General features: G+C 37.3%; 1 protein-coding gene and 1 non-coding gene across 4 annotated transcripts; one reads left to right on the forward strand and one right to left on the reverse strand.

Moving 5' to 3' along the window:
* Positions 1-9542: 9542 nt before the first annotated feature.
* Positions 9543-9648, reverse strand: LOC113197133 (U6 spliceosomal RNA). The gene has a single exon (XR_003302653.1). It is a non-coding gene; the product is annotated as a U6 spliceosomal RNA (small nuclear RNA).
* Positions 9649-41373: 31725 nt separating this feature from the next.
* Positions 41374-58313, forward strand: Golga7 (golgin A7). Of its 3 annotated transcripts, none has more exons than XM_026409331.2 (6): positions 41374-41441; positions 41766-41898; positions 46748-46900; positions 53175-53276; positions 54222-54284; positions 56945-58313. In XM_026409331.2, exons 2-5 carry the CDS (start codon positions 41788-41790, stop codon positions 54267-54269), a joined length of 414 nt encoding a protein of 137 aa, XP_026265116.1. In that variant the 5' UTR covers positions 41374-41441; positions 41766-41787; the 3' UTR covers positions 54270-54284; positions 56945-58313. The 3 variants fall into 3 exon arrangements, with proteins under 3 accessions (XP_026265116.1, XP_026265115.1, XP_077648703.1); XM_026409330.2 differs by lacking the exon at positions 41374-41441 and adding an exon at positions 41505-41541; XM_077792577.1 differs by lacking the exons at positions 41374-41441; positions 54222-54284; positions 56945-58313 and adding an exon at positions 51834-51888 and having other exon boundaries at positions 41619-41898; positions 53175-53242.
* Positions 58314-69472: the final 11159 nt, after the last annotated feature.

Genomic DNA, 69472 nt, shown 5'->3' on the forward strand with positions numbered 1-69472 from the left:
ACAATCTCCCCCAAATGTTATAAATTTCAAAAAACCACAAAAGATGAATTTTCTGCTGCCAATAAAATGTAAAGTTTTTTGCACAGATGGGGAATATCCAAATATTTCTAATCTTCAGGTTGTTGAGTTCATAGATGTGGAACCCATGGACAGAGAGGGTTAACTGTGCTCAGAAAATCACCACTTTGCCACCTCCAAAGTCACCAAAGAATCAGGTAAAGATCAACAAAGGATATCAAAACCATCCAATGAGATGTTATTGGGGACAGATTTGCAGGGTGCCAAAGTATCACCCTCCAGCCTGGGAGGGTGAAAATTTTATAATTACAACATCCGTCAGATATCACCTTTAACCAAGTGATCACCCAAAATATCACTAATGGGGTACAATCTGCTAATACATGCCTCCTGATACAGTGCAGTATGAGGAACACAGCATCACTTATGGTTCTTGCAAAAATGTGTCACCTGAATCTAGTCAATCGTTAGTCCTAATTTTCATTTTGCAGAAAATATAGAGGAATAGGTTAAAAAAAACACCATGAAAAAAGAAAAGATAAATCCAAAGTGTTGGCTATTCTAGAAAACACCTGGAATGGACTCCTCAAAAGTCAATTTAATTTAAATAAAACTGTAAATGATGGGGCTATGCTACATTGACCAAGATTAATGAGATATAAAAACCAAAAGCAGCCAGGTGGCTATCATCCTCGTGGCTCAGGAGGCTGAGGCAGAAGGATCATAAGTTCAAAACCAGCCTCAGAAACTTAGCAAGACCCTAAGCAACTCAGCTAGACCCTGTCTCTAAATAAAATGTAAAAAAGAGCTAGGGATGTGGCTCAGTGGTTGAGCATCCTTGGGTTCAATCCCACACACACACACACACACACACACACACACACACACACACACAAAAGCAGAGTGTAAATCTCAATTGAATCCTTGTTCAAAAACAATTGAGAAAAGATGTCTTTGAGACAATTGGGGGGAAAATATATATGTAAATTTTGTTTATATATTTTGTAGGTGTAGGTAGGTAGTTATAGACACACACCCACAGAGATAAAATTAAATAGATAAAGCAACAACTTGCTCCTTCTCTCCAATTGATCCAAAATCACCTGAGAGACAATTAAGGGACTTGATGAAATGCCAGGGAGTGATGAGTTTGTATAGCTTGAGCTAAAAAAAGCTCAGGGGGTGGGGCGGTGGAATCAGTTTTCTAGAATCTGGCCTCCCTACTGACAGGAACTTGGAGGAAGTCCCATCATTTCTTGATGCCTTCATTTCCCTTTTCATAAAATTGAAATTATAATTGCCTGTCTCCCAGAGGGACTCTGAGGATTCACTAGTTAACATCTGTAAATATTTAGAGGCTGAAAATCATTATGAAAATCAGATGTGCAAATATCAACACATGCCTGAGGTATACAGAGAAACTAGAATGGGTCTTCTGCAAATCTGGGGGTTGGTGTTAAAGGAATTTAATAAAAGTCTGCCTTGGTGGCTCTGTTAACATCATGTGAGCTTCTCTTTGGAACTTGCAAAGGAATGACTGGGGAGTGAAACTGAGCCAGTGGCAAGATATTTGCACACAGTGAGAAACAATGCCATGTAAGATTTGAGCACCAGATTACAGGGTCTGGAAACCTGAATGCAGATTCTAATTCTGCCATATATTTTGGCCTGGCATTCTAAAACCCATATCTGCCACAGTAATGCATTTTCCCTATGCTAAAGTCAGAGTTATTACATTTTATACACGTCTTGGCTAGATGTTAACCAAAGGTGCATAGTTTAATTAAATACATACCAGAAAATGTGATTAAGACTAGCCAGTTCATCAGAGTATCTTTTCAAAAACCTGTGCTATGTCTCAGCCACAATCCTGCATTCAGCCCCATCTCAACCCCAGTTCATTATTATGACTATATTCTAACTGTAGAACCAGCAACTAGTGAAAAAAAATTTATATTTTTCAAAGCATTCGAATAATCATTTCAGTTGATTGTCCCAAAATTTCCAAGAAATAATGCAAAACACAAATAGATTTTTCAAGTGAATAAACTGAGGCTCAAACTATCCTAGCCAAAGTCACAACATGGGTACATTACAAAATTGGGGAAATTCAGTCCACCAACTTGAATGTCAGCACACCCCTGGGGCTCACAGAAGCTTCCTTCTAGTGTTACTAGTCTCTGATCCCTTTTCCTAAACCTCAGAGCACCAACAGTTTTATCTCTGCCTGCCCACACAGTCCAAGACCCTCTTCAACCAAGACCCTTCATGACCAAGCTGTCCTGGCAAGCTTCAGAATGTCTGAAAATTGGCAAGGAAATGTGCAGGAAATAAAACTAGAGCATAATCAGTATGTAACAAAGATTACAAGACCCCATTGCTCATTTTCTTCCAGGTTCCAGCCTATTTCTTGGAGGTTGAGAATTGAAACTTTTTTCATAGAAGAACAGAATGCCAGAACAAATAGAAATATTGGATATTATCTAATCTAGTTGTTTCCAAGCACGGTTTCCCATCATAATCTGCTGGAATGTTTGTTAGATATCAAAATGTCAGGGGATTTTCTGTGGAGAACAAGAGACTAATGACCAGAGGCCAAAGAGACTTAGACAAGGTGACACAGCTAGACAATGCTTGCTACAATTTGGATCTGGGATATCTCCCAAGGCCCATGTGTTAAAGACCTGGTTTTCATCTTGGTGCTTTTGGAAGGTAGTGGAAACTTTAAGAGATGGGGACTAGTGGAAAGTCTTCAGGTTTCACTCTAAGGGCTTTATTGTACCTTAATTATTTCTTTAGAAACTGTATTTCCAAATACAGCCACATTTTAAGGTATTGGGAATTAAGACTTCAATGTATGAATTTGGGGAGGGTACAATTCAGCTCCTAACACTCTCCCTACTCCAAAGTGCTATAATTGCTACTCGATTTAGTCTAAAATCAAGATGATTAGGAAAAAGAAGAAACTAAACTTTCAACTTTAACATCAATTAGGCATTAAAAATGTCCAAAATGTCTTTGAGTTATTAATGCAGGGAGTTTTCTAAGAAATACTATCTTTGAGACATAGGGGATTAAAATCTTGTGTTGATAATTTATTATCACAGAATGCTTTAATTTGCAAATAATTAATATTGCCTTTTTATAAAAATCGGATGGGTTTTGATTTTCAAAGAAAACCTCTAAAAGTGGATATTAAAAGGCAATAAAACACTAAATATTTAGAGCAGCTGAGTTAAACTAACAACCCTCCTGATGTTTCATTGAACAAAGTAACCTCTGACCTTCCTTATATCTTGTGAAGGCAGGATGCTGGAAGTCAAAGGTTAATTAGTCTAGAAATGACAATATGTTTATCAGCAAAATAAACTGAGAAATAATGTGTGAGTAAAGACAAATATGTTCTATCTCAAATTCTTAGGAAAATATAATGAAATTGACAACCACACCATCTTCACACCAAAAAAAAGGACATTTTTTTTCCTTATTTGTGGACTGAAGAAGACTGTGCCAGAACAAACTTCTGCTTTTCATCTTCTGAGCAGTCCAGGGCAACAGTGTTATCTCTGACCCAAGGACATGTTTTTAGAAGCATTGGATCCTCTTCACACAAAATTAATTAACAGTGTATTTTCAGATCTTTCTTACGTGCCCCCTCCCTGTTGCTCCCAACCCTACTTCCACTGACTGTTTGCTAAATAAAATGGTTGTGCAAGACCAGGCTGTGCTGGAGTACTGCGGAGGAAGCATTCCATAAGAAGGGTGCAAAGCTGGGTTCTCGTTTCAGACTTACCACCCTCTCCTGTGATTGAGAGTAAATGCATGCAATCCTCCAGGCCTGCATTTTCTCATGTGCAAAATACAGGGTGAGATGCAAGGACCAATTATATCTTTGCAGTGACCTTTTTATTCTTCACATTTTTTAAATTGGTGCATCATAGTTGTACATAATGGTAGGATTTGTTGTTACATATTAGTACTTGTTCACAATATAACAATTTGGCCACCATTCCTCTCCAGAATTTCCCTCCTCCACCTTTTATTCTTTAAAAGTACTATATGTATGATCTTTAAAATATATATATATTTAAGCCTTATCTGGCTGATAAAAGAAGAAAGGGGGATGGGGGAACCTGCAGTACATTAATGGACTTGGCTTCATCTAAGCATTGCTGCTACAGGTGGGGCAAGAGCACCCTTTAGGAGGAGCACCCAATGATGGCATCCCTGTAAACACATGTCACAAGTGGAGAGCAGCATCACCTGTGCAAACAGAATTGTAACTATGGCTTTGGTCTTCTCAGAGTACAGTCTCATAGCTCTCTTGCTACATGACCTTTTGAAAGTCACAGTAACATCTCTGGCCCTCAGTTTCTTCATCTGCAAGAGGAGGAAGCTAGAGAAGCTGATCTCTATCTTCTCTGGGATTGTGTTAGTACGGCAGCTGGGTATTGTTAATTGATAAGAAAGTGTTTCAAAGAGGATCCATCTGTTTTTAATTAAATTCCATTTGTGACATCTTTATAAATGCTCTAGGAGATAACATATTAGGAGATACTGAAAACATACATATTGAAGCCATATGGCGATGTATAAAAGACAGGCTCAATTAAATAGAATTAAACCAATGACTGGTGAGAACCAGGGACCCCATGGTTTAAAAGATCTGAGGAGAGAGTTAAAGTTTATTGGGCATCAGAAAAGTAAAAGAGTAGGTTTAATGGAAATTGGATGCTGGCAGAAATGTCTTTATAGAAAATGAATATTCTGTGGACTTAGAATAAAAGGAAGTAAGGAAAATAAGAAAACACATAGCCCTAGGTGAAATAGGACATAGGATTGTGGTGTGGGAGAAAGAGAAACCTACAAATGACAAGTATTACAACTCTACATATACCTGTGTTTGGGTTTTCATATTTTTAGAATAGTTGTCAGTTCAGAACAAAAGAGAGAAGACAATAGGATTCCCATATATAAGTGGTACATTTGTTGCAATCGACAAATATATATTAACCCAACATTATCACCCAAAGTACATACTTTTGGACTCATTCTTGATGTTGCATGTTCTATTAGTTTTGAAAGATGCATAATGACATTAGTCTACCACTACAGTATCATACAGAGTAGCTTGGTTGCTATAAAAATCCTTTGTGCTCTGTCTATGTACCTCTCCCTCCCCTAATCCTTAGAAACCACTAATTTTTTTGCCTTTTCTAGAGTGTCATACAGTTGAAATCATAGAGTATGCAGTATTTTCAGATTGGCCTCTTTCACTTAATAATATTCATTCAATATTCCTATATTTCTTTCCATGGCTTGACAACACATTTCCTTTTAGCTCTCAGTAAGATTCCATTGTCTAGATGTACCACAGTTTATTTATCCATTCACTTGCTGAAGGACATCTTGAATACTTCCAAGTTTGGACAATTGTGAACAAAGCTGCCACTAACATAAACATCAATGTGCAAGCTTTTGTGAGGACAAAGATTGGGTAAACATCAAAGGATGTGACTTCTAGATCAGATGACAAAGGGTATGCTTAGTTTTGTAAGAAACGCCAAACTGTCTTCCGAAGTGGTTGTTCCACCTGTCGTTCCATTAGCAGTTAGTGAGAGTTCTTATCTTCATCTTTGTCACCATTTGGAATTGTTAGTGTTTTGGATTTGAGCCATTGTAATATGTGTATAGTGGTAACTTATTGTTGCTTTTTTTTTTTTAATACCAGAGATTGAACCCAGGTCTATCTTGATGACTGCCATTCTGAATGGTGTAAGATGAAATCTCAGTGTAGTTTTGATTTGTATTTCCCTAACTGCTAATGATGTTGAACACTTTTTATGTATTTTTTGGCCATTTATTTTTCTTCCTTTGAGAAGTGTCTGTTTAGTTTATTTGTCCATTTATTAATTGGGTTATTTGATTTTTTATGTAAAGTTTTTTGAGCTCTTTATATATTCTAGATATTAATCCTCTGTCAGAAGAGGAGCTCGCAAATGTTTTCTTCCATTCTGTGGGTTCTCTCTTCTTATTCCAAATTATTTCCTTTGCCATGCAGAAGCTTTTTAACTTGATGCTGTCCCATTTATTAACTCTTGGCATTATTTCCTAAGTTTTAGTGCTCTTATGGATAAAGTCTTTACCTGGGCCTAAAAGCCAGAGTGTTGACCCTATGTTTCTTCTAGGAGTTGCATAGTTTCTGGTCTAATTCTGAGGTCTTTAATCCATTTTGAGTTGATTTTGGTGCAGGGTTAGAGGAAGAGTCTAGTTTCATTTTTCTACATATGGATAACCAGTTGTCCCAATACCATTTGTTAAAAAGGCTATTTTCCAACTTGTGTTTTGTCACTATTGTTAAGGATCAGATGACTGTATCTGTATCTTGTCTGTCTTCTATTCTGTACCATTGGTCTGTGTGTCTCTTTTTAGGCTAGTACCATGCAGTTTTTGTTAGTATAGTTCTATAGCATAATTTGAAGTCAGGTATTATGAATGCCTCCAGAATTGCTTTTGGGGTTTAAAATTGCTTTGGCTAGGGCTGGGGTTGTGGCTCAGTGGTACAGCATTTGTCTCACATGTGTGAGGAACTGGGTTCAATTCTTAGTACTGCATATAAATAAATGAATAAAATAAAGGTCCATCAACAACTAAAAAAAATTTTTAATTGCTCTGGCTATTCTGGGTCTTTTATTTTTCCAAATGAATTTTAGGACTATTTTTTCTAGTTTTGTGAAAAATGTCATTGGTATTTTGTGGAGATTGCATTGAATCTGTATATTGCTTTTGGTAGTATGACCATCTTAACAATATTAATTCTGCCTATCCATTAATATGGGAAGTCTTTCCATCTTCTGAGTTCTTCAATTTCTTTCTTCAATGAAGAAAGAAGTTTCTATAGTTTTCACTGTAGAGGTCTTTTACCTCCTTTGTTAGATTTACTCCTAGAACTTTTAGGCTATTGTGAATGGAATTGTTTTCCTGATTTCTTTCTCAGCAGATTTGTTGCTGGAAAGCGATTGATTTTAGTATGTTTATTTTGTAAACTGCTACTTTGCCAAAATTTATTTATTAGCTCTAGCAGTCTTTTAGTGGAGTTTTTTTTATTATCTTCTACGTATAGGATTATATCTTCTGCAAACAGTGATAGTTTGACTTCTTCCTCTATTATTTTTATCCCTTTCATTTCCTTCTCCTGCCATATTGATCTGGCTAGAATTTGTATCACTATATTAAATAGAAGTGGTAGAATGGACATCCTTGTCTTGGAATATTTTTTTTCTTTTGTGTTTCTTTTGTTGTTGCTGCTGCTGTTGTTTTTGTTGTTCTTTGTAGATATAAATGACAGTGGAGTATATTTTGACATACACACATGGAGTATAACATTCTAATTGAGATCCCATTATTTTCAGTTATATATAATTTGGAGTTGCACTGGTCATGTATTCATAAATGAAAATAGGAAAATTATGTCCAAATCATTCTGTCTTTCCTATTCCCATCTACCCTCCTTTCTCTTCATTCCCCTTTGTCTAATCCAATGAAATTCTATTCTTCCCTCCCCTCCCCTTATTGTATCTTAGCATCTGCATATCAGAGAGAATATTTGGCCTTCGTTTTTTGAGGATTGGTTTATTTCACTTAGCATAATAGTCTCCAGTTCCATTCATTTACTGGCATATGCTATAATTTCATTCTTCTTTATGGCTGAGTAATATTCCATTGTGTATATATACCATAGTTTCTTTATCCATTTATCTATTTTTTTAAAAAATAATTTTTAGTTGTAAATGGACCTTTATTTTATTTCTTTTTATGGGGTGCTGAGAATCAAACCCAGTGCCTCACACATGCTAGACAAGAGCTCTACCACTGAGCTACAACCCCAGCCCTTCCATTCATCTCTTGAAGGGCACGTAAGTTGGTTCCATAGTTTAGCTATTGTGAACTGAGATGCTATAAACATTGATGTGGCTGCATCACTATAATATGCTTATATTTTAAGTCCTTTGGGTATATAGTGAGGAGTGGGATAGCTGGGTCAAATGGTGATTCCATTCGAAGTTTTCTGAGGAATGCATACTGTTTTCCAGAGTGGTTGCACCAATTTGCAGTCCCACTAGGAATGTAAGAGTGTACATAATTCCTCACATCCTTACCAACATTTATTGTTACTTGTATTTTTGATAATTGCCATTATGACTGAAGTGAGAGGAATCTCAGTGTCGTTTTAATTTTCATTTCTCTAATTGCTAGAGATATTGAAGAGTTTTTCATATGTTTTTTTTTCAATTTTATTTTAATTAATTAATTTATTTGTTTAATAAATTTTTAATTTTTTTAATTAATTTTTTTAATTAATTAATTTATTTGTTCTAGTTTTTTTTTCATATATTTGTTGACCAATCATATCTCTTCTTCTGTGAAGTGCCTGTTCAGTTCTTTTGCCCATTTATTGATTGGGTTATTTTTTTCTTAGGTGTTAAATTTTTTGAGTTCTTCCTATGTCCTGAAGATTAATGCTCTATCTGAGGTGCAGGTGGCACAGACTTTCTCCCATTATGTTGGCTCTCTCTTCATGTTCTTGATGGTCTCCTGTGCTGTAAAGAGACTTTTTAGTTTGGCACCATTCCTTTTATTGATTTTTTATTTTACTTCTTGCACTTCAGGAGTCTCATTGAGGAATTCGGTTACTAAGCTGACCTGATGGAGAGCTGGACCTACTTTTTGTTCCGTCAGCATAGGGCCTCTGGTCTAATGCCTATGTCCTTGATCCACTTTGAGTTGAATTTTGTGTAAGGTGAGAGATAGGTGTTCAATGTCATTCTACTACATATGGATTTCCAATTTTCCTAGGACTATTTTTCAAAGAGGTTATCTTTTCTCCAACATATGTTTATGGATCCTTTGTCTAAGTACGAGATAACTGTATTTACATGGGTTTGTCTCTAGGTCTTCTATTCTATTCTGTTTGTCTTAATGTCTGTGTTTGTGCAAATACCATGCTGTTTTTGTTATTATGGCTCTTATTATAATTTAAGGTCTGGTTTTGTGAGGCCTCCTGCCTCACTTTTATCACTAAGCTAAGTATTGCTTTGGCTATTCAAGGCTTCTTTTTTTCCAGTGAAATTTATGACTGCTTTTTCTATTTCTATGAAGAACATCATTGGAATTTTAATAGGAATTTAATTAAACCTGTTTAGCACTTTTAGTAATATGGTCATTTTGACAATATTAAAAACATCCAAAAACTCTTTGTTTCATTGATTCTTTTTTTTTCCCAGTTCATTGATTTTAGCTCTGATCTTAATTACTTTCTTCCTTCTACTAGTTTTGGAATTGTTTTGTACTTTTTTTTCCAAAGGTCTTTAGATGGAACATTAGGTTTTTTATTTGGGATTTTTCTGATTTTCTTATGTAGGCACTCATAGCTATAACTGCCTTCATATTAAGAACATCCAAGAACATCCATCTTCTAAAGTCTTCTTCAATTTCTTTCTTTAGTGTTCTATAGTTTTCATTGAAAAAATATGCAACAATTCATGAATTTGCATGACATCCTTGCACAGGGCCCATGCTAATCTTCTCTGTATGGTCCAATTTTAGTATATGTACTGCTGAAGCCAGAACTGGAGTAATTTCTTTATTCCAAGATTTTAAAGAATATACTTTCCATTTTTCCCCATTTACTATGAGGTTGACTTTGAGTTTCTCATGCATAGCATTTCTGATGTTGAGGTAGCTTCCTTGTATAATTAGTTTCTTCAGTGTTATTTATCATGAATGGGTGCTGAATTTTGTCAAAGGCCTTCTCTGCATCTATTGAGATTACTAAGTGAGTTTGTCCTTAATTCCATTAATGTGATGAATTATATTTGTGAATATTAAACTATCCTTGGATATCTGGAATAAAACAAACTTGGTCATGATGACTATCTTCTTAATGTATTGTTGGGCACTATTTGCTAATTTTTAGTATTTTTTTCACCAAAGTTCATCAGGGATATTGGTCTGTAGTTTTATTCCCTTGATGTATCCTTATTTGGTTTTGGTATGAGTGTGATACTGGCTTTATAAAATGAATTTGGAAGTGTTCCATCTCTTTCTATTACATGGTATAATTTGAAGAGTATTGACATTAGTTCTGTCTTAAAGGTTTAGTAGAGATGATTACAACATGGCGGCAGGCGAAGAGAGATCAAGTCTCTGACCTCTTCAGCTGCGCGGGCATAGGGAGTCGTAAACCATCTAAATGCTGTTTGCTCAGGATCACTAGGCAATGCTGAGCTGATGTGGATCTGGGGCGAACAGTCTGGGCCTCTCAGAACACACACCAAGCCCGGATTGGCTGAATTCAAGCTCCCGTTCACCTGCATCTCGCAGACAAACCGCGGTGACTCAGCACTAAATGATCCCGCTGAAACAACTGGTCAGCCCTTCTGAACCTGCAGAGGTTAATACCAACTAAGCCTTCATAGGCAGTGGCCACAGGATAGAGACAGGGCTTGGGAGAGCCAGTCAGAACCCACCCGTTGCATTGGTCACCTGGCAAAGGGAACGAACTGTCGCCATTTGCATGGGATACCACAATGGCAGAGAACTGACGTCACCAGAATGCTGAGGAGGAGATAACTTCATTAAAACTGGTGGTGACAGGAGTAAACAGTAACTCAGCAGTCAAACAGAACAAGAAGTAACATGAGCAGCATGAAAAAGCAAGGAAGAAAAGGAGTACAAACAATGCAGGACAGCCTAATTATTCAGGAGAAACTAGAGGCATCAGAAAAATGGTCAAATAAAGAACTCAAGGAATACCTTAGATGGAATGGAACCTTAAAGAGGATAGCAAATTCAAACAGTGAAAGAACACATGGAAAATGAATTACATAAAAAGATAAAAGAAGCAAATGAGCATCTTTATCAGGAGATAGAGATTATTAAAAAAATTAAACAATAATTCTAGAAATTCAGGAAACTATAAACCAAATTAAAAACTCAAATGAGAGTATCACTAACAGAGTGGAGCAAGTAGAAGCCAGAACGTCAGATAATGAAGACAAAGTATATCATCTTGAAAAGAGTCTAGCCAACTCAGAAAGACTGGTAAAAAATCACGAGAAAAACATCCAAGAGATATGGGATAACATAAAAAAACAAACTTAAGAGTCATTGGGATAGAGGAAGGTATAGAGGTTCAAACCAAGGGAATGAGCAACCTGCTGAATGAAATAATTATAGAAAACTTTCCTGAAATAAAAAAGGAAAAGGATATACAAATTGTAGATGCATACAGGACACCGAGCATACAAGATCACAGTAGACCAACGCCAAGACACATTGTTATGAAGATATCCAATATACAGAACAAAGAGAAAATATTAAAAGCTACAAGAGAAAGGAGGCAGATTACATTCAGGGGTAAACCAAGAAGGTTAACAATGGATTTTTCATCACAGACACTGAAAGCGAGAAGATCCTGGAACAACGTATTTCAAACACTGAAAGACAATGGATGCCAACCAAGAATTTTGTATCCAGCAAAATTAAACTTCAGGTATGACAATGAAATAAAAATCTTTCATGATATACAAAAGTTAAAAGAATTTGCAGCCAGAAAACCAGCATTGCAAAGCATCTTGAGCAAAACACTACACGAGGAAGAAATGAAAAACAATAACCAAAACCAACAGTGGGAAGTACGTCAGTAAAGACAGAGGGCGGGGGAAAGATAATCATGGAGAAACAAACTAAATTTTTAAAAAAAGTTAAATAATCAAACATGGCTGGAAGTACTAACCATATATCAATAGTAACTCTAAACGTTAATGGCTTAAACTCTCCAATAAAGTGACATAGGCTGGTAACATGGGTTAAAAAAACAAATCCAACAATATGCTGCCTCCAGGAAACACATCTGATTGGAAAAGACATACACAGGCTGAAGGTGAAAGGTTGGGAAAAAATATACCACTCACACGGTCCTCATAAGCAAGCAGGGGTGGCCATCCTCATATCGAATAAAATCGACTTCAAGACTAAGTTAATCAAAAGGGATAAGGAAGGACATGACATACTGTTAAAAGGAACCATTCACCAACAAGACATAAAATTATCAATATTTATGCACCAAAAAATGGTGCTGCGACATTCATAAAACAAATTCTCCTCAAGTTCAAGAATCAAATAGACCAGCACACAATAATTATGGGTGACTTCAACACACCTCTCTCACCATTGGACAGTTCCTCCAAACAAAAGTTGAATAAAGAAACTATAGAACTCAATATCACAATCAATAACCTAGACTTAACTGACATATATAGAATATATCAACCATCGTCAAGTGGATATACTTTTTTCTCAGCAGCACATGGATCATTCTGAATGGAGAAAAATTGAAGGCATTCCCTCTAAAGTCTGGAACAAGACAGGGATGCCCTCTATCACCACTTCTATTCAATATAGTTCTTGAAACACTGGCCAGAGCAATTAGACAGACAAAAGAAATTAAAGGCATAAAGATAGGAAAAGAAGAACTTAAATTATCACTATTTGCAGGTGATATGATAATATATCTAACAGACCCAAAAGGGTCTACAAAGAAACTACTAGAACTAATAAATGAATTCAGCAAAGTGGCAGGATATAAAATCAACACGCATAAATCAAAGGCATTTCTATATATCAGCGACAAAACTTCTGAAATGGAAATGAGGAAAAACACCCCATTCACAATATCCTCAAAAAAAAAATAAAATACTTGGGAATCAAACTAAGAAAAGAGGTGAAATATTTATACAATGAAAACTACAGAACCCTAAAGAGAGAAATAGAAGAAGATCTTAGAAGATGGAAAAATATACCCTGTTCATGGATAGGCAGAACTAACATCATCAAAATGACGATATTATCAAAAGTTCTCTATAGGTTTAATGCAATGCCAATCAAAATGGCATTTCTTGTAGAAATAGATAAAGCGATCATGAAATTCATATGGAAAAATAAAAGACCCAGAATAGCAAAAGCAACTCTAAGCAGGAAGTGTGAATCAGGCGGCATAGCGATACCAGATTTCAAACTATATTACAGAGCAATAGTAACAAAAACAGCACGGTACTGGTAACAAAACAGGCACGTGGACCAATGGTATAGAATAGAGGACACAGAGACTAATCCACAAAGTTACAACTATCTTATATTTGATAAAGGGGCTAAAAGCATGCAATGGTGTTGCGACCCCTTGCCCGCAAGGAAGACGCAACTCAGGAATCTTCTTTCAGCAGTTTATTCAGGCCCTTGATATTTCTTCTAATAATACTCGGATGCCCCTCCCAGCCTTAATAAAGCATCTCAAGCCCCAATGCAAAGCTGCCACGTGGAACTTTCTCATAGGGTGTTGAAAAACAACGTGCCAACTCTCCCTAATAAGGAGTTGTCTGTCACAGACCACAGCGGAGCCAGCGCCATCTTGTAATGGCGGCCACAGTACACAGAAACGGCTCACCACACAATGGAGGAAGGATAACATCTTCAACAAATGGTGCTAGGAAAACTGGAAATCCATATGCAACAAAATGAAACTGAATCCCCTTCTCTTGCCATGCACAAAAGTTAACTCAAAATGGATCAGGGAGCTTGATATCAAATCAGAGACTCTGCATCTGATAGAAGAAACAGTTGGCTCTGGTCTACATATTGTGGGGTCGGGCTCCAAATTCCTTAATAGGACACCCATAGCACAAGAGTTAATAACTAGAATCAACAAATGGGACTTACTTAAACTGAAAAGATTTTCTCAGCCAGAGAAACAATAAGAGAGGTAAATAGGGAGCCTACATCATTGGAACAAATTTTTACTCCTCACACTTCAGATAGAGCCCTAATATCCAGAGTATACAAAGAACTCAAAAAATTAGACAATAAGACAACAAATAACCCAATCAACAAATGGGCCAAGGACCTGAACAGACACTTCTCAGAGGAGGATATACAATCAATCAACAAGTACATGAAAAAATGCTCACCATCTCTAGCAGTCAGAGAAATGCAAATCAAAACCACCCTAAGATACCATCTCACTCCATTATGAAGTCAAACAACAACAAGTGCTGGCGAGGATGTGGGGAAAAAGGTACTCTTCTACATTGCTGGTGGGGCTGCAAATTGGTACAGCCAATTTGGAAAGCAGTATGGAGATTCCTGGGAAAGCTTGGAATGGAACCACCATTTGACCCAGCTATTGCCCTTCTCAGACTATTCCCTGAAGACCTTAAAAGAGCATACTACAGGGATACTGCCACATCGATGTTCATAGCAGCACAATTCACAATAGCTAGACTGTGGAAGCAACCCAGATGCCCTTCAATAGATGAATGGATAAAAAATGTGGCATTTATACATAATGGAGTATTATGCACCACTAAAAAAATGACAAAATCATGGAATTTGCAGGGAAATGTATGGCATTAGAGCTGATTATGCTAAGTGATGCTAGCCAATACCTAAAAAACAAATGCCAAATGTCTTCTTTGATATAATGAGAACAACTAAGAACAGAGCAGGGAGGAAGAGCAGGAGAAAAAGATTAACATTAAACAGAGACAGGAGGTGGGAGGGAAAGGGAGAGAAAAGGGAAATTGCATGGAAATGGAAGGAGATCCTCATTGTTATATAAAATTACATATAAGAGGTGTGTGTGTGAGGGGAATGGGAAAAAAACAAGGAGAGAAATGAATTACAGTAGATGGGGTAGAGAGAGAAGATGGGAGGGGAGGGGAGGGGGGATAGTAGAGGATAGGAAAGGTAGCAGAATACAATAATTACTAATATGGCATTATGTAAAAATGTGGATGTGTAACCGATGTGATTCTGCAAGCTGTATTTGGGGTAAAAATGGGAGTTCATAACCCACTTGAATCTAATGTATGAAAGATGATATGTCAAGAGCTTTGTAATGTTTTGAACAACCAATAAAAAAAAAAAAGGTTTAGTAGAATTCAGCTGAGAATCAATTTGGTCCTGGGAGTTTCTTTGTTAGAGGCTTTTTACTACTGCTTCTATCTCATTTTTACTACTGCTTATATCTCATTATATTGGTCTGTTTCTATGTCCTTTTGGTTCGGTTTTGGCAGATTGTATTTGTCTAGAAATGTATTCATTTCTTCTATATTTTCTAGTTTATTGGAGTATATGTTTTCAAAATAGTCCCTAGTAATCTGCTGAATTTCTGAGATGTCTGTGGTGCTTTCTACTTTTTCATAACTAATTTTATTAATTTGGTTTTTCTCCTTTTTTTTACTTTTGGTTAGTTTGGCTAAGGGCTTATTAATTCTGTTTATCTTTTTTAAAAAACAACTCTCTGTTTCATTGATCCTTGTTTGATCCTTGTTCTTCTTCTTCTTTTTTTTTTTTTTGTTGTTGTTCAAGTTCATTGATTTCAGCTCTGATCTTAATTACTTTCTTCCTTCTACTAGTTTTGGAATTGCTTTGTACTTTTTTTTTTCAAGGGCCTTTAAATGTATTATTAGGTTTTTTATTGGGGATCTTTCTGCTTTTCTTATGTAGGCACTCGTAGCTATAACTGCCTTCATAGTGTTTCCAAGGTTCTGGTATGTTGTGTCACTATTCTCATTCAAGTCTAAAAATGTTATAATTTCTCCCTTGACTTCTTGTATCACCCATTCATCATTAAATCTCCATGTGTTTAGTTTCATAGGAGTGTGTTTTGGTGTTGATTTCTAATTTTATTTCATTATTATCTGATAAGATGCAGGAATTATATTATTTTGTTTTGTATTTGACAAGAGTTGTTTTGTGACCTAAAATATGGTCTATTTTGGAGACAGTTTCATGAGCTGTTGAGAAGAAAGTATGTACAGCTGTTGTTGTATAAAATATTCTATAAATGTCTATTAGATACATCTGATATGCATTTTTCAAGTCCAAAGAGTCTTTACTGAGTTTATGTCTGGATGACGGATCTAATGGGTGAGAGAGGTGTGTTGAAATCACCCAGTATTATTATGATGGGGTCTATCTAGGCCTCCAATTTGAATAGTGTCTCTTTTTTTGTAATTAGTTGCACCCACATTTGGGACATAAATATTTATTGTTGTTATATCTTTTTATCGGATTATTCCTTTTAGCAATATGAAGTGACCTTCTTTGTCCTTTTTGATTAATTTCAGGGTAAAATCTGCTTTTTCAGACATGAAAATAGCTACTCCTGCTTGTTTGGGGGCTCTATTCACATGATATATCAATTTTATCCTTTCACTTTCAGCCTGTGACTATCTTTTCCCATAACATGCATCTCTTGCAAACAACATATAACTGGATCTTGTTTTTTAATCCATTCTGCCAGTCTATGGCTTTTAATAAGAGTGTTGAGGTCATTTATATTCAGTGTTATTGTAGAGAGATGTTTATTAACTTCTGCCATTTTTATTTATTTATTGTGTTTAATTTGGTCCTGTTTCTCATTTGCTTAGCTATTCTTCAAATAGATTTGTTCTTTTGTGAGCTCTGAGGTTTGTTTTGTATTTCTTCTATGTGCAATATTTCTTTAGGTAAGTTCTGTGGTGCCAGTTTAGTAGTCATGAACTCTTTTAGTTTCTGCTTATCTTGGAAGATTTTTATTTCTTTTTCAGTTTTGAATGATAGCTTTATTGGCTATAGCAATATTGGCTGACAGTTATTTTCTTTCAGTACTTGGAACACATTCTTCCAAGCCCTCCAGGTTTTTAGTTTGTGATGAAAAATCAGAAGTGATTCCTTCAAAATGTGACCTGATGTTTTTCTCCTGAGGCTTTTAAAATTCTATGTTTGTTTTATATATTAGGTATTTTAATTATAATTGTCATGGAGAGGTTCTTTTTTGATCTTGTCTATTTGGCTTTCTAAATGCATTCTGTATCTGGATATCCATCTCATTCTGAAGGATGGGAAATTTTTCTTTTATTATTTCCCTGAAGAGTTTATCCAGTCCTTTAGTCTGCATCTCACAGCCCTCCTCAGTTCCAGTAATTCTTAAATTTGGCCTCTTCATATTGTCCCAGAGCTCTTGTATATTCTGATCACGGTTACTTTTTTTTTCTTTAGTACACTCTGAATGTTCAAGGCTGGCCACTTTGTTTTCCAGTTGTGAGATTCCATCTTCAGCAAGGCTTAGTCTATTTCAGAGACTTTCAACTGAACATTTTAATTTATTATCATGTCTTTCATTTCCAAGAGTTCTGTTTGGTTCTTTTTCAATATTTCTATCTCCTTATTGAATTTCTCATTCATATTCTATACTGATTTTCTTATTTCATTCACTTGTGTTTGTTTTGAGTTCTCTTGAAATTTACTGATCATTTTAATAATGATTCTTTTGAATTACTTATCTGATATTTCATCCACTTCAATATTTTGGGGGTCATTTGCTGGTGAATTATGACATTTAGGAGGTGCTTTTTCATATTTCTTATATTCATATGTTGGCTTGTATGCATCTGTTGGAAGGGATTTCTCTTCCACTCTCATGTGTACCATCCCTTTTAGGGGTACAGTGTTCAGTTGTTAAAGTGACCTAGAGTGATCTGGACTGAGACTCCCTCATAGGTGTGTTCACCACAGATTTTGTGTTATCGTTCTCTGTTTCTGCTATTGCAATGGGTGTCCATAAGTGGGATCTGAAGGCCCACCCCTAGCCATTTCTACTTAGAGCCTAGTCATTAGTTTGGGTTTTTGTATCTTCTATTCTTTGTACTAAATTATAGCTGAACATTGCATGTCATTAATTTGTGTGTGGAACAAGGTGAACTGTCTTTTGGTTGAGTTTAGTTCAGCAGCAGAAGTTCTACACTATGAACTTGTAGTGTCCCTGTAACTTTCCAACATCTCAGAGAATAGGAGGAAACAAACAATATCAACAACCAATGCAAACAAAATTCAGCATTAAAAAAAATACTTGGGTCCTACAATGACATCTATAATGTTAACTGTCACACCACACAAACAGAAATGGCAGAGTCAGCAATTGCCATCAGCAAAAACAAGTAACCATAAACTATATCTGACATTAAAGCAAAAAATAGGTGTAATCTATGGCATCCAAAGCAATAATAATTGCAACAGCATTAGTGGTAGAGGCAGAAGTATATAAACCAATTAATGCACAAAGATGGTGAGAATATAGTTAATTAAGAAATAAGAAAATGTTGGGGCTGGGGTTCTGGCTCAAAGGTAGAATGTCACCTAGCATGTGTGAGCATTGGGTTTGGTCCTCAGCACCATATAAAAATAAAATAAAGGTATTGTGTCCACCTACAACTATATATATATATTAGAAAATGTGATAGGAAGGTAGAAAAGAGTTTACAATGTCAAAAAGTGAACAGAGGGAATGATGAAGAGATGTAGAATGTAATGTTATGAGGAAGAAGGAGAAAAATAGAAGTAATAATGTAAAAGGAGAATTAAAGAGAATAGAATTTGGCGGTTCGCAGAAGACAGAAAGAGAAACAGACAAATAAAAAATGATACAAAACAAAACCAAAATATAACATCAAAAACCCTAACCCTCAAAAGGCAAGGTAAGGAAAAAAACCTACATTTTTTAAAATGTCAAAAAAGAAATATATATATATATATATATATATATATATATATATATCCATGAACCAATCAGCACAGCAAAAGCACACACATTAAAAACAAAATTTAAAAATAAAGATTATTAATGAAGAATTCAGGAATCATTTCTACTGAGGTGGTCAAAATAGCCAATGAGAATACATGGTCACTGGCTGTGTAAGGGGACAGATAGATAAGGATGGTGGGAACCCAAGGTTAAGAGAATAATTCTATAAAATGAGTCCACTGAACTGATTCTCCACATGCTTTATTTGCCAAAAAGCAATCTGCCTGAAGCCCCATCTGGCCTGAGTGGACAGGATTTATCACATTCCGCAGCAAAATGAAGCAGGGGGGTGAAGGTCAGGCAGTCATTGTAGGTAATGAATGATGAGGGTAGAGAGGATGAGGGCTGGTTACTGAAGGAAAGACAAGGGTTGCTAATGGTTAACCTCTGGGACACACTTCCTGGGGCAAAATGGGTGGCTAATGATTACCCCCTGCATTCCTACTTCTACCTTTCCTTAGGCATGTACATTGAGAAAAGAAAAGAAAGAGAAGGTGAAGGGTTCTGGGGTCTAGAGAAGAGCAAGCCACTATAGTGACATGGCCACATCAATGTTCATAGCAGTTCAATTCACAATAGGTAAACTATGGAACCAACCTAGGTACCCTTCAACAGATGAATGGATAAAGAAAATATGTTGGATATACACAAGGGAATATTACTCAGCCATAAAGAAAAATAAAATCATGGCATTTGTTGGTAAATGGATGGAATCGGAGACTACCATGCTAAGTGAAATAAGCCAATCCCAAAAAAATAAAGGCTGGTGGCTGGAGTTGTGGCTGGGAGGTAGAGCACTTGCCTTGCAGGTGTTAAGGCACTGGGTTTGATCCTCAGCACAACATAAAAATAAATAAATAAAATAAAGGAATCTTGTCCATCTAAAACTAAAAATATATTTAAAAATAAAAACCAAAGGCTGATTGTTCTCTCTGATATGCAAATACTAATACACAATAAGGAGGGAAGAATAGATGTACTTTGGATTAGACAAAGGGGAATGAAGGGAAGGGAGGGGAGATGGGAATAGGAAAGACAGTAGAATGAATTGAATATGAATACATAATCCATGTAAATCCATATTATGTACAACCACAAGAATAGGAAGTTATACTCCATGTATGTATAACATGTCAAAATATATCCTACTGTCATGTATAATTAAAAAGAACAAATAAATATTTTTAAAACAGAATTTTTAAAAAATAATTTTTAAAAAAAGAGCAAGACACACCCACGCCCACAGACTCCCAGGTCTAGGACCCCTTGTCTTCTGAGGAATCTGTTGCCATCTCTTTTCTTAAATAAAACTTGCTTTCTACACTTGCCTCTCATATCTCAGGTGTTTAATCTTCAACACTGGGGGAACAAGAACCAATTACTGATCTCTGAGACCACTATCATCTATGCCCGTTTCCATTTCTTCTTGAGCTATGTACTGAGCACAAGAGCAAAGGCTGAGGATCATTAAACCCTTTGTCTTTTTGTACTGCTCATCAAGCAGCCAGTTGGGGGTTTAAAATTTCTCAGCTCTCCTGCTCACCAGTATGAAATAGGATGGGATGGAAAGTATTGCAAGCTAGAGCTTTGTCTGCACAGATCCTATCATATTAATGCATTCTCATGATAGGGCTACTGCAGAGTTCTATGATTAGAGTTCCAACAGGTGGGGCTTAGGTCTAATCAGGCCTCAGGGGCTTTATTGGATGGTGTCTGCTCTGCCTTTCCAAGATTCCCAGGCTTAGTCCCTGAGTGTATTCATACCTACCTTTTCAGATTCCTGACCTGCTTCATCTGGTCACAGGAGCTTCCAGACGCAAAGGGGGAAGCAAGTTGGGCTTCCCTTTACTTTCCTGAGTTGAATCCTACAGAATAAAATGTTGTCTGTACCTGTTTCTCCCTTGTTCTGCTAGGTACACCCTAGGTCACGTGGAAGGTGCTTGCCAGCACTGTGTAGCCCCAGCTCTCCCAGCTCCCACAGCAGCAGCTGCATCTCAGCATGGCTCCCTCATGGCTCCTACCTCAGCTCTCCACGGCCAGTCGGGAAACACAGGGCACTCTTCAAGCACCAGTATACAGTGCAGCCTCCAGATCAGCTAAGGGTAGGCTGCTTTTCTGATCGCAGGGTTTTCTGTACTAAATATGTCTGTTATGCTTCTCTGTGTTCCCCTCCCTCTGTGCTAAACTAGCACTGCTACTGCTGCTGCCACTGCTGCCACAGCCTGCTTGGCTCTAATGTCATCTTTCTTCTTTGTTTCATGTACCCAAATTTCTGAGTCCTTACAGCATTCTGACTGTCCAATATTGGGTTTTAGTGAAATCCCTCTTTCACCCATCTCACAGAGAAGCAATACTCCTGCTGCTTGAATCCTGAGTCACAGAGCAACTAGGAATGCAGTCTTCCTCTAGTCTGCCATCTTGAATCCTCCTTGATCATGTTTTTAAAATAGTCAACATCTGGTTAATATGAACAAGATCAACCTTAAAGGAGAAAATACATCACAGTTTTCTCCTGAATAGAACAATGGAAGATGGCCAGTGGAATGAGAAAAGGAAGGAGTGCATAGTACAGCCTGCTGTCTTGTTGTATGTGTTATAGTACATATACCCAAGGTGTAAATGAAAGTTATGTACAAAAACAGACTTCTCACCAAATATTGGAAAACTTGTTTCAGAGAATACATAAAAGCCTCAAAGGAATGGCTGGAATGATTAGTATCATTTACCATAGATTACCTCTCTTTTTCCTATTCTTTTGGTTCATCTGAAACATCTTGCAGTAAAGGGAGAGTTCTTATTACTCCAAGCTTAGATGCCCCTTCTTTCAGGAAGTTTTCTTTAGCCTTTCAAGTACTGATTTGGTGCCCCGCTATTCATGTCCTCTCTACCCTATTAATCAGAGATTTCTCCCTGTCTTCTGATGACCAGCTACTTGTCTTAGCCCTCACTGGGATATAAGTTCCATGAAATAGGAGCTGCCTGACTTATTTGCAATGAAAACCCAAAATCTAGCATAATATCTGGCATATTATCTACTCTTACCAAACATTTCCTGCAAAAATAACTGAAATAAGTTCTGAAAGATAAGACTCAGTGTATTAGTTTGCTATGGCTGCTGCAACAAGTACCCAAAATTAGGTAGCTATACAAATTTATTGTCTCATAGGTCTGGGTGTCAAAGTGTGAAATCAAGGTGTCAGGAAGGTAATGCTCCCCCTGAAGGAACTAAGAAAGGATCTGAATCAGGGATATCTCCTAGCTTTTGGTAGTTCTATGGCTTGTGACAGCAGAACTCTGTCTTCATAAGGCATTCTCCTTCTATATATATCTCTATCTCCAAATTTCTCCTTTTTTAAAAGATGCCAGTCATAACAATCCTATTTTAATTTGATGGCCCCTGTGAAGATCCTACCTCCAAATTAAGTCATATTCTGAGGTACTGGGATTTAGGACTCCAATGTATCTTTTGGGAGGACTCAATTTAACACTCATCTAGGCCTTTGAAATTTATCTTTTAGGCAGAGAGGCCCCTTAAGCAAGAGTGTCACACAATAAAATAGAGATCATTCTGGGAGATAGATGTGAAAGGTGGAATAGAAGTATGCAATGCAGGAAGATGAAAAAAAGAGCAAAAATAAAATTAAAAATTTAAATTTTAAAAAAGAAAATAATAAATATGTTGATTAATTAAATAAAATTTTAAAAATAAGTATGCAAGTTAAGACAGACATGAAGGCAGGTGTGTGAGTCTGCTTTCTGTTCCTATAACAAATACTTGAGATATTCAACTTATAAAGAGTAAAGACTTGTTTTGGCTCACAGTTTGGGGGTTTTCAGTCCATGGTGAGTGGACTTTTGGCCCCATTGCTTTTGGGCCTAAAGCAAGGCATGGCATCACAGTGGGAAGCACATGGCAGAGCAGAGCTGCTCACCTCATGGCTGGGACACAAAAGAGACAGAGGAAGGGGATGGGTCCCAATATTCACCAAGTTGGAGACTAAGGCTTTAACACATGGTCCTTGTGGGTGGGGGTTTTCAGATGCAAACCATAGCAACAAGGAAGGTCCAGATGAGAGACAATGAGTCCCAAACAAACAGTAGCAGAAGGAATAAGGAGAGAACAGTTTCAGAGATATTTTGGAGGCAGACAGGCAAGGTATAAGGACTAATTGATGGTGACTGATTAAAGAGGGAGGGCCAGTTACTAATTTAAGGAATCCGAGGAGACAAGAAAAGGAAGAAGAAAATTAGTTCAATTTGGGACTTGCAGAGTTTGAAGTCTCCACCCCACTATCTCTCCCCCTGAATCTCCAGCCAGCAAAAGAAACGTAGGATAATTTACAATGTCCTCATTCAGCATCCTCTATTGACAAAGATGTAAATACACATAGACTGCTATTCAGCAAAGAGACCTGAGTACTTTTTTTAATTCTTAACTTTTCATTGTGAAAAATCTTTAATATAAGCTTATTCAAATGTTACCATCTTACAGAACCATAGTATAATTATCAAGCATACACTTAATTATTTGTATGATTACCAATTGTACTATTAATTATTAATTAATATCAATTAATTATTAATTAATATTAATTAATAATTGATTGTGTAATTAATATTGATCCATAATATCAACTACTCTTCAAGCAACCTAGTACTTTGGATCTTTTTTTCAAGACAATAATTATTTAGAGAAATTCAGAAATAGTAACTGATACATGTCACTCAATACTTTTGAAAGAGGGAATAAATAATTAAGAAATGTTAGAAGGAGCCCAGGCTAGGAATGTGGCTCAGTGGTAGAATACTTGGTTGATATGTGTGAGGCCCTGGGTTCCCAGCATGGGTCAGGGGAGAAAAGAAATACTAGAAGGGGAAACAAAGTATCATCCACTGGGTAACAAACATTACCAGAAGGTGAGTTAAGAATTTTGCCTCGATTCTCTTTTTTTATCTTATTTTATCTTCATTACAACCTGTGAGACCAGCAATTAATGATCTTATATTTCATACAAGGAAATTAAAGCCACTTTAAGTATTAACATATATATGTTAATTTATATATATGAATATGTTTATATGTGAAAGAAATATATTAAAGAATAGGTAGGGTTAGAGATATAGATCATTGGAAAGGATTCTCCTTGTCCCTGAAAGCATTCAATGGAGGGCACGTTTTTCCCCATAGACACAACTCACCCAGCACGGCATACAACATACCAAACACCTGTTCCCAACACATGCATATCCAGCTACCTTTCCTCAGTTCCATTAAGTCCAGCTGGTTTTGACAGTCCGATCACTGTTTAAAGGTATCTTGTCAGGTGTAGTAGAACCATGCCAGTAAAACTGCCAAAGGGAAAGAGTTTGTCTTAAGGCCTCCCACCTCTGTTCCCCACTGCCAGTCCACCTCCCACTTACCTGTTAGATAGCATCATACAAAATCCTCCAGCTTCAGACCTCTTCCTTCTTTATCTGGCTAGTCCAGTCTCGCCTGATCTTTTTTCTGTTCTTTGTGGTACTACCTGGTGACTATTGACAGACAATGGAGAAATGTAACTCCACCATGGATCTGACAAAATATAGTGCTAACTTCTCCTCCTGAGTTATCTCATAGCAAAATAGTGAATGGTCCAGAGAAACATCCACTACCATGATGTCCATGACCTCATGACATATCAAGCAAGTATTCTACCACTGAGCCACATTCCTAGCCTGGGCTCTTTCTAATATTTCTTAATTATTTATTCCTTATTTCAAAAGTATTGAGAGACATGTATCAGTTACTATCATGATGTCTCTATATATAGACACTCTGTGCCTTTTGGTCACCTCCACACCCTTGGGAAACTCCCAGGAAACACTGTGGTGCTGCATTACCCTTCCATGTTTCTCCACAGCAATAAGACACATTCAGCTCCTTTGAACCCTAACAGGTCATCCAGACTTCTGGAAATACAGAAATCAGTGTAGGATAATTCATGAATGTTAACAGGTCTCAGGTAAGAAATGCACATTTCATCAATTGTGGCTTCCAGCGCATGTGGGAGATGCATTTTGGGGTAAAAGGGCCCTTAGGCCATCCTTCAGTCATGATTAGAGATTTCTTAAATCTCTAATATGCAATTACTCTGCCAATCACATACCTTCATATCAGTGACTTAAATGATGGAGTAGAGATTCTGTGGTTAAATGCAGGGGATTTATGAAATTAAGGAAGGCACAAATTAGACTGATTTTTAAGGGCAATATGGAGTATCATAGGCACATTATGCAACTCTTAAGTTATAAAACTAAAAATGCACCATGAATGATATGGAGATCATTTAGCATCACTCAGCTAGGAAATGTGTGAGGACTACAGAGGGAAGATGAGCAAGCAGTGATTATACAAAGCAGGATTTGAAACTGTAAATGGATGTTTGAAAAGCAAAGAGGCTTCCAAAACAAGCTCAACGGTGTTCTGAGTTTATGGAGACAATTGTACCTGTTTTGGTCAGCTTTTTCACTGCTGTGACTAAAGGATCTAACCAAAACAACTGTAGAAGAGGAAAAGTTTATGTGAGGGCTCTCAGTTTCAGAGGTCTTAGCCCATAGAAAGCAGGCACCATTTCTCAGGGCTCGAGGTGAGGCTGAACATCATGGCGGGAGCGTGTGTCAGAAGGAAGCAGCTCCCACCACAGCGATCGGGAAGCAGAGAAAGACTCCACTCACCAGATACAAATATATACACAAAGCCATGCCCCAATTCCTATCTCCTTCAGGCACACCTGCCGCAACACGTGACTAGATCAGGGTCACTCCAGGTGAATTGGGCTGGGGACTAAAAAATCACAAACACAGAAAATAACTTTTGGGGGTATAATGATGGCTCCTCTCCCTCAGCTCCCATGAGGGAGGCAAGAGAAAGATCAGAGAGGCAGGTGAGAGTGCAAGCATGCCCCAACCCTGGTTTTGATTGGGGAGAGCTATTCAGTAGAACCTTCTATCCAAATAAGGCAGAGGAGTAATATTACAAGAAAACAAGGATACGGGTTTCAGCGGGTGAAGTCTTGCTTGGTGATGTCTTGGTCAGCAGTTTGACTGACATCTCGGAAAGTCACACCCATCTCAGGTCCTGTGTGGGGATCATAGGCAGAACAAGGAAAAAGGACACATACGTCACACAGCGCAGTCAGAGCAGCAACCTCAGTCCAGTTCCCTCATATGTTCAAAATCACATAGCTCACACACACAGCCCATGGCTGGCTTGCAACACACAACCTACCACTTCAGTTACCACTCAGTTAATCCCTATCAGGGGACTAAATCACTGATTGGGTTAAGACTCTCACAACCCAATCATTTCTCCTCCGAACCCTCCTGAATTGTCTCACTTGTGAGCTTTTGGGGCCACCTCACATCCAAACCATAATAGTACCCTTCTCAAAGGAACATCTTATATAAGACTATATTCTCTTTTATCCCTTTTTTGGGGGACATTTCACTTCCATAACTCCCATCTTGATTCTTTTCTAGTCCTGAGTTGTCCAATCCATTATCCTCTATTAAAAAAAAAAAATGTATCCAGAACAAATGTCAAGAGGATAGGAATTTTACCCAGCAAAAAAGCAAAACTCTAAGAATGCATCCTTTCTTCAACAATGGTAGTTCTCAAAAGGATAACCATCTTAAATTAATAGACAGCCTTGTTCCTTTTATTTTTTCCCCAATGCCTTAAAATGCACATGGCTATAAAGCTGCTGTAGGAATCAATCCTTTGTGTTTGAAGGTTATATGGTCTCATGGGAAAACTAGGCATAGTTTTGCAGTGAACATGGAAGTACTTACTGGGGGATTGTGAAGCATTCATTCCTACAACATTTTAAATTGTGCCCTACTTTAAAAGAATGCCTGGGGCTGGGGTTGTGGCTCGGTGACAGAGCATGCGCCTTGCACATGTGAGACACTGGGTTCGATTCTCACCACCACATAAAAATAAATAAAGGTATTGTGTCTAACTACAACTCAAAAAAAATTAGAAAAAAAAAGGATGCCTGGACATGTTCAGCAAGGTCCTTCCAGCCCATAGGATAAATAAAATTAATAATTAAAATAAATAAAATAGAGTAAATAAAATTCTAAGGAAGACTCTTTTCCTTTTTCTTTTTAAGTTTTGTTAAAACTTACATTGAATCAGATTCCACAAGAAAGAAGGAAGTTTAACTATCTATCCCAGATAATAAAGGTGTGTTCTCATCATTTGAAGTTCTATCCATGATGAGGTACACAGTTTTTGAGGCCCAGTGTAAAATTAAAATGTAGACCCTATGCTCAAAAATTATTAAGAATCTCAAGATGATGACAAAAGAAACTTAACCAAGCAGAGAATCCTTCTAAATGAAGAACCCTGTGCAACTGCACAGGTTGCACACTATATTAGCCAGTTGTCACTAACTATAACAAAATACTGAGATAATAAAAATTAAAAGGAAAAATGTTTATTTTGGCTCTTGGTTTCAGAGGTTTTGTATCATGGTCAGTTGGCCCTGTTGCTTTGGACTTGTGGCAGCAAAGTACATCATGGCAGTAACACTAAGCAGAGGCGGATTGTTCACTTCATGGCCGCTAAGAAAGAAGGAGAAAGAGGTAGGGCTAGCGTCCTCCCTTCAAGGGCATATCCCCAGTGACCTAACTTTCTTCCATTAGACCACACCTCCTTAAGTCTCCACCCACCTCCCAATAGCACCACTGGCTCAGGACCAAGCTTTCAACACAGGGGCTTTTGGGGGACATTCAGGATCCAATCTGTAGCACACAGGCACAATGTAGCCTTGCTTCTGGCTCTGTGATTCTGCACTGTATTGATGAGGAGAGTCTGACATCTCTAAGCCCTCTTCTCCCTTTAACTACTAGCCACTGCAGATTTGAGAGGTCTTCCATCTGAACCTAAGTAAAAAAGGCAATGTACCTTACTAATGACATTTTTCAATTTGCTTTTCTCCCTCACAATGCAAGAAACACAAAAACCCAATCAACAGAGCTAAGGATATATCTCAGTGGTACAGCACTTACCTAGCACACACAAGGCCCTGGATTTGATTCCCAATACCACAAGAAAAATAAAAAGAAAAATGCAAGCAATAGCAGCTTCTTCATGGGAAAGTGTTCAGTACAACTATTAGACATCTGTTCGGCCTATTTCCAGAAACTGGGATGCATGTTGTTTTGGATGGTGGGATTTAAATGGCAAGGAACAGATGCTGTCAACTCAGGTATGCTAATAACGTTGTCTTAAAATGCAGTAAAGATGTGCAAGCTTCTGAAACACAAGCTCACTTGAAATTACCAACAAACACATGAGAACAATCGATGAACTTTGGATTTCTGCCTCTTATACAAGTAAACCCTAGAAACCAAAAACGAAAACTCAGAAATGGATCTGATCTACCCACAGTTCTGCTACAATGCTTTAGAAGGAAACAATGAAAGACAATGTGAGAAGAAACAGAAAGAAGCTTTAGACAGCAACATGAGTGTGGACAAGGAAGACAGTTTAAGTTTCTCTAGTACATCTTTCAATTCAATTCAAATTTTAGTGAAAGGCTTGGGAGGAAGTGGTTGGACATGAACAGAACAAAGAGCAAGAGAGAGAGAGAGAGAGAGAGAGAGAGAGAGAGAGAGAGAGAGAGAGAGAGAGAGAGAGAGAGAGAAGCTGAAGAAAAGGAACAAGCTGCAGAATGGGAAGTTGTTTATAAAGAAGGTGGAAAATTGAACATGAGTCAGCAATACAGAATGAGATCCCCTATCAAAATGCTAGCTTTGTTCTGACATGGGAAAAATAGAATTTAAAATGAAGGGACTAAAGGAATTCTCTGACAATATTCTGCACAGGTTAATGTTCTTATTAGAGTAACTAGTTTGAAACACCGAAGCTTCTGAGAGTCAAACAAAAAGCAACTTCAGAATAGAGATCACACCATAAGAGATGAAAGAAACTGTTATTCATTTAGCTTGAGGAAGAGACAATAGATGGGACATAAGGAAGAAAGGAAGTAAGATCTTTATAACCACCTTTCATCACTATCTAAGATCTCTCATCCCTACCCCTTCACCCCACTCAACCAGACAGACACCAGGCTCCACTCCCTCCCTTCAGGAACCCTCATGGTCCCCTACCCTAGGAATTGGAATGTTCAATTCTCCCTCAGTTAAACTTCCTCCTTCCTCCAAAGCTTATCATCTATCTGTTATAATGTCTCTCCTCCCACCTTTCTGACACCCTATAAGATGTGAGCTTTCATGACATGCTCTATTTTTGGCCCATTCTTTCAACACCAGCTCTGATGGATGCTTTAAAAATATTTAAATATTAAAGAATTTGGAGGATGGTACCAGGGATTGAACTCAGAGGCATTTCACCACTGAGCCAAATTCCCAGCCCTTTCTATTTTTATTTTTTATTTTGAGACAGAGTCTCACTAAGTTGCCTCAGGCCTTCCTAAATTACTAAAGCTGGCCTCAAACTCAGCCTCCCACATCACTGGGATTACAGGCATGCGCCACCACATCCAGCTTCTTAAAGGATTTTTTAAAATATTTTTTTTTTAGTTGTAGATGAACATAATACCTTTATTTTGTTTTTATGTGCTGCTAGGGATCGAACCCACGCCTCACACATGCTAAGAAAGCACTCTACCACTGAGCTACAAACACAGCCCCAGAATGTAAAATGTTGGGACATCCCCAGCTCCAACTCCACTCTTAAAAATCCTTCAGGATTTTTAAAACATAAAAGAATAAGACGACAGTTTGAAGTTGCATAGGTTTACAGATTGTAAAACATATTACCATATTATCTTTGGCCAGTGTTACTGGATTAGTATATGTAGTAGGAATTATATGATATAGTGTTATCTGAAGAACTCAGCCTAGTTCCTGATACTAATAGCTTAATGATTAGTAGTTATTATATATACTATGCTGATTTTAGCAAAGCATTTGACCACATCTCCAATAATAATAATAACAATAACAATTATTTATGTTTATTAAGTACTGCTATAGTTTGGGTCTTGAATGTCCCCAAAAGGCCCATGTGTTAAAAGCTTAGTCCCCAGGGTAGTGCTGGTGGGATGTAGTGGGACCTTTAACAGGAGAGGTATAGTGGCAGTCTTTAGATCATTGAGGACATGCCCACAAAGGGGATAGTGGGGCCCTGGCTCCATCCTCTTCCCCTTATTTTTTCCTGACCATGAGATAGGTGATTTTGTTCTACCATATGTTCTCCACCATTAACATCCAGTATCCCCACCAGAGGCCTAAAAGCCAGGGGTCCACCTGCTCACAGACTGAAACCTCTAAAACCATGAGTCACAATGTATCTTTTCTCTTTATGAGTCAATTTTCTCAAGTATGTATTATTTGCTGCCAAAACCCCACAAGGCAGGTGTACTGGGAAGAATAGTATCCCCCAAAATCCATGTCCTCAGAAACTTCAGACCCTTATTTGGAAATAGCATCTTTGAAGATGTAATCAGGTTAAGATGGACATGAAAGATTTCCTAAATCCAATAACTGGTATTTCTTATAAGGTGAGAGAAATTGAAAGACATAGAGGAGATGCAGGAGGAAAAAAAAGCCTGGGAAGACAGGGAAAGATTGAAGTTAAGCTGTCACAAAAAAAAGTAACTCCAAGGATGACTGGCAATCATGAGAAGCTGAAAGAGATAAACCAGGCTTCTTCCCTAGGGCCATCAGAGAGAATGTGGCCCTGCTGACAGCACTATTTTTAGCCTTCACACTGGAAGAGAATAAATTTTTGTTGTTTTAAGTCACCCGATTTTCAGTAATTTTTATGGTAGTCCTAGATAACTAATACAGTAGATATGTAGATACTGTCATATTCAGTTACAATAAGGGCCAAGCTAGGAAGGGGCAGAATCCAAACTCCAATGCCAAGATATTTCTGACTCAATGCAGTTAACATCTAAACCAATACACAGATTTATAGCTGACTTATCTTCTGAATGCTAATCAATAGATTGTATCAACCTGAAGAGTCCTCTGATATGCACTTATTCATTCATTTTTGTAGAAGTGAGGAAGCTGTCACAGACTCTGCTCAATTACTAATATTTATATAGCCAAACACCAGGTAAGCAACTTATGCATATTAACACATTTATTTCTCAGCCCCTATATGAGTAAATAGGAAGGACAATTATTAAAAAAAAATGTGTGAACTCTTAATTTTTCCCTATATCCAAGAAGCCAGAATTAGACTGGTAAATAGGCAAGGGTCAGATCCAGAGAATGGAGGAATTGAAATGTAAATTCCTTCAAAGCCCTTCCTCCATCCTATCCTAACTTGATCCCACCCCCTCCACCCACCCCCACCCCCACCCACCACCCCCCCCTCCACCCACCCCCCCCTCCAACCTGTTGCTAAGGTAACCTGTCCCAGGAATTGCCCCACGTACAGGGAGTTATAAAGTTTTTAATTAATGTGTCCTGGGCTGCTACATCTGCCACACACACACACCTCCAGTCCATCTGCTTCTCATCTCCAAAGAGATAAGGGGAAGGGAGCAGGAGAACAAAGGAAGCCTAGGACATATAAAAAGGCAAAACACCCCCACTTCTTGGGATATCAGGATACCAGCTATGGCGCCCTTCTCTCTCCGGGGAGAAGTCTATGTTACCCCTTTTTAAATAAACCCTGCTTTATATGCTTGCCTTGATGTGCTTCTCTAATGTTATACTTCAACATGTGAGGGAGCCGAACTCAGCACTGATAACTGGCAATATCACCTAGACCCCTACATTGTGGTTTGCAGCTCCTTCCATGAAAAAGTAATACAACATCTTTCCCCAGTCCCTAATCTGAGCTGGCCCTATGACTAGCTTTAGTCAATAAAGTGGTGAGAGTAGATAATGTTGCAGATGTAAGCCCCAGCCTTAAGAGATCCTGCATGCTTTCCCGCTCCACACCATGCAACAAGCCAGGGTCAGCCTGCTGGAGAAGAGCTGAGGCATTTCAGTAGGTGATTAGCCTGCCCCCAGAAGCGAGCTGCCCATCAACCTGCAGATGACCACAGACAAATGAGGCGACCAGCTTCAGACCAAAAGACTTGACTGGGAGAGCCCACCCTCTTACCAACCTGAACAATTATAAGCTAAATAAATGATTATTGCTTTAAGTTATTAAGTTTTGAGGTGGCTTATTCAGCAGAAAGAGCTAATGGACACAGGTACCTGCCGGGTTTCGGTTAGCGACTAAAAGGCTCAGAGGTCATTCCAGATAAACTGGGCTAACTGGGCTGCACGAAATAACCACATAAGAGACACAAATACCTTTTTGTTTGGGGTCACTGTGACGGCTCCTCTGACCTTAAGGGTCCACAGAAAGAGAGGAGAGCACGCGCTAACCCCTTTTATTGAGGAGAAGCTATTCAAATGAGGCAAGGGGTCAGGTTTCAGGGGGCTGAGTCTATCTTCATGATGTCCACTGTCAGCAGGTTGACTGACACCTGGGTAGGCCACACCCAAGGGCACAGTAAGAGAAGGGGACACACACAAGGCACTTCCATGGAAGATTCTATCCTAAACAGGGCAAGGGATTATATTACAAAGGAACAGGTGAGCATAGCTTCACCCATGGGGCTGTAGCAAGACACACCCATGCACGAGACACTGACCTCTAACCCAAGAAGGGTAGGGAAAGCTCTGCCACATTTCTGTGACTGAGCGTCTCAGCACCTAGCCGGGGAGTGTGACTCAGCAAGGTTGGTCTCCCACAGGTACTTACTTTAAGAATAGTTCATTATTAGTAGTATTCCGTTTCACATATGAAGAAACTGATGCAGAGATGGGTTTATTAATACACCAGGGTTATACAGCTTAAAGGGGGCTACTATGGTTTAGATATGAGGTGCCCCCCAAAAGCTGTGTTAATGCAGGAATAATCAGAGGTAAAATGATTGGATTATGAGATCTGTCACCTACTAAATCCATCCTAATTCGAATGAACTGGGTGATAACCGTAGGCAGGTTGGGTATAGCTAGAGGAAGCAGGTCAGTGGAGTGTTCCCTGGAAGGCCTCATCTTCCCTTCATCTCCTTCTCTTCTCTCTCTGCTTCCTAGCCACCATAACCAGAGCAGCACTCCTCTGTGGTGAACTTCCACCATTATGTTCTGTCTCACCTTTGGCCCAGAGCAATAGAGTTGGCCAACCATCAACTAAACTTTTAAAACTATGAGCTAAAATAAGCTGTTCTTCCTTTAAATTGTTCTGATCAGGTATTTTGGTCATAGTGATAAAAGCTGACTAACACAGGTACAGCTCCAGGATTTTAAATACATTGAATCTGGTTCCAGAGTCCATTCTCTTGATCGCCATAGCATCCTGCTTCTCAATCATTCCCATGAAGTCACAAAAGAATCACTTGTAATACTAGTCAATGACTCCAAGGCAGGAAGAGTGACTAATAGGTGACTAATATCATAGAATGACAGAATCAAGATTCAGAATATTCTCAAACTCTAATATAAGACAAAACTTTATCATTTACGATATAAATATATAATAAGTAATAAACATCAAATACTATGACATCTTAAAATACAAATTCCTACATCTGAGTTTTAAGAATTTCTAACAAACAGGGCTGGGATTGTGGCTCAGCAGTAGAGTGTTCACCTAGCACGTGTGAGGCACTGGGTTTGATCTTCGGCACCATATAAAAAATGAAATAAAGATATTGTGTGTCCACCTACAACTAAAGAATAAATGTTAAAAAAATCTAACAAACAGGAACTGTTGCTCAGTGACCCTGGATTTGATCCCCTGCACCAAGTAAGTAAATAATAAAAATACATAAACAAAAAGTAGGGAATGCTTGACTTAAAAGCAGCTCATGAAAAATTACAAAGATTTTAAAGAAACAAAGTCTAAGTAAGAATCACCCATGGGATGCCCTACATTAATAAGCCTGGTGTCCAGGTTCCAGAAGGCCATACTATTGCTACATGTGGTATGTTCAGAGGGACACTGATAAACTGGAGTATAACAGTGTTGCCTGAAACTTATGTTACATTAGAAACTAAGGAGATTTAGTCTGATTGGAGTTGGGATGGGCATGAGTCTGTGAACTTCTTTAAAATACCTAAAGACAAGTTAAAATGCTGAAGAGGATTGATTCTATATAAATTATAGATTGATTCTATAGTAGTCTGGGGAGATAATGGGGATTGAGGATTGGAAGTTTTTATACTTTCTCCCTAAGTCCCTTTTAGCCTGCTCTCTGGACTAGTTCTTTTCAATTCCTTGATGAAAGTCTCCAACAAATACCATAACTGTTCTGGTTCTTCTCAATCACCTGAACACATACATTTCAGTAATTAAAATTTTCCTTCGATGTAACATCAACACTCCAAACACATTTAACTTTAAGTCTTCTTTTTATTAATTATTTTTTTTTTTTTGTACCAGGGATTGAACCCAAAGGTGCCTAACCATATCCTCAGGCCCCCTTTTTTAAAATAGATTTTTCATTTTAAATGGACACCATCCCTTTATTTTATTAGTTCACTTTTGTGTGGTGCCTGGGATCAATCCCAGTGCCTCAAGCATGTAGGAAAGCGCTCTACCACTGAGCCACAACCCTAGCCCCTCCCCAGCCCTGTTTTGTATTTTATTTAGAGACAGGTTCTTGCTGAGTTGCTTAGGGCCTTGCTAAATTGCTGAGGCTGAGTTTGAACTCACAATCCTCCTGCCCCAGCCTCCTAAGCCACTGGGATTACAGGCATGTGCCCACCATGCCCAGCTAAGACTTCTTTCCTCATCTAACAGAGACAACAGAGGGACAGTTTGGGGAAGGAGCATGGGTGAGTTAGTTTCTCTTTCTTTCTCCATTGCTTTCCCTGTCTGAACAGCCACCATTTCTGATACTTTGGGGTCAGACCAAAGGGAAGAGGAGATTAGAGAAAAGGGGCAAAGTAGTAGATATGGTTGTAATCTGGTGGCCATGCCCTCTTGGGGATATGTATTAGTCAGGATTCTCTAGAGGAACAGAATCAACAAGAAGTATAATTATAAAAAGGAGATTAGGTTGGTTTACCCAACCAGAAACCGGATAGTCCACAATGGCTGTCTGCAGACTGGAGAGCTGAAAGAACCAGTAACTACACAGTTCAAGAAGCGTCAGAACAAGAGGGATCAACGGTTCTACCCTAGTCTGAGACTGAGGGTTTGGGGCAACTCCCTAGAAAATCACTGGCAGAGTCTGCTTTGTAAGAGTGAAGAAGCAAGAGTCTAATATCCTCAGACTAATACAGCAGCAATGGAGAATCTGTTCAAAAACAATGGAGTGAGCATCTGATGCTGCTTCCTTGTTCTTCCAACTTTTTTCATCCAAGCCATCATCCTATGGACCGGTGCTGCCCAAGCTTAGGGAGGGTCTCCATTTCAACTGGCTATCCCACATGCCAGTCATACCTAGACACACCCTCATTGACACACCCCTAAGCCTCTTCATCTTGGTATCTTAATCCAATCAAGTTGGCAATTCAAATTAATCATTACAGAACAGAAGGACCTCTTTTTTCGTAAGCACATGGGGGCTTCCTCCAGGAGCCAACCTGGGCTTCCTCAGCTGAAGCAATGCCTCTCCTCCCATAGGCAACTTACAATTTTCCCCTGGCCATTCACCTGTCTGTTCAAGTACTTTTTCCTTTCTAGGAGTTCTTGTCCCTTCTGAGAAAACTGAGACCAACTGCCTTCTACAGACTGATACTTGATCCTAGGAAAATCCTGCACCATCAGGGAATGTTCAAGTCCCCTTTCTTTCTTTTCTTTCTTTCTTTCTTTCTTTCTTTCTTTCTTTCTTTCTTTCTTTCTTTCTTTCTTTCTTTCTCTTTCTTTTTAGTTGTAGATGGCAATACCTTTATTTGTTTTTATGTGGTGCTGAGGATCCAACCCAATGCTTCACACATGCTAAGCAAGCACTCTACCACTGAGCTACAACCCCAACACTCAATTCCCTTCTAATGCATCTTCCTCACCAGTAACAGGAAATGGCAGACATTGCCTTCAGCCTTAAACATTTCAGGTATGAGCTCTTCAAACTCCAGGGGATACACTGGAAGCTCTTCTGACTTAGTATGAGGGGGGAAAGCCAAGTCTTCCAATAATCCCTTCAAAGAAAGAAGGTACAAAGGACTGGCAGATGGTGATGGGTTGATAATGACAGGATAGATTTTACAATCTCTTTAATGTGTCTATAGAGGTAGTCAAGCTTTAAGCTTTAAGATATGTGGTACCTGGCACTCAATGACTGTTCTCAGCATTTAGGGCCTTTGCAGAATTCTGAGGAAGAGTTCCATCCTAACATTCTGTTACAGATGATACAGGAATGTAGATTTCCAACCAGTAAAAGTTTATACTTCTGGATCCATGTCATAAAGTTGTAATCTACTGGTCTCTAAAATTGGTAGTTAATTCCCAGTTGATTGTATAGGGAATTTCTGTTGAGAATGGGAAATGAACAGGTAACATCAATCATCTTCTTTAGAATTCTATTATTTCTGTAATTGTGTCCATCCTACACTTAGAAATGTATGCATTTTAAAAGGAAATAATCCCCAAGGGATTGAGGGAGTGCAATATAAATGGTATAAATGGTGTTCATAAGTGCTGAGGAGAATTAAAAGAAAGAAAAGTTATTGATAGGGTAAAGAGTTTAGTTACGGAGGGTTTCTCTGCTATAGGTGTCAATGAAGATCTGTTGAATAAATGAACTAAATGAATGAATGAATGAATGAATGAATGAATAAACTAATGAGGAGGTGAAGTAAGTATGAAAAGACTATGACTTGGTTTAAGTCCAAGAAAATGTGAAAGGTCACTCTAACAGATGAAATGGATAAGTGAAGATGTGGTAGAGGAACTGGGGGTGGAGAGAGCTACAGAAAAGTCATTAACACAAGAGCCTGACTAATGGAGGAGCTTTGTAAGCAAAAAGAGTCATGCAATTGAATTACATCAAAGAAGTTGTTTAAATCCAATAGATGATAGGAAATGTTTTAGTCTCCTAAGCAGGAGACAAATGCTAGAATATTAGAATTGTAAAAGGATTAATCTTTAGAAATAAAAAGACAATTGGCACTCCCAGCTAAATATGAATCAAGAAAGTAGTTTAGAGTGAGGAAATTAGATTATATATATCAAAGGTTATTATGTGAATAGTTGAAAAATTCTTCCAAGAGTCTTCAGAAAGCTTTTATATGGTTTTTATTGGTAGGTACATCATAATTATACATAATAGCAAGATTCATTACAACATATTCATACATGAAGTTATGTTAGGATCAATCTCATTCCCCAATACTTCACCCCCCATTTTTCCAGTACTGTAGATTGAACCCAGGGCCTTGTGCATGCTAGGCAAGCATTCTACCACTGAACTATACCTGTCAACACCAAGAAACTATAGAAATCCTTCTGAGAGTCCAATGTATGATTGAAATTTCTACTATGAGAGAATTGTTTAGAAAAAAAATTCAAAATTTCATGCTATGGCTATAGGTTTCTTTGATAATTAAGACTGGATATGTATTTAGTAGTGCCCAAATAAATAGGGTGGGGTCATTCCAAACCATCAATACCACCAATAGTGAAATCAACTGATAAAAGAGGACTAAAAGGATGGAAGGAAGAAAGGAAGAAGGAGGATGAAAAATAGAGGAGGGTGTGTCAGGATGAGGCTCAGACCCTGGGAAACAGATTCAGGATCCCAGCAGGTAAATTTAGGAAGATACACGGCACAGCTGGATAGTAGACAGGCTTTATTCAGAGATGGCATTGGCCCCACTCTCCAGCCCTCTGATTCTTTCCATAGGCCTAATTGCCAACAGGTTATATAAGTGAGCACATGCTCACAAGAAAGTGTTCATCACCTTGAGTACATACACTGAATCAGGGTGTTCATGACCTTGCTGCATACTAAAAACATATCCCACTGGAAGCCTTGGTAAGGGAATCTAACTACAGCCATCTTGGGTCTATCCTATAGAGGGGAAGATTGATAGAAATTGAAATGTTTTATCTATTACATAATCTTTGAACTGGGAACATCCATGGAAGTATGTCATAAATGTAACTGTGATCCATCAGGTGCATCAAGGCATAAAAACAAGTTAGGAGTCACTAGGTAAAGGAATATCACTGATCCAGTCTTAACAATTTTGCTTAAAATAAAAATAAAAACGATTCCATAATCACATGTACATCTCTATCAGTGATTAGGTGGAACTTCAACCCCAACTTAAACAATAGTTGAGGAGAGAGTCCACTCAACCAATTAACTCTTACTCATACGAAGATCACATTTCCCCCTTTTGGGATAACTTTCCAGGTGTGGTTTATGTGAGGTGATATGCATAGGCTGTGACAAGTAGGCTAAAGAAATAGAAGTTATTTTTTCTTTATTCTCTTTATTCTTTCTTGGTAACAAGGGGGGAGAAAGACCTCTAAATGTGTCCATTCAAGAAAGTTTCTCTTTCAACTTTTTTTTTAAGAGGTTAGATTTTAAGCTGAGTCAACCGTGAGTTCCCTCTTTTCCTAGGGGATTTCAAGCCCTAAAGGAGTTTACATATCATTCTGATTTGTAAGAAGGAAAGCTGAGATCTTATTGTGGAATTCTCCAGAGAGGGGTCTACCTAGTCTCTGGGAATTTTGTGTTTTTATTCAATTACAGGTGACAGGTTCTACCTAGTTTTTGTAACATCATACTGACAACAATATAGAGTCACATACCTAACCAAAGATTTTCTTATTCAGCAGCCTCTTTATTCCTATCCGAGGCTTCTTCTAATTTACTGGGTTTCTTGGCATTTCCATGTAGGTCTGTCTGGTTTCCCCAGGCACAGGTGGACCACAGAACAGGACATATGGAGATAACCATCTCAGCCCAGTCTTGGCCATCTCTCATCAGAGAGCTGAATAGCACGTGTGTTGCTCTGATTCCCAAAAAGGAACTTAAGATCTAAACCTTGAGAAACAATGAGCAAGCTACCTTGCCCTGATATTCTGGACATCTTTACTGCCCATCAGTGCCTCCCCTACCAAGTTTTTTTCCAAAAGAATATAAACATGGGGAGTGTGTTTAGGGATGGGGTAAACAATGACATAAAATGGTTTATTATCCTTTGATTCCTCTTTCACCCTGAATCCTCTCCCCAAATTCTAAGAGAGTTTTCTTTGAGTTTCATTTACCCACCCATTTCTTGGGGAAACAATAATTTGCTTCATCACCTATTCTTAGTGGCCAAAGACTACAGGGAAGGCCCCAAATACACAATGTAAGAAAATTGTCTGGGTTGGTTTTTTTTCTTTTCTTTTCTTTTTTCTTGTATACTCCATTAGACCAAGAGTTTTAAGGTAGAAACTATTTTACCTTTTTCAGGGTGTTCTAAACTGCAAATATTGGTATGTAGAAAAACAGCTCCCAGGAGATTGTACCAAGTTGGCAAGGAAGCACCTATTTCAGAGACAAATACAAGTAAACTTTTAATACAAAATAGGATCAGATGAAGCAACAGAATGCAAAGTCCATATACAAACTGATTTTTTTTTACAAAGACACAAAGGCAATTTAGAGGAGAACGAAGAGTTTTTTCAATAAATGGTGCTAGAACAATTGGGTAATTATATTGTGGGGGGGATTCAACCTATATCTGTGGTGGGCAGAATAATGTCCTCCCCAAGATGCTCACAATATTTAGAAAATTAAATGATAAACCACAAACTAGGAAAAATGTTTGCAAATCTCATATCTGAGAAAAGACTTTTCTCCAGAATACCTCAAAACTCAATAACAGGAAAAAATGTGGTATGGTTTTAAAATGGGTAGTGTCCCCCAAAGGTCCTTATGTAAAGGCTCCATCCCCAAGGTAGCAGTATTGGAAAGTGTGTGGGCCTTTAAGAGGTGAAGTCTTACCAGAGGTTCTTAAGTCACTGGGGTGTGCCCTCAAAGGGAACTGTGTGAGTCCATCCATCCTTTGTCTCTTGCTGCTTCCTAGCTCAAGATGTGACACTCACTTGGACATGCTGTCCTGCCTTGAGGCCCAAACCAATGAGGCCAGCCAATTTGGGATTTGAACTTCCAGAATCACGAGCCAAAATAAATCTTTTTCATAAATTGTGTTTTTTATATCAGCATAGTGATAGAAAGATGACTAATACACAAACATAAACCAAAAGATGAAGTCACTTCACCAGAGAAGATATATGATGGCAAATACGAGCTTGTAAATATGCTCAAAATCATTAGGCATGGAAAAATTAAAATTATAACTACAAGGAGATATCACTACATTTTTGTTGGCAAAGACATGGAGAATCTGGAATTTTCATACACAGCTCTTTTGAAAAGCGTTTAACAGTTTCCCAAAAGTAAAATACATCATGATCCAACCATTAAGTATTTACCCAAGAAAAATTAAAACAGGTATCTAAACAAAGATCTGTAGATGAACGTCCATAGCAGCTTTATTTGTAATACCCCCAAACTGGAACTACCCAAATTTGCATCAACGAGGGAATGGAAAAACAAACTGTAGAATATCCACACAATGGAATAACTACCCAACATAAAAAAAGTAGAGATGACCCTCAAAATAATTTATGTGAAATAAGCCAGACAAAAGAAGAGTACACACTTTGATTTAATTTATGTAAAATTCAAGGAAATGCAAACTAATGCATAGTGAGAGAAAGTAGATCAGTATCTGGGCAAGGAGGGCTTTGGGAGGACAGAAAAACAGGATTGCAAAGAAGCACGAGCAAACTTCTGGGGGTGACAAAGATTTAATAGTTTGATGGTGATAATGACATATGAGCATAAAAATGTCAAAATTTTTCAACTTTCCCACTTTATATATGCGTGGTTTGTTGTATGCCCTTTATGCCTTTATTAAGCTCTTTTTAAAATACAATAAGAAAAAATGTTTAATATGTAAAAGAGAGGATCAGATAGTGGAGTTAACAACATTACTAGCCAAGAAGCACCAGACAAGGGTAAGGTGGGTTTCTCTGGAGGCCTTGCAAAGAGATGATAAGTGAGGGCAGGGCCATGGGCCCAGAACTGCTTGTCTGCTGAGGTCACGTGAGGGGTGTAGGCTTAGGTACTGGATGCAAATCTTTGGGGTTAAGAAAGACAACACCCCAGGGAAGAGCTGGAAGATGGATGTTTGAGAATGTAGCTCAGGCAGATTCTTTGTCCTCCCTCGAACTCTTGTTTCAGGAATTTATCGGGGAGTCAAATGCACTCCCAGTAGTCTGATTTCTGTTTCTAATATGTGGGAGCAGTTTGTTTTGCGTTTGAGGGAGGATGTTTTTGTTTGGTTTTTGTGTTTAAACTGGGTGACGTAACCCACGCGGAAGCTGCGATGTCCAATCAAGAATGAAAATAACGCACTTACAATCAGTGATCAGAAATCACCTCGCCACAACCAATGGGGAAATGACACAATGGGAAATTCCGAGTCTCAAACCCCAGCCTCGGCTGTGGGCTTCAGTCTCCACAGCTGCCCCACCCGCTTCGCCCAGTTCCGTAGCCTTTTCCTTCCGGAAGGACTCCGCCCTCCTTAGCAGGAGGCGGGGTCGGCTTGGTCCCGCCCCCGGCGCGCCTTCTTTCACCTGGCACCGCAGCGCGCAGCCTCGGCAGGGTCGCTTTACGACCCGAGGAGTCAAAGACTTAAGGTAGGAGTCCGAACTGAGGGGCGGGGAAAGGAGGTTTTTGCGTCAGAACGTAAGTGACGGCGAAGGCGGCGCGACAGCAGCTGGAGGGCAGGAGAGGCGGGTTGGTGTTTCCCGGGCCGAACCGGGATGTGGGGGGCGCGGGGCCTGGGCAGGGGCGGTAGCTGAAAGCCCGCTGCGACAGCATGGGTGAAGGGGAGCGGAGAGGGGGAGGCCTTGGGCTTCTTTGGGTGGTGGGTGGGTCCGAAGGGCAGGCGGGCCAGAGTCCCGGGTCCAGGCCGGGGATCTGACCCATGGTGCCCCCTCCCCCACTCCCCGAACTCGCAGCGCGGCCGGTCCTGTCCTCGCCATGAGGCCGCAGCAGGCGCCGGTGTCCGGGAAGGTATTCATTCAACGAGACTACAGCAGTGGTACACGCTGCCAGTTCCAGACCAAGTTCCCCGCGGAGCTGGAGAACCGGGTACGCATCGTATCTCCCTGCACCTGCTCTAGGGCGAGGGAGGGTATCACGGCACGGAGATTCGGAGCGGAGAGGGAGAGTGGGCAAGACATCCGGTCTGTGTCTCTGTTCTCGGGGAGAGGCAGACCCAGAAGGGGGCCGTGGCCAAAGATATATGAAGGCAGCAAGATCTGATGTTTGGAGAAGGAAAATTAAGACCAAGCCCCTAGGTGTGATGTACTTATAGAACTTTATGATGCCCAGTGTGGGAAGTCTTTATCCACCAGTCGTCGTACCCTTCTGTCAGTCATCCCCACCTCCTGGTTATTGACAACAGTGATGATCAGCCATCTCACTCAGCTGGTTGTGAGCTATATCCTCCTACCTTTCCTTGCAAAGAAAGCATCATCTTCCTCATGACTGGCATTTGTGGTCACTGTGCTGGTCAAACTGCTCAGCTAAAAAGGTTTGTTAAGTGTTGTGCCAGGCAAGGCAGACAGGCCTTCTTGGAACCTGAAAAACGTAGAGCATGACATGGGCTTGGACAGGAAAATATTTCAGAAGAGGGCCTTAAGCTCGTCACTCCCAGTTATGATCACTGGTTTGGCTTGCATATCAAAATTTTCATCAGCATATAAGACAAAAATGAAAGAATGAGATTTGTTTCCTCTTCCTTCAGATTTACCCATCCCCTCAATTTTATCTTTCTGAAAAAGTTAAATGGAGTGGGTGAAGGTGTGTGTTTTCTTGAACTCCCATGTGTTCACCCAACCAAAGGACAGTTCTTTTAGTCTCCAGCTCTGTTTCCTATTCAGGTCAGTTTCTGGTCAGCTGGGGAGCAAGTTTTGTGGTTCTTTCCTCTTTGGTATCCAGGGAGAGGGACTGAGAGGTAATTAGGTATGATGTGGGTGTGAGGATTGGAAATGCTGGTCATAGACTAAGAGGATGAGGTAAGTGCTTACTAGAGAGAGACCTACAGCAGCCATTTAAAGCCAGCTTGCAGGCTAGGATTGTAGCTTAGTGCTAGAGCATATTCTCAGCACTCCTGAGGCCCTGGGTTCAAATCCCAAACATCAAAAATAATCAGATTTTTTGACCAAGGTGTGTTGCTCTACCTGATTGATATGATCATTTATAACAATGATCATTTATAGTTTCCTTCAGCTTGATTTATAACTACGGGTAGGTTAGGGACCCAAATATGCTTCTTTAACAGTAAATTAAATATATCAAGGATGCCTTAAAAAGATGGTTTGTAGTTTCGCTTGTTTGAAATGCTATTCAAATGCTACATTTTGTTGTCGGTGTTGAGTTAACTTGGCATGACAGTAAGTGGACATTTCAACAGTAGTTTGAAGAGGTAGAAGTTGAGCAAGTTTAGAACTAGATTTTTAAAGTACTTTACAGTTAACGTGTTCTACATGTGAATACTTACATAAAATGGATCAAATATTTTTAAGCTTCTTTTAGAAACTATGACTTACATAATTTAAATACATTCAAAGCAATGTAAACTTTTTTCTGTACACATTCGCATATTGCAAGATTCCTTTGTATGTTTAAAAGTCAAACGTCCAGCTCATAGTTGAGACAAATACATTTATGCAGAAGCCTTCCACTGAGTATGGTAGAGCCTTTTTTTATAGTGGAGTACAGAAGCACAATGTAATCATAATACTTCAACTGATTATTACAGGAAATTGATGTTGCTAAATTCTGGAGTTATTTTACTTCTTTGACTTTATGTAGCCCAGAACAGGCTTGTGGTACTAAATACTGTTTGGAATATTATATGTTGCTATTCAGTTGTGCTTTTTAATTTTTTTTTTTTTTGTCTTTTTAAATGTTTGGGTTAAAATACTACCTTATATTTTAAACCACTTAGGAAAGCTTTGGGTTTTTTTTTTTTTTCCTGTTCCAAGATTAAATTTAAATTACAGGTTTAAATCTTCCTCACTTTGATGGGAAACTGAAAGGTTTCTCTCAATGTTTCTCTACTACCCTAGAAATGTCACTGATTGCTCTGCCACTGGGTCTGATTTTCCTTATGTGGGAGTATCCCACTAGGCAGTTTAATAGAAGAAGAAACTAACATACAAATGTTTTGTGTTACTTGTATGCATTTTTTTAAAAGCATACATTTGTGTACTTTGAGAGTTTAGATAAGTTCTATTAACAAGATTACCTCTCCACCACTTGTTAGAATGCTTTGACATTTAAGTGCTTTGTTGCTAGACAGTTTTGTTTTGTTTTGTTTTGTTTTTTCCTGGAAATTTGCAAATACAAATACACTAAAGCATAGTCTACTCAAATTTGGATTAAGTATAGGTACAATATTTCAACAAAATAACAACTTTATGCCAGATAGTTCTTTAAAGGAAGCTTTAGTCTCATTTCAGCCAAAATGCAGAGATATCTTAGTCACCCTTAGTCTGGGTAGAAGAAAAATGAGTGGACTATAATTGTGACTGTAATTCCCCTACATACCTTTTAAAATATGTCTACATTTGGTCTGTAGAGATTACCTTTGATTTGCCACCTTGGATTTGTGATCACTCTAAGCTTTAGCACCATGCAATTCAACAAGAACAAAAAAATTCTGGGAAAGAGTCTGATTTCCATTTCTATTCTGGGTTTCAGTGTTTAATGGTCCAAATTTGTATTTTGCTCCAACTTTATATATAATCTCCAAATTTAGATTTAATTCCTGTATCAGTGTTCAGAGAGTGACAGGAGTACAGAGAGCTGTCTTCTTAGGGCCTAAAGGAAGTAGGGGGAAAAATGCCTTAATTTGTTATTTTGAGCTCTTGCATTTTAAGGACAATTGTGTCACTTAACAATAAGGATACATTCTGACAAATACATCATTAGGCAATTTTTTTGTTGTTACATCATAGAATAAACTTACACAAATCTGAAATGTATGAGGCTGCTGCTGACATATTATTTTATAGTAAACTTATAAGTAGGAATAAAGTATAGCACAGAATATACATAAACCAGTAACATATTCACTTATTATTATCATCATGGGGAGTTTTATGTACTATTCATAATTGAATACATAACTACTTTCTCTATGACTGGCAACATGGTTGGTTGTTGACACCAGTGCTACCACAGATGTGAAGGATGTATTCCCCTACTATTTCGTGTGTGTCACTAGGTGATAGTAAATTTTCAGCTCAATTATAACAACATGGAACCACTGTCATATGCAGCCTGTCAACCTATACATGATGTAGTAAACTACCGTTATGTTGAATGCCTTTACTGTTGCCTTTTGTGCTTTTTAAAAATAAACTTTCAAAAGTTTTTTTTTGTGTATTAGATATTGAAACCAGGGCCTCGCAAATGCTGAGCATGTGCTCTACCACAGAACCACACCATAAACCCATCAAAAACTTTTTTTTCTTCTTCTGTTAATCTTTTTCTAAAACAGTTTTCACTTTGGTTTTTTTGCTTATTTGTTTTTCCTACCTGGCCTATGATTTTGCCTCATACATACTTTGAGGTTCTTTGATATCTTTCTGAATCTGTTTCAATTGAAAGGAAAACTTCATAAAAGGGGATTCATAAGTAAGTAATTATAAGTTTTATGAATTATGGAGGCATTATGTGAGAGAAGGCCTAAAGTGAAGACAGGTAAATTGTAATTTGTTACCAAGAATGACAGTATTAGATAAAATACTCTTACAATGGGTCTTAAAAGTCCTAGGGTCAAATATTGAGATTCAAATTCTATAAAGCACTATTAGAAGAAGAAAGTAAAGTGATATTGGAAGAATAAAGTAAAAGCAGATAGTTAGAGTGAAAAAGTAGATGTTAGAGTGGTACAGTTGTGTGCCATTTAACAATAACATGAACAGGAACACGTAAATGCATCATTAGGTGATATCCTCCCTTTTGATCATCATGGAGTGTAGTCACATACACTAAGGGCTGCCACATTGCTGGCTGATATAATCTATGTGGCCACTGTCACATATGTGGTCTCTCATTGAGTGAAACATCACAAAGCATGACTATTAGTGTAAACTTATAGCAACAATGTCATTGAATAGAAAGAGGTGATAGGAGTGACTTGGTGTGAAAAGTTGGTATTTTGTTCCATTGTGAGCTTTTAGTAACAAAATAGTTATTTTAAAAGATGGCAGACAGGGAAAGCAGAATATAGAACTTTGTAGCTTTTAATCACCCTACTTAAAATAACCTTTCATTTTCCTAGTAATTTCTAATGTTTAGATACTCAATTTAATATTACTTGCCAAATAGAGGGAACTTCTTCCTTTTATGACCCCACTGTGCCTTGTATATGCCTTTACTATGATGTCTAGTTTATGGAGTTTTTATGTTTTACAGAACTATACTCTAGAGAACTGAAACAGTGTCTTATTCATCTTTCTCTAAGGCTGGTCATAGGATTTGATAGGAGGTGCTCAATCAATGTGAATACAAGTGAATGAAGAAGAGAATAGATTATGTAATTTAGTTATTTGAAATTTGTTATAAAGAATAAAGAACTACCAGCCTTGAAGACATCCAGTGTTCATAAGAAGGATAAAATTAAACAATCCCCAATCGGTTTCAGTAACAATCCAGATCGAATCACCTAAAAAATTATTTGCTGACTTTATTATTTTTTTTTGCATTACAATTCTTAATACACCATTATACAATAATTTATCATATCTCTGGTTATATATAAGATTTGTTGACTCCAAATTTACATCTTCATGTATTTTGTATAATGATGAGTATTTGCTGACTTTAAAATTGCAAAATATCAATATAATTTAGTCATAGAAAGCATTAATGAGTTGCTGGGGGTTTTTCCAAAACTTACTTTTAAATTCTTTCTTCCCTACAGATTGATAGGCAGCAGTTTGAAGAGACAGTTCGAACTCTAAATAACCTTTATGCAGAAGCAGAGAAGCTTGGGGGCCAATCGTATCTTGAAGGCTGTTTGGCTTGTTTAACAGCATATACCATCTTCTTATGTATGGAAACTCATTATGAGAAGGTAAAGCCACATTTGTTGTCTCTAAATCTCTTGAAATCATAAAGAAAGTACATTTATTATACATTTGTGTTTCCATAGTGAAAATTGCCATAAAGTTAATAGGGGCATCTAGGTGATAATTCCAGTTATAATGTTGCTCCTTTATCCAGAGCATATAGGAATGAGTCCTGAGTGTTTCAGAAACAGAAGAATTAGTGTGTCCACTGGGAATCAACATGTCAGTTGATTCTCTTAAGATGAATGTGGAGAATCTATTTTATATTCTCATTCTGTCCCATCTTTTTGAGGATCATTTTGCTTTATTTCCCCAGATTTCTGTCTTCAGTTTTATCCTGCCACCTGAGTTCTTTTCTTTTCTTACCAAATAACTGCTGAATCCAGAGTTGCTGGCTTCTCAACTTGAGGTGTCCAAAAGTCAAAACTCCGATCTCTTTATTTTGTTCAATAGTACCACTGTCTTTTCACTACCATTTTTAGGTATAAGAGATGAAAAAGAGAAAAATAATTAGTTGTCAAAGACCGAAATGTCTTTCATTTTCCTGTTTATTAATTCACTTCATCTGTCTTTATCCTAATTTGTGCCCCTATTATTTCTCTTGTATTGAATTGGTCTCCTGATCCATCTGATTTCTTCCCTTCTTTTACTTTTCCAGCCTATCTGCTACTGTCTTTATAAAACAGCCTTACTTCCTACCACTGCTGCTAAGTAAGAGATCTTTTCTAACTTCCCAGTTACTGCTACTGGGTCAGGTTCAAGCACCCCTTGAGCTGACCTCCAGCTTACCACTCCAGCTGTGTCTCCCACCCCTTTCACTTTCTTCATCATCTAAACTTGATGCTCATCAGTCACAAAAGATGCTCTCCATAGTTTTCATCCATCTAGAATGACATTCCCATATTCAGATACCACTCATTCCTTATTTCCCACTTCATCAAACTTCTCCTTACTCTTCTAATCTGAATTTTTTTCTTTTCTTCTGTATCCCTACACCATTTGATTTCTATTCTATGTGACGTGTGCTTTACTTGTAATATAATGGTTTATGTTCACATCTTATCTGCCCTTCAACTATGTATTATTGTTGAGGTCAAATAATACCTTCACCCATAAATATCCCTCTTAATGCCTAACACTGTACTCTCTTAGTCTTAACTACAAGCCTATCTTATATAAAAGGTATATTTAAATACCTAAGTTAGCAGCTTGTATCCTGCATATCACATTCAGAAGCAGCTAACATTTATTTCTGTTTTTAAAGTTACCCAGGATTAGTATCAGCTTGCAATCTGTTTTGTTTTGTTTTGTATCTCTTCTTTAATAATTTAATTTGGTGAATGAAAGGTCAGGGGATTCATTCATTCAATAAATATCTGTTGAAAGTCTCCTGTGTGTTAAGTAACGTGCTAAGCAAGATACCAGGGAAATAATTGAACAAGACAAACAAACATGATTGCTGACCTTGTGGAGTTGATAATTTCATGGTATCAAACTGATACTAACAAGTAAAGAAGTAAAACTAACAAAATTATAAAATGAATAAGTGCCTTGAAGGAAATAAATTGACCTTTGGTATAATAGGAACCTAATTTAGATTGCATGGTCAGAAAAGACCTCAAGGTGATGACATTTAAGCTGCTCTCTCAAGGATGAAAATCCTGATACCATTCTGGCAGAGAGATGAGTATATGCAAAGGCCCAGGGAGCTTAATGTGTTCCAGGAACTGAAAGAAGATAGTATGGCACAAGAAGAGGGATCAGAGAATGCCTCAGATGGATTTGGAAAGGTACACAGGAGTGGCATCACACAAGAGTATGTTGTTCTTGTAAAGAAGTATAGCTTTTATTTGTGTTGCAGCCAGAAGTTACTTGGAAATTTTAAACAGGAGAGTAATATGGTCAGATTTTCATTTCAAAGAGATCTTTTCGCTCTGGGAAAAAGTTTAGGAAGCTCCACAAAAGGTCCACACAGAAGTACTACACACAATAGTGTAGATGAAAGGGAGTGATCACCTCAAGAGATATGTTAATAGTAGAACCAAGACCCTCAGAGAAGAGCTCCATATAAGAGAGGAAGGTGTGCTAAACACAAATGGATAAAAAATATGGTCATCCAGCTGGCGTGGTGATGCATGCTTGTAATCCCAGCAGTTCTGGAGATGGGAGGCAGGAGGATCGAAAGTTTAAGGTCAGCCTGGGCAACTTAGTGAGACCCTGTCTCAAAATAAAAAGGACTCAGGATATAGCTCAGTGGTAGAGCAGTCCTGGGTTCAATCCCCAGTGCATAAGGGGAAAAAAATTTTGTCATTCAAGAATGATCATTTAAAGAGAAGTACATGATATTGCCAATTATGATAGAAATACATCCTCTTGGGTGTTTTGTGTTTAGTGGCATATTAGAGACTATTTCTCTATACCATTTAAATTTGTTTATAAAATTTTAATTAACAAATTTAATTAATTTGTTTATAAATTTTAATTAATTTATTCATGTATATTTGCTGAAATAGATATTAGATACTTCCTGCTGACATCAGTTGTGGAAAGAAATTAATAATTGGGTGCCAGCCAAGTCATACTAGTTAAAGGGATCCTGAACACATTCATCTTTCCGAGTTCTCTCAACTGTAAATTGTATGTTGGAATTATATGTTGCCTCACATTCAGGAAATACTTAGTAAGCGGTGTTTTCTTGAGATCAGTTTTAAAATGAAGTTCTATATAAGTTTGATGGGATATTTGTGAACTCACAAATGTGTTTTTACTCTAAGCATAAATAATACTTTTTAGCCATCTGCTAGTTTGGATGCTAAAATACCTCTCAATTAAAATCCATTTGATAACATTAAAAGATGATTCTTCTTAATATGAAATATAAATGGAAATTGATCCCAGTATGTTTTAACTTAGATTTATAGACAATATATGAAGTACTAGTTTATAGATCTAATCAAGACCTTTTTTTTTTTTTTTTAGTTATAGATGGACCCAATACCTTTGCTTTATTTATTTATTTTACGTGGTGCTGAGGATCAAACCCAGTGCCTTACACATGCTAGGCAAGCATTCTCCCATGGAGCCACAACCCCAGCCCTAATCAAGATTTCTTTTTATAAAGCAAGTGAAAACCAAATAAAATTAATCAAGAAACCAAGACTTAAGGCATGATCAAACTTTTCAAATAAATGATATTTTTTCCTAGGAATTAGATACAAATAACCAGATCTTGCAAAGTTAGTAACTAATGATTATAATATAGTGTACCTGTACTTTTATCTTTTGATAGGGGGAGCTGATGATGGAACTCAGGGCCTCACTAGACTAGTGCTTTACACTAAGCTACACCCCCAGCATGTACCTATACTTTGTTTTTCTTTTCTGGTTTTTTGGGTCTGTTTGTTTGTTTTGGCAGGTGGGAGGCAATACTGGAGATTGAACATAGGGGTGCTTTACTACTGGAGTTCATCCCCAGCCCCTTTTTTATTTTGAGACAGGTTCTAAATTGCTAAATCTGGACTAGAACTTGTGGTCCTCTTACCTCAGTCTCCTAAATTGTTGGGGTAACAAACATAAGCTACCACTGCCAGCTGCATACCTATACTTTTAAAAGAAAACTTTTAAAATATGTCTTTTTGTCTTTAATAATCTTTAAAAAAGAGAAAAAGTAAGAATAATCATCCTCTCCCTTCCCAGACTGTCCCCTAGGAATTTCTGTGATTTTATTTATTTATTTATTTATGAAAAGACAGGGTTGAGTCATCAGTGTCTTTTGTTTTAAATACTCAAGTTTCTAGTCTAGAGTTAGGCAAATATAATGATGCTTACACTTTTGTCATGTGGGTTAAATTTTTTGAATTTGTAAATAGGCTTTTTAAAACTTGCTAGAACAATTCATGCATTTTGTTTCCCATACTATGCCATTTATTGATTTTAAATGAAGATAAAGACTTCAGTGTTGTTTCTCTATTGTTGCTATCCATGATAATAAGGGAACAAATGAGCTTGTGGAAGGTTCTCCTCTCAGTAACTGTCCGCCTTGTTTATCAACTAGAAAGCATCTCTTTTTACTGTGTACTGAAATCTAAAAAGATTAGTTAGAAAGACAGACACTTGGGTATTTTCTGTATATGCTCACACCAAGCCTCACTCAGGCTGTTTTTTCTTGAAGGTCTAGTGGACCATTTTCAGTTTAATATTTCTAGGGAAACCTTCCAGAGGTTTGACCATGTTTCATTTTGTAAATATACAAATCGTGTCAAAGGTCTGAGAATAATAGATAATTTTTTTAAATATTATGGTTTATTTTGACATTGATTTACCAAAATAATAACATGTCAATGTAAGGTTTCTTGGGGTGAGAATTGTGCTTTGTGCTGCCACTATTATTAATTTTATGTTTCTAAGGGGCCTTAAAAGTTTAAAAGCATCTTGTTTAGGACAGAATTGCCTTCACCAAAGTAGCATAAAAGGATTTGGAGTTTATACAAAAAGAAGACTAATTGTTTTCTTTCTGAACTGAACCTATATGCACATGAATGTTACTATGTTACTAGAGTTTAAATAAAAATCTTGCCCAACAATGTTATGCTTGAATTAAATAAAGGAATGCTATTTCCTTACTAGTAACTTGTAACCCTAAAAGAAAAGGAAAGCTGTTCTGAAGGAATCCTTTCTTCAAAACCAGCCATGCAAACCTTTTTCTGAGTGTCCCCTCCAGTATTAATGGACAGAGGCAAAGAAAGACTGAGTCTCTAGTTTCTGATTCTGGCATTTGAGCTCAGAAGGAAATTGAAGAGAAGATTAAGAGTCCTGAGTTGGACACCTTTATGGGATACTTCCTTCTGTTCATTATTTTAGGATGATTGACAACTCTGATACACAGATAGTACCTGAAGCTTGCCTTCTTTTTTTTTTTTTCGGTTCATAATGACCAAGCACAGCTCAGATTCTTTGAAAGCTGAAAATGGGAGTGATATATGCATTGCTTCAGGTAATTAAGTGAAAAAATCTTTCTTTAGAAATAGTATTTTTAATTAAAGAATAATGCAGACTGCTCTATCAATATTCTACCCTTTTTTAAAAGAGAAAACTTGAGATTGTACAGTCCACAGAGGTATAACTTGAAACAACTACATCTTTCTTCAGTAAGGAAATTCTTTGTACAACTGTATAATTTTAAATTCTAAATAAATTCATACCACAGCATCTAAATTGTAACATCTGAATTTGTTAGTTTGGCCTGATACACATACCCCCATCCTTAAAATATTGCTTAACTTTAAACTTTATTTTTATATAGTTCTTTTTCCCCTTTGTGCTGCAGTCACGTTTCTGACTTTATCATTTACTGATAGTGTGAATTTAAGAAAATATGTAGTAATTTAAAGAGCTGAATCAAAGTCCCTTTGAACATTAGAGCCAGAAAAGGGTTATGAATAACTTTGAGCCTGAAATAAAACATGTAACTCTTTCATTTTGGATAAAGCTATTAAGATTTATTTTCTTCTAGCTTATCTGTCTCAGAATTGCCATTACTAAAGCTAGAGATGTGGCTATTCCAGAAGTTCCTTTTTATTCTATCTGGTTTTTGTCTGTATTTGCCTTGACTTTTACAAGCTTAATACTAAATTTATAAATTGAGGTTCCTGCCTGGGAAACAAGAGTAAACTGCAGAATAACACTACATGCAAACATGGAAATGCACGACTGTCACAATCAGAAACTCCATGACAGCTAATGTCTGCATACTCTAAAAGGAAATAAACTTTCCTTTTCTAAAATGACTGGGTTCCCTTTAGTTATAGGCCAACTTTGTATCATTACGAAAATGCACAAAGAGAGGAAAACATTCGGAAATGTTGAAAGAGAAGGCCAGGAACTATCCTTGATTTTAGAAAAGGTCGCATTACTTACTGAGTAATGAGAGAAGCATAACAAGCCATTGCGTATGTAATTGTCAGTTTATTTCTGTATATCCATGATTGAGGTGACAGGGAGGTAAGAAGGAAGGAAATTGGTTCTCATCATGCTTTTGTATACATTTGTATTTACACTGCATGGAAGATACTTTTGAGTTGAACAGTCTTATCACCCTGTGCTATAAATTGAATGCAACTGATGTGAGCCGATTAATCAGAGCTCTGTATTCTGCCTTACAATATCCATTTGACTTCCCTTGAAAACTAATTCCACTGTCTGAATATTTTGAGATCTAGCTTATGCTACAAGGGAAATCTGCTGAAATTTGTAAAAAGCTGTGGTGTCTCTTTCTGCCAGGTTCTGAAGAAAGTCTCCAAGTATATTCAAGAACAGAATGAGAAGATATATGCTCCCCAAGGTCTCCTCCTGACAGACCCTATTGAGAGAGGACTTCGAGTTGTATCTTTTTTTTAGTCCACATCATAAGGTCTAAATATTTAAAAAAAAAAAAAAATTGATGGTACCACTGTGCGTTGGCCAGAGACAGTTTAATTCCTATCTTTTGTAGGAAGTTTCTATGTGAATTGCATATCTACTGTAAACATGCTGTCTCCAGCATTTTTTCTAAAAGCATGTCTTTTGCATTGTACAGGTCTCTGGATTGTTTAGTATTCTGGTTACCATCTTTCTTGGTGGTTCTGAGGGCATCTTGTAGTAATAATGGGGGTTGTATGAGTAATGCATTTCAGCTGCAGAAACTCTGAACCTAAAGCCCCTTTGAAATGTATAAACTCATAATGTGTGGTGAGACTTGTCATCCAAATGAATTGCAGTTCCATGGGGTCATCTGACTAGTTGAAATCAATTACAGATGCCAGATGTTTAATTTCATTACCTTTGACACACTGTGCATATTTTTAGAAGCAGTAAGCTTTGAAAATCGCTAAGTGAATTTGGTAAATAAAATTGCAAAAACTAATTTAGCTTGATAACTGAAGTAATGAGTAAATAATTTCCTAAAAAACCTAGGTCACAAAATCCTAGGCCTTCCAGCTGATAATAATTTCAGCAGTTTTATTTATACTCTGCAGCAGTGATTTTTAAACTTTTAGGGGTCATGAACCCTCTCTCAAGAAAAGGTTTTCATATAATTTCAAGGCAATTTTGAACCACTGAATTCATTACCTCCATGAATTCTCAGTTAAGAATTTCCTAATTCTACAAATAAAGCACCCTTTTCATATTTTTTTAAATAAATCATTAGTGTTAGAATTTTCAGCAAAGTGGAGAAAGTAGGTTTAACAAAGTAGCAAATCTCTGCAAACCATATACATGTTGCCATAGTCAGTCCCCTTTTGTATGTTGCATTCTATAGTGTGTTTTCTTAACAGCCATGCTGTTTAGATTGAAATTACCATTTATGAAGACAGAGGCATGAGCAGTGGAAGATAAACCATAAAATTAAAGGTAAATATGAAGTAATATGGTTTATATACAGCTTTTGAAAATTTATACATGACTTTTCCTACCTGCATAGTAAATAAGTCATTGAATCATGCAGTTAAATGATGTTATATTTATTGTATTAGCTTAAGCTGATCACCCAAGCAACTTGATTTTTAAAATAATTCAAGATAAATTTAGTAATAGAATTTAATTTTTTCCCCATATCGTCTCTAGGTTAGTTTTGTTTTTTGTTTTCAGAGTAAGGATTATTTGTCTTGTTTTGTTTTAACATTTTGAACTATTCTAAACACTTAAGTGTTGGATTTTTTGTATATGAATCAGTTCAGAGATTTGCCTGCATATTTGACAAACGGTTTTAATAAGGAAAGAAATATTTATTTCAGAGAGAAGTGGTAAGATTCTGAATATTTCTTTTATTATATATAAGTGGCTTCAGAGCCCTGCCTAAAAAACTTGACCTAGTAGGTAAAATTGATTCCTGTTTAAAATGTTAATGTTCTTTTATATCCAGATAATGCCCTTTAATAAGTAAGAAACAAACTAGTTAATACTAATTAGAATTTATAGGCAGAATCATGTTGAGCCCATAACTACATTTGGTTGGCCTTCTAAGGGACAGTAAATAATAGTTAACCATTGTCAATTTCAGTTATGTGCACTCTCTACAAAAGTATTCTGCTGCTACACTTTTCTAATTGGCTTGCAGATATTTTTTGCTCATTCACAGGCAGCACAGACTCAGAATAAATGCATTGGAGAGGGGGGACGTACCAGGGATTGAACTCGGGGGCACTTGACCACTGAGCCACATTCCCCAGCCCTATTTTCTATTTTATTTAGAGACAGGGTCTCACTGAGTTGGTTAGTGCCTTACCATTGCCAAGGCTGGCTTTGATCCTCCTGCCTCAGCCTCCCAAGCTGCTGTATGACAGGCATGCACCACCACGCCCAGCTACATATTCTTTTCTAAGGCAACAATAATAGTTCCCACTTATATCACACACAGGTATTGTACCAATGGTCCTTCTAAATTACCCCAAAACCCTGTAAAACGTTTCCCCCATTTTACAGATGAGCAAACTGGGGTACCAAATGTATTAAATTATCAAGATCCCATAGTGAACGAGTATTTAGAATATAAATCCGAGTATGACTAGCCATAAAAAGCCAGTTTTGTACACCATACTTCTTTTGCAGTATTTGCAGCAGTAGGAAAATACAGAAAGGAAAGAGTTTATCAGAGTATTCTAGATGTGTGTCCCTTTCTTCTCTTTCCTTTTTCAACAGCCTTTTTAAAAGATCATTTTTTCCTGCTCCTGTTCCATTTATTGAATTCAACAAATCATCCAACATTCCAGAACTGCCTTCTTTGAGCACTAATGTGTCACCTGAACCCTTGAAAAACCAGAGATTTAAATGATGACATCCTCTGCCATATGTTTTATTCCTTTAAAAAGGCTTTGTTTTGGAACACATAATGTTACTTGTCCATAGACTTTCTTGTGCACAATTTTTAAACTGTTATTTTTCAAAATGTTATTTCTCAAACAATCAAGTAGGAACTTTCTGTGTGGTTTGTGTTACATGCTATTTGAATAAGTTTGTTTTATCAATTGCAGCTGCATTGACTTGGCACAACCCATTTGTCATGACTCATTTTGCAGCTATTATTGCTTAATAGGATGTTTTTCTGAGGTGGTACGGGGTTTTAAGCAATTACACACCAGAGGCTAATCTATCAATATTCAAACAACTGTGAAATTTTGAAATGGGGAAGATTTACATTAGGAACTTCTGGATAGTTTCATGAATGCAAATATTTTTGTTCAATACAATTTAGTGTACAGAGCTATTCTTGGTCCAGGATCTGGTGTGGGCTGAGATCTTGGAGAAGAGGGAAAATTAGAAGAATAATTTATTTAGTTCTACAGTTTTTCTTAAGTGTGCAAGTTGTCTGCATATTAAAGTATTACATGGGAATTAAATTTAACAAAAGAATACATCAACCATGGTCTTCATTTTATAGAAGAGCTTTAAACAAAATCATGTTGCTCTTTGATTTTTTTTTTAATATCATGTATCTCTATTAGTAGATACACTGATAAGTGTTTTCTCTCTGGATTAAGAGTGTTGTCTTTATTTAAAAAAATTAATGATTATTATATCACAAATTAGTGATAATAAAAATAGCTAACATTTGTTGGCACTGTGTGCCAGCCATGATTAATCAATCAATTGTAATTAATTTACAATTAAACAGCCATTGTAAATGATTAATCATCACAACTCTCCAAGGTGGATATTGTTTTCCCTGTTTTTCAAGTGAGGAAACTGAGGCATGGAGAACTGAAGTTACTTAAAGATTAAACAGCTAATAGATAGCAATCAAGCACCCTGTCTCAGTGATTAGCAGCTGACCCTGTGCTAATCATGGCATGATTGGCCAGAGATCTGATTATATAGGTTTGATTTCTAGACTGTTAAGCTGCATTCTGATTTAGACAAGTCATACAGATGTTAGTATTCTATCAGTTGGAACCCTTGCTTGGTGGAATATAGCCCATATAGAATAAGTTCATATCAGTTGATGTAAGAGAGATGGTTAGAGGTGATTTTTAGTACCCTTTTCTAAAACTTTTGTTTTTCTCCTCTGATTATAGATCCCACATCCAGCTGGGACCCTCATCTACCCACTGGCTGATCACAGAGTGTCCCTACCTCCTCTCCAGAGCATCATTCCTTTGTATCTGCTGCCAGAGCCACGGTGCCATTTACTCCAAGGACTAACTTTCTAAAATTCCACACCTGGAGTGACCTCTAGTCGCTCAGCATCCACTTTGTGTCTTTAAATTGTGTAGGATTCTGTAATCTTTTGATTTATTTCTGAGAAAACACAATGAAGCATTTCACATTTTTTTATTCAAAGTGATTATAAAATATGCAATTGGTCAGCCCAATGCAAAGTTTTATTTATTTCTTACTTGCCACCAGTATCATGAAATCTATTCATTCCTTGGGCCAATTTTCCAGATGGCTTTAGATTTAAACGAGTTTATATTGGTGAATGTTCAGTCTTATTCCCCCAAATTAATAAATGGCTTTTTTCCAGGTGAGGGATAGACTGTGTCTGTGGTTATGCTGATGCATTTCCCGGATTTCAAAGAATACCAGTTTTGCCATCTTGAGATTGATTTCTGTTATTCAGTTTTCAAACCAAAACTCATTGAAAAAATACTGTATAATGTTATTTGTTTTACTATAGCAGTTATATCTAATTAAGGCAGTATTGAATGCAATTTCCAGTTATTTTATTTGGAGCCTTTTATGTTATTATTGCATTACCTTGAATGTTGGAAAGATGTGGTATGTGTTGCTTGTTCATTACACAAATAAGTAAGCACAATAAAGTGGATGCTAAACCATCAAACACATATGTCCCTGCTGTGTCCCTGAATGTGTAATAAGCAAGTATAGTAAATATTTTAATTATAGTTTTGTTATAAATATAACTTATGAGAAAAAAATTTGATAGGCATAATACTGTATATTGCTAATTTTTAACCCTACTGGCAACTTTATGATTTATAGATTCCTCATACAGCCTCTTACAGTATTCAGTGCACAGAAATCTTATAATTGGTTTCAAATAAGTTAAGTGACTTCCAAGTTAAACTCTTAAGTCTGAATCAGTACTTCTAGCTCTTCTTTTGTCTGTATGTTCCTAGTGTTTGGGTTTCTTATGCCCCTCATTCTTTTCTGGGTTTGAGAGCACTGTATTTGGGAGAAAGTTAAGAAATATATTAGGAGAGAACGAAGCAGTTAAAAGTTTTACTTTCAGAGATATTGTAGGTGCTAATACTGGATTTAACCTTTCAGATGTAATTTCTTTTCTGGATGTGGTAGTTATTCAATAAATCCCATAGGTCTGTGTAATATTTTAATTGTATAAAACTTTGTTACTTTATAGCCTCTTGTAGTGTGTCTGCCTTTTAAACCCATTGCAATAACTTTGCTGAAATATTAACACATTAGTAAAACTTTTCTTAAACAAATTGTCTCTGTGTCATATTTGGTGTGATTTGATAAAGTGGTAAATGACATGGCATTAAATGTGGCAGAAAGATTGAATCACTGGTTACAATGTAGATTAGTTTTTTGTTTTGTTTTTTGATTAGGGGGATTGAACCTGGAGTCACTGTTCCACTGAGCTACACTATTTTTATTTTGAGGCAGGGTCCCACTAAGTTGCCTAGCCTGGCCTCAAACTTGCAATCCTCCTGCCTTGACTCCCCTGTCACTGGAATTACAAGTGTCCCTGCACGTACCATAAATGAATATCAGTAAGTCACACCTTTCGCTTGTTTACATGTTTTTAGAGCAGATACAGTAGTGTTGATAAAAGTCAAGGAATAATTCCCAAGAGTTTTAAAAAGTATACAAAGAGACTGGAATGGTTCATTAGGAAAATGGTCACAATTATTGTTACTGTCTTAGATCATCTGATGACGCCAGTTTTTTTTTTAATGATGTAGATTTGTAGAGAATAACCGTTTATAAGATAGTCTATTCATTTGTGACCTTATTTTCCTACATAAAATGTTCAACTTCTTTCCTATCCAGTGAAACAAATAGTAACACAAGTAGTCAATTAATGTCCAGTAGTGTAAACTTGGAAATGTGTAGAGCATAGCAAACACTCTAATTAACATCTTTGTTAGGAATGCCAAAATGTAGGTTCTGGACTATGTAACTTCTAGGATTCTTAGGATACTTTAGGAGTGCAATCTAGGTGTAGGCTGCTCCAAAATGAGTGGATACAATTACATTAGGAGATTCATAACCCTTTTTGGGGTAACTCAAGAGTCCCTGAAAAGGATCTGATTATTTTAAATTTATACCTATCATTGGCAGGGGTTAATGAATTTTCTGTTGTCAATATGGCTACCCCTGGGGTTTCTGGTTACTTAAAATGTTTTCCTATCCTGAAGTAGCCCATCCATATGCAGATGTGACATTCTGTGAAATTCTGCCTAAAACCATGAAGTCCTATAGGAATTGAATGCCTATCAAGTTTTTAAGCCTCCATCTTGCAGAATTAATTTTGTAAATCAGGCACTACCAAAGATTTTAGTTAAGCATGATTATCAAGTTAAAACAAGTTTATTTATGCTAATGGAATTTTCTGGGGTTTTGTTTTTTATTTTTAGAAATAGGATTTTGCTATCTTCTCCAGGCTGATCCTGACCTGGGCTCAAGTAATCCCCCTGCCTCAGCCTGTCAAGTAGTTGGAACTACTTAGGTTTGCCACAGACTTTGTTTTATTAATAGTATCTGAACTAATGATAATGATAATTTAACTGCTTAAACTTTAAAAGATAGTGATAATTGTGTACTGTCCCTTTTTTTCTTGATAGTGAAATTTTTAATGTTCAAATTCATAAATTGACAAATTCACATTTTTTTTTATAAAGAGTACAGGGACTTAATCCTCTATTGCTAGGTATGTTTTTCTTGTTATGTTCGTATGTACTACTACCTCATATTTTCACAGGCCAGTTTATTACCAGAAAATGAGCATAATTTGTATTCAAAATGTTTTGGCGTTTACTCTTAGAAGCAATCAAATGGCAAGGAATATAACCTTAGAAGCTCAGGTTCTGTGGGATACAAAGATGGAAAACATAGGTGTGAACTCTTTCCAATTAAAGGATTGATGTGCATAACTTTTCCTCATCTATGTACCAGTGTTTTTTATTTAGTACATTTCCTACTTTTGTAGAAGCTTAATTATGTGCTTGAAAAGCAACATTAATGTAAATATTAGTGCCATGGTTTGAATGTGTCCCTGCAAAAGCATGTGTTGGAGACTTAAACCCTCATGCAACAGTGGTGGGAGGTGGGGCCTAATGAGAGGTGATGAGGGGCTCTGCCCTCCGAATGGATTAATACCGTTGTTTTTATAAAAGGATGTGTTTTTGCTGGCTGGAGCACTTTCACACTCTCATTTCCCAGTCTTAAAATGTTCTAAGGATTAACAGACTAGGACAGTATCTAAATTTTAAAATGAGTGCTTCAGTTAACAAGAAAGGAAAGGCCAGCTTACATGTTGGGACATTCTTAATATTGCAGGAAAGATCTTCACCAATTATCTGATTATGTGGATAGGCTACTTTACTTACATTTTTTAAGTAACCAGAAACCCCAAGAGTAGCCATATATATTTACAGTAGAAACTTTACTAACCCCTTGCAAATGAGACCTGTAACTTTAAAATAATCAGACCCTTTATCAAGACTAAAGAATTCTGAGGAAATTTGCTTCTGGACATGGTTTTTTATTCCCAAGTACAATGTAAATTTGGAAGTGAGCCCAAGTTTTCAATATAGGAAATGTGTTAGAAAAATATGCAGCTGCATATTAACTCATTGCAACAGAAAATAAAAGAATCTCTGAGATATAAGGAAGACATTTAATCTCACAAGGTAGAATTTAGTCTGATCAGTTCATTTAACAGACAAGCTTCATCAAGAACTTAAAAATTGAGCTAGGGGTGTAGCTTAGTGGTAGAATGCTTACTTAGCATGCTTCAAGTCCTGGGTTGTATCCCTAGCACAAGGAAGGTGGGGCAAATCTTACTTGGCTGGCAGTAAAAATCCCAATAGGGTTTTTTATGGTATTTATCTGACATAATGAGTCTAGAAATGGTGAGACATTCCCTACAACTAGCAAGACATGTTATGAAGTAGTGATTGAGATGGCATGGCATTGGTCCTTTCTCCTCTGTTCTTATATTCTAAAAGACTAATCCTGTAGACTGTATCAACCTGACTACCTTCCCCTATAGCTTCAATAGGGGTAGCCTCAGTGAGGCCTCAGCAAGAAACCTGAACATGGAAACTGAGGCATGAAAGTTGCTACCTAGTTGGACAGTTGCTTAGGGACCTAGAAAAAGAAAAATGGAGGCTGGTAAAGAGGAGGAGGAGAAGGAGAAGAACCCTATGTATGTGGACCTCTAGGAATGGGCACAGAGTGTGAAGAAACTCATAAACCATGCAAATGCCCACTGCAGAGAGGCTCTCACTGAGGAAGTGGAAAGTCCTTTGGATGTGAGTTGACTTCTTCCTAGACTCCCTGAGGCTGGCTTGGTGGAACCACGTAGAATGATCATGGCCGCAAGAATGGATGGATATGTCTGGCTCAACAACATGGATTTCATCATTGTGGCTGATCTGGCTACTGCCACTGCTGAGTGTCCAATCGGCCAATGGAGACCAGTGCCGAGGCCCCAAATGGCACCATTTCCCAGGAGGGGTTTTGATGATAACATAAAGTTGGACATTTTAATTACTGAATCAGTTTATACCATGCTCTGGTACTTAGATTATGAACTTTTCTTTTGAACCAAGGAATGACAAGAGTAATCAGTTTTTATCCAGAAGCAGGAGAACTATCCCCCAAAAATAAATGCAAAAGGACAAAAATAAGGGGGCTAGGGTTATAGCTCAGTATAGAGCAGTTGCCTAATATGCTTGAGGCCCTGGATTTGGCCCCCAACCCAAATAAATAAATAAGTTGTTTTATGATTATATATGCCATGAGTTATGCTACTTGATGTAGTGAGTATATACATACACACCACTCTCATTATTATATTACTTTTTGGAGACACATACCTTTGTGTTAAAATATAAAAATATGCCTGACAACAATAAATACCAAGTTTAGGAGAGAAGTTACCTCTAGAAAGAGGAATGGGGTAAGAAATAGAGTCACCAAAGAACTTATATGGAATTTATAATGTCTTTTTTTGCAGTGCTGGGGACTGAACCCAGGGCCCTGTGCATATAAGCACTCTACCACTAAGCTATGCCCCCTAACCCCCAAACTTATAATACCTGGCTTTTTATTTTCCATACTTTATAACAGAAACAACAATTGTATTTGTCAATGTAAACATCCATGCACACCAGTTAACATCTGCAGTATCTTGATGTGCTTTGATCACTTGGACACAATAGCCACCACTCCCTGGGATGTCACTCACGCCTCCAGCTTAGTCTCCTCTGAGGCTAAGGCCAGTTAGTCTAAGTCTCAGTCAACAGGCACTATCCTCTGAGCTCAGCTAGTTCTAACATACCAAAAAAAAGAGAAAAATGCTTTTTCCTGCTAACAAGTGTGTGAGTAGACCTCTAAAATAAATGAACTTGCATGTTACTGAGGGCAAAGTTCAAATTCGAGCTGAATTCAGGCTGAAATTTCTCACTTAAAGTAAATATGTCAAAGGCAAAAAGAAGGTGGCTGAGAAACTTAGAATCTCACTTCTCCACAGAGAAAAGTCCAGAGTAATTTCAGCCTTCACAGAGCTCCATGGGTCACATCCAAATCTTAAAGATTCTGAATTAACAACTCCTTGAATGACAGCTGTTCAGTGCAATAATAGGTCAAATGGTTCAAGGCTTCTTGTTCTTATTTCAAAAAATACTAACAACAAAATTTCATGACCAATTTCAGTATTTTCAGTTAAAAGTATTTTCATGACTAAAGTAAAAATAACTGAAAAAAATCTAATAGTTTTTTATCACTTTGGGATATTCTTCTGGTAATATTATATACAGCCTTTTCTGCTCTGAGCTAATTTAATAGCAAAATACCCAGATAATGAAACATAATCATCATGTCTCTTAGCTTTTAATAAATAGGGGATGAATGCTAATTAAAACATTTACTTTTCACCAGTGAGAAACCTGTACAAAGTGATTTTTGTTTGTTTGTTGATGCCTGAGATTGAACCAAGAACCTTACTTATGCTCAGTGTGTACATTACTACTGAGCTACAAGCCCTCACCTGTACAAAGTGCTTTTTTTCCCCCATTGGGGATTGAACCCAGGGGTGCTTAACCATTGAGTTACACTTCCAGAGTTTTTTATTTAAGACAAGGTCTCATTAAATTGCTTAGGGCTAAGTTGCTAAAGCTGATTTTGAACTTGCAATCCTCCTACCTCAGCCTCCAAGTTGCTGGGATTACAGTTGTGCACCACAACATGTTTTAATGAAGAAACTTAGGAATGGTGCTACTGGTTTTCAAGACATTATAAATTTAAAATTTCACAATTTTCTTCCATTAACCCCTGCCTCTTATTACTTGCGATTTCAAGTATTGTCACCTCAAGAGATGTATAATTTATGGGTATAACATGTAAAAATTAAATAATCATAACAATTATAATACAAATTCATCTCTGTAACTCTAATTAGGAAATTTGGAACTTAACAAACATTTTTAAATCAATCTTACTGTATTTTCTCAGTTCAAGAAAACCATTACCTATACACAGATGAATCTGAATTGTGTTCTAAGTATTGACCCACAGGAAAAAAGTTCTTTCAGCCACCTTTAATCTAAAGGGAAATGGCTCATTTCTATACTTAGGCAAAGTTCTCACAATGGTGCCCATATCTATGATACGTTCACATGAAAAAATGAAAGATATAATTAAAAATAATGGAATTTTGACAGAGGGCAATTCTTGAGCAAGGCTATTCTTTAGCATTGTGTTAGGTTTTCATGACTGTGACAAAATACCTGATAAAATCAACTAAAAGGAAGAAAGGTTTATTTTTGGCTCATGGTTTCAGAGGTTTCAGCCAACGTTCACTTGCCTCCATCCATTTGAGGCTTTGGTGAGATAGAACATAGCAGAGAGAAGGTGATGGAGCAGAGATGCTCAATTTAAGGCCTCAGGAGAAGGCAAGGCCAGGGAGCAGCTGCAGACGTGATATAATCCCAAGGTCATGCTCCCAAGGATCCACTCCCTTTAACTAAATTCCACCTCCTGCAGTTTCCAGCACCTCCTGATAGTATATTTGGCTAAGAATCCATCAATGGATTAATCTGTTGAATTAGAACCCTAATGATTCAATCATTTACCAAGAGCCCCACCTCAGAATATTGCTGCATTGAGAACAAAACCTTCAACATATGAGCTTCTGAAGGACATTCTAGATCCAAACATTAATAAGCATTTCCTTTGTCTATATTCAAACCTTTTCTTATGAATGCGTGTATATAGACCAACAATATGATGCAATTCAAAACATACACACACACACACACACACACACACACACACACACTCACGCACAGTGAGGACAATGTATGCATTAAGCATCAAGCATTTAGAAATTCTGAGCTTGCCCTGTTTTTATTTAGACCTAAGGACAATTCTCTGAAGTAAGTTATATTGACTAATAAACATGAAGACCTGCCTAGAACTTAATAATATGAGCTTTTTACCAAAGATGCTCATGAAATAAATTCTTTATAGAAAGCTCATTTTTCTTTTTGCTTGACTTTTTTTTCCATATTCACTTTTTATTTATTGGTGCATTATAATAATCTCTTTGCTTGAGTCTTATCCAGAAAATCATTAGGAAAATCATTTTACTCAATCTGTTATATGTTGGCCACAGTGTTTCAAAAGATAGACTTTTTTTTTTTTTTTTTTGAGACGGTTCTCATGTTGACCAAGCTGGCTCCAACTCATGAGCCTCTGATCCTCTGGCTCAGCCTCCCAAGTAACTGAGACCACAGGTTTGCACCACCCTGCTCAGCTTAAAGTTTTCAAAAAATGAAAATTCATAGTCTTCGTATATTCTTACAACAAGCAAATGGCAGGACAGTTTTTGTTGCTGAGAGGCTAAATTTTAAGAAGAAAGAAATTCTTTCACATTTATAAGGGAGATCCAAACTTGACCTTGGCCTCCTGAGTTTTCCAGCATCTTGACCACACAAATGGGTATTGGGTTTTCTCATTGACCAGAAAAAATACTTCAAAATTTACCAAGCAAAAGCTTTCCTTGTAAGGCTTAAAAGGAAATATTCTAAGAGGACTTTTGGGTCATCCTTAAATACATATTCTTCCCTCTTACATTCCTATCTTTAGTTCAAATCTTCATTCATTCAGAAAAACTGGCAGATTAAACTTCAACTAACACACTCCCAAAAGTTAGTGCTCCAGTAGTGAGACCAACAATGTGATGGAATTCAACAATAAGAAACAGCTGTTAACCCACTAGATAATGTCAGTGAAGATAGGAAAACAATAACAAAGGTCTGACCTTGTATTTGAAACTCATCTTTCTCTAGAAAACCTCACATTCCTGTACGAGATCTATATATTGCCTTATAAACTTGATTTAAAAGTTAGTTTCATTCCTATTAATTAATATTTCCATAGCTACCCACAAATATCTTGGCTGTTCTATTTGCTATGTCAATAATGGACATTGTGAAAGAAGATGAAGTAATTAAGTCTAAGAATTTCTCAAGTGGAATCAGGTGACTGAGAGGATTGCATCCATACCTGCTAAAGGTTAAGCCACAGACTGTTCCAATAGGCTTGGATAAACACTTGAACCTAGTTAAATAACCCATCACAAGAGGTTTTCAATTTAGAATTTCTGCCCAGTAAATGAACTGCCTCCAAAACCAGATTTTTGTGGAAAACGCTTATTAAAAACTTCTGCACGTCCCTTACAGGACGCTATTCAAAAATGTCCTGATTCAGTATACCCAAATTGCAATTCTTTGCTTTCCAAATAAATATACCAAATAACTGAACACAATGTTTTGCCCCTTGGTGAATATAAAGCCAACAAGAACAACCAATAATAAGAGTGAAGAGGAGTTTATTACTTATACAAGTAAGGAGGATATGAGGGATAATCACCAAAGAAGCATCTCCCCAAATACACGGGCAATGGAATTTTATCAGGGAAACTAATGCATGTTCCACGAGTTACAATGAGATTATAATTAGCAATTTTTTACTCTAGTCACATAGAAGAATGACTCAGCATCACTCAGAGGATTTTTTTTTTTTTTTTTGGACTGGTTCATGTGTTTTTCTCTGGAGGGACTTCCCTGAAACAAAAATGTGAGCACACATATAACCCCAGCTACTCGGGAGGCTAAGGTAGAGAAATTGCAAGTTCCCAGACCAGCCTGTGCAATTTAAGAGACCTTGTCTCAAAAACTAAAAAAATAAAATAAAATAAAATAGTTGGGGGTAGGGTTTATATTCAGTGGTAGAATGCCCCTGGGTTCAATTGCTAGTACCTGAAAAAATAAAATAAAATAAAGGAATGTTAGCAGTCCCTTTTTTAGGGTAGTAACATGCCCCCCTCCCAAGCATAGGAACTTGCCCCTTAAAAGTTCTTGCCTAGCATCTGTGTCCATACCCCTCTTTCTCTCGCTCTTTCGTTTTCCCCCTCTTAACTCTGTTACTGTCTTCATTGAGAAAGATATGGAAATTGTACTGACCTGTTACTTTCTTCAACTTTATAAGATCCTCCTTTTCCACATCAACTTTAGACAGAGGCTTTTTCCTTCTTCTGCCACGTTTGTAACTTCATATTATACTCATCTGATTGCATCTTAGGGTGTTCATCTTCCTCTTTCAATCATCAGAGCTTGCCTACAAATTCTGCCCTGCAGCTACATTTATCGACATCAGGCCTCCTCCTCCTGCTTTCATAACCTATGTCATTCTCTCTTATACATGTTCATTTTAATAAATGACAATCCATTTTTAAATTCTTTTTAAAAATTTATTCTAATTAGTTATACATGACAGTAGAATGCATTTTGACACATGATACATACATGCAGTATATCTTCTCATTCTTCTGGTTCTCTCTTCTTCATGCATAATGTAGAATTACACTGGTTGTGTAATCATATTTGCACATAGGCTAATAATGTCCGATTCATTCCACTATCATTCCTACCCTCATACGGCTTCCTCTCCCTTCACTCCCCTCTATCTAATCCAAAGTACCTCTCTTCTTCCACAGTGCTCCCCCATTGCGAATTAGCATCCACATATCAGAGAAAACATTTGGCCTTTGCTTCTTTGGGATTGGCTTGTTTCACTTAGCATGATAGTCTCCAGTTCCATCCACTTACCAGCAAATACTGTAATTTCATTCTTCTTTAAGGCTGAGTAATATTCCATTGTGTATATATACCACATTTTCCTTATTCATGCATCTGTCAAAGGGTACCTAGGTTTGTTCCATAGTTTAGCTATTGTGAATTCAGCTGCTATAAACATCGATATGGCTGCATCACTACAATATGCTGATTTTATGTCCTTTGGGTATATCTGAGGAGTGGGATAACTGTGTCAAATGGTTCCATTCCAGGTTTTCTGCTTTCCATAGTGGTTACACCAATTTACAGTCCCATAGCAATGTATGAGTGTACCTTTTTACCCACATCCTTACCAACATTTACTGTTGCTTGTATCCTTGATAATTGCCATTCTGACTGAAATGGGATGGAATCTCAGTGTAGTTTTCATTTGCATTTCTCTAATGGCTAGAGATGTTGAACATCTTTTCACATATTTGTTGATAGATTGTATTCTTTCTTCTGTGAAGTGTTTGTTCAGATCTTTAGCCTATTTATTTATTGAGTTATTTGTTTTTTATGTTAAGTTTTTTGAGTTCTTTATGTATCCTGAAGATTAATGCTCTATCTGAGGTGTAGGTGGCAAAGATTTTCTCCCATTCTATAGGCTCTCTCTTCACATTATTGATTGTTTCTTTTTCTGTGAAGAAGCTTTTTAGTTTGATTCCATCCCATTTATTGATTCTTGACTTTACTTCTTGGACTTTAGAAGTCTTGTTAAGGAAGTCAATTTCTAAGATGAGAAGGTGGAGATTTGGACCTACTTTTTCTCTTATTAGTTCTCTGTTCTAGTACCTAAGTTCTAGTACCTAAGTCTTTGATCCACTTTGAGTTGATTTTTGTGCAGGGTGAGAGTTAGGGGTTTAATTTCATTTTGCTACATATGAATTTCCAGTTTTCTTAGCACCATTTGTTGAAGAGACTATCTTTTCTCCAATGCATGTTTTTTGTGCCTTTGTCTAATATGAGATAACTGTATTTATGAGGGTTTGTCTCTGTGTCCTCTATTCTGTACCACTGGTCTACATGTCTGTTTTGATGCCACTACCATGCTGTTTTTGTTATTAAAACTCTGTAGCATAATTTAAGTTCTGGTATTGTGATGCCTCCTGTTTCATTCTTCTTGCTAAGGATTGTTTTGGTTATTCTAGGTCTCTTATTCTTACAAATGAATTTCATGATTGCTTTTTCTAGTTATATGAAGAATGTCATTGGGATTTTAATAGGAATTAAATCTGTATAATGCTTTTGTTAGTATGGCCATTTGACAATATTAATTCTGCCTATCCAAGAGCATGGGAGATCTTTCCATCTTCTAAAGTCTTCTTCAATTTTTTTCTTTAGTGTTCTATAGTTTCATTGTAGGGATCTTTCACATCTTTTCTTAGATTGATTTCCAAGTCGTTTATTTAATTTTTTTGAGGCTATTGTGAATGGGGTAGTTTTCCTAATTTCTCATTCAGCAGATCCATCACTGATATATAGGAATGCATTTGATTTATGGGTGTTAATTGTATATCCTGCTACTTTGCTGAATTCATTTATTAGTTCTCAAAGTTTTCTGGTGGAATTTTGGGGTCTTCTAAATATAGAATCATGTTGTAGGCAAATAGTGATAGTTTGAGTTCTTCTTTTCCTATTAATATCCCTTTAATTTCTTTCTTCTGTCCAAGTGCTCTGGCTAGAATTTCAAGGATAATGTTGAATAGAAGTGGTGAAAAAGGGAATCTTTGTTCCAATTCTTGGAGTAAAAGCTTTAAATTTTTCTCCATTTAGAATGATATTGGCCTTCAGTTTAGCATCTATAGCTTTTACAATGTTGAGGTATGTTACGGAGATCTATTTTATAGTTATGCGCTTATGTCTAAAAAATTTGACACTGAGTACCCATCAACCTGACATTCCTGGTTTTTCTCCTAATTCTACATAATGTAACATAAAGATATGTCTTTTCCCACACCCTTCTAAACTTCATAGTACCACTTGACCAAGATTTCACCAAAGTCTGTGCAGTTTCCCTCAATTAGTTGTCTATGTTCTCTTTTCTTTCTTTTCCATTTCTTTAAACGCTTATTTACATAGTAGAGTAGCCAGACTTCTCTGCAAACTTATTTTATCTGGTGAATTTAAGCTGAAGTCAAGGATCTTAGATGTGAAAGCGGTCCTCCCAATGTTTTGGTCTTCCTCTGCCTTCAGGCATACACATATTTTCTC

Source organism: Urocitellus parryii, chromosome 14 (genome assembly GCF_045843805.1).
Source record: "Urocitellus parryii isolate mUroPar1 chromosome 14, mUroPar1.hap1, whole genome shotgun sequence".
NCBI classification, from domain to species: domain Eukaryota; kingdom Metazoa; phylum Chordata; class Mammalia; order Rodentia; family Sciuridae; genus Urocitellus; species Urocitellus parryii.

Coding starts and splice junctions, on each gene's coding strand:
- Golga7 (XM_026409331.2), top strand. CDS start 41,788: ATGAGGCCGCAGCAGGCGCCGGTGTCCGGGAAGGTATTCATTCAACGA. Junction 41,899..46,747: donor CCGCGGAGCTGGAGAACCGG/GTACGCATCGTA, acceptor TCTTCCCTACAG/ATTGATAGGCAGCAGTTTGA. Junction 53,277..54,221: donor TTGAGAGAGGACTTCGAGTT/GTATCTTTTTTT, acceptor CATGCTGTTTAG/ATTGAAATTACCATTTATGA.